Source organism: Pyrus communis, chromosome 15 (assembly GCF_963583255.1).
Source record: "Pyrus communis chromosome 15, drPyrComm1.1, whole genome shotgun sequence".
Lineage (NCBI taxonomy): Eukaryota > Viridiplantae > Streptophyta > Magnoliopsida > Rosales > Rosaceae > Pyrus > Pyrus communis.
The window spans coordinates 22,195,594-22,264,728 of NC_084817.1; the positions used below are offsets into that span (position 1 = coordinate 22,195,594).

At 39.1% G+C, this 69,135-nt stretch overlaps 9 protein-coding genes across 11 annotated transcripts in view; 5 read left to right on the top strand and 4 right to left on the bottom strand.

Moving 5' to 3' along the window:
* Nucleotides 1-6,579: 6,579 nt before the first annotated feature.
* Nucleotides 6,580-10,603, bottom strand: LOC137718355 (alpha-(1,4)-fucosyltransferase-like). The gene is made up of 3 exons (XM_068457885.1): nucleotides 10,061-10,603; nucleotides 7,406-7,579; nucleotides 6,580-7,277 (listed from the first exon to the last, which is right to left on the bottom strand). The coding sequence occupies exons 1-3, from the start codon at nucleotides 10,532-10,534 to the stop codon at nucleotides 6,708-6,710; spliced, it is 1,218 nt and encodes a 405-aa protein (XP_068313986.1). The 5' UTR covers nucleotides 10,535-10,603; the 3' UTR covers nucleotides 6,580-6,707.
* A 628-nt stretch (nucleotides 10,604-11,231) lies between these two features.
* On the top strand, nucleotides 11,232-14,837 carry LOC137718027 (protein disulfide isomerase-like 5-2). Its single transcript, XM_068457548.1, has 5 exons — nucleotides 11,232-11,673; nucleotides 11,843-11,946; nucleotides 12,042-12,412; nucleotides 13,148-13,455; nucleotides 14,161-14,837. Exons 1-5 carry the CDS (start codon nucleotides 11,443-11,445, stop codon nucleotides 14,476-14,478), a joined length of 1,332 nt encoding a protein of 443 aa, XP_068313649.1. The 5' UTR covers nucleotides 11,232-11,442; the 3' UTR covers nucleotides 14,479-14,837.
* An 18,816-nt stretch (nucleotides 14,838-33,653) lies between these two features.
* LOC137717486 (uncharacterized) lies at nucleotides 33,654-36,400 on the top strand. Its single transcript, XM_068456869.1, has 4 exons — nucleotides 33,654-33,969; nucleotides 34,048-34,108; nucleotides 34,376-34,520; nucleotides 35,998-36,400. Exons 1-4 carry the CDS (start codon nucleotides 33,762-33,764, stop codon nucleotides 36,253-36,255), a joined length of 672 nt encoding a protein of 223 aa, XP_068312970.1. The 5' UTR covers nucleotides 33,654-33,761; the 3' UTR covers nucleotides 36,256-36,400.
* A 392-nt stretch (nucleotides 36,401-36,792) lies between these two features.
* LOC137717485 (chlorophyll a-b binding protein CP24 10A, chloroplastic) lies at nucleotides 36,793-37,920 on the bottom strand. Its single transcript, XM_068456868.1, has 2 exons — nucleotides 37,574-37,920; nucleotides 36,793-37,488 (listed from the first exon to the last, which is right to left on the bottom strand). The coding sequence occupies exons 1-2, from the start codon at nucleotides 37,801-37,803 to the stop codon at nucleotides 36,939-36,941; spliced, it is 780 nt and encodes a 259-aa protein (XP_068312969.1). The 5' UTR covers nucleotides 37,804-37,920; the 3' UTR covers nucleotides 36,793-36,938.
* A 1,035-nt stretch (nucleotides 37,921-38,955) lies between these two features.
* On the top strand, nucleotides 38,956-44,803 carry LOC137718200 (probable protein phosphatase 2C 71). The gene is made up of 9 exons (XM_068457703.1): nucleotides 38,956-39,155; nucleotides 39,246-39,865; nucleotides 40,960-41,090; nucleotides 41,411-41,477; nucleotides 41,953-42,040; nucleotides 42,578-42,747; nucleotides 43,588-43,731; nucleotides 43,979-44,107; nucleotides 44,473-44,803. Exons 1-9 carry the CDS (start codon nucleotides 38,966-38,968, stop codon nucleotides 44,650-44,652), a joined length of 1,719 nt encoding a protein of 572 aa, XP_068313804.1. The 5' UTR covers nucleotides 38,956-38,965; the 3' UTR covers nucleotides 44,653-44,803.
* A 2,071-nt stretch (nucleotides 44,804-46,874) lies between these two features.
* LOC137716868 (non-specific lipid transfer protein GPI-anchored 31-like) lies at nucleotides 46,875-49,812 on the top strand. The gene is made up of 3 exons (XM_068456229.1): nucleotides 46,875-47,222; nucleotides 47,347-47,373; nucleotides 49,428-49,812. The coding sequence occupies exons 1-3, from the start codon at nucleotides 46,907-46,909 to the stop codon at nucleotides 49,568-49,570; spliced, it is 486 nt and encodes a 161-aa protein (XP_068312330.1). The 5' UTR covers nucleotides 46,875-46,906; the 3' UTR covers nucleotides 49,571-49,812.
* A 6,139-nt stretch (nucleotides 49,813-55,951) lies between these two features.
* Nucleotides 55,952-59,195, bottom strand: LOC137716828 (protein SODIUM POTASSIUM ROOT DEFECTIVE 2-like). Its single transcript, XM_068456198.1, has 3 exons — nucleotides 58,471-59,195; nucleotides 57,240-57,315; nucleotides 55,952-56,348 (listed from the first exon to the last, which is right to left on the bottom strand). The coding sequence occupies exons 1-3, from the start codon at nucleotides 58,921-58,923 to the stop codon at nucleotides 56,227-56,229; spliced, it is 651 nt and encodes a 216-aa protein (XP_068312299.1). The 5' UTR covers nucleotides 58,924-59,195; the 3' UTR covers nucleotides 55,952-56,226.
* Nucleotides 59,196-64,816: 5,621 nt separating this feature from the next.
* LOC137718617 (F-box/kelch-repeat protein At1g22040-like) lies at nucleotides 64,817-68,404 on the top strand. 3 transcript variants are annotated; one of them, XM_068458164.1, is made up of 4 exons: nucleotides 64,817-64,983; nucleotides 65,474-66,935; nucleotides 67,388-67,444; nucleotides 68,291-68,404. In XM_068458164.1, exons 2-3 carry the CDS (start codon nucleotides 65,532-65,534, stop codon nucleotides 67,412-67,414), a joined length of 1,431 nt encoding a protein of 476 aa, XP_068314265.1. In that variant the 5' UTR covers nucleotides 64,817-64,983; nucleotides 65,474-65,531; the 3' UTR covers nucleotides 67,415-67,444; nucleotides 68,291-68,404. The 3 variants fall into 3 exon arrangements, with proteins under 3 accessions (XP_068314265.1, XP_068314264.1, XP_068314266.1); XM_068458163.1 differs by lacking the exons at nucleotides 67,388-67,444; nucleotides 68,291-68,404 and having other exon boundaries at nucleotides 65,474-67,208; XM_068458165.1 differs by lacking the exons at nucleotides 67,388-67,444; nucleotides 68,291-68,404 and having other exon boundaries at nucleotides 65,480-67,208.
* Nucleotides 67,424-69,135, bottom strand: part of LOC137718618 (aminotransferase ALD1, chloroplastic-like) — a 3,277-nt gene continuing 1,565 nt past the window's right edge. Inside the window, exons 6-9 of the mRNA XM_068458166.1 lie at nucleotides 69,099-69,135; nucleotides 68,933-68,983; nucleotides 68,297-68,827; nucleotides 67,424-68,214 (exon numbers count right to left, since the gene is read on the bottom strand). The exon at nucleotides 69,099-69,135 is cut by the window's right edge and continues 68 nt beyond it. Of these exons, the coding sequence (XP_068314267.1) occupies nucleotides 67,921-68,214; nucleotides 68,297-68,827; nucleotides 68,933-68,983; nucleotides 69,099-69,135 (913 nt within the window). The 3' untranslated portion in view covers nucleotides 67,424-67,920. The remainder of the gene's footprint in view (nucleotides 68,215-68,296; nucleotides 68,828-68,932; nucleotides 68,984-69,098) is intronic.

Here is a 69,135-nt window from a genome sequence, read left to right on the forward strand (position 1 = left end):
ATCCACAAAACGCTATACTTCTTCTTAAAAAATTAATTATAAAAGTTGTTGAGAGATAATGCCAAGAATGACTCAAGTTTGGTCATTCAATATTGTTATTTGTATATGCAAGATTGTCCTACTACATCTACATGTGCATTTGACTCACACACCACGTAGTGCGCAATAATTTCGGTTCAGGTAGTACTAATGTCTCTCTAGTGAGCTGTAATTTTCGGTTAGACTTTCATAACATCAAATCATATATAGGGGCTAAGTAACAATTAACAAAGATTATTTCGACGGAAATAACATGGCTTAAAGAATTAATGTTACATCAGGTCAAAACTGATACTTGCTAAACTTAGCATACAACCTTCTCCTTTATAATCTTTCCAACACGAGCCTAAGGTGCCTAGTATGGTCTTGTTCACTCTTAGAATACATAATTAAGTATATCATCGATAAAGATTATCACGAATTTGTCCAAATAAGGTTGGAAACCCTATTCATCAAATCCATAAGTGTTGCAGAACCAAAAAGCATAACAAGAAATTCATAATGACCATATCATGTTCAAAAAATAATCTTCTGAATATCCCCAACACGAATCTTGAATTGATGACATCCCGATCTCAAGTCAATTTTAGAGAAAATTTGAGCTCCTCTCAAGTGATCACACAAATCATCAATCCTAGAAAGAGGGTATCGATTCTTGATTGTCACTTGGTTCAACTATCATTAACCAATGCACAACCGCATGCTCTCATCCTTCTTCTTCACAAACAACACAAGAGCACCACATTGAGAAGTATTTGGCCGCACAAAACCCTTGTCAACTAACTCTTGCAATTGAACCTTCTATTCAATCAATTTAGATAGTGCCATTTGATAAGTTGTGAGAGATATCGATTAATTCCGAACTTCCAGGCAAGAGATCAATAGTGAACTCAATGTCTCGATCTGGTGACAATCCAGGCATAGCAATGCATACCATTTCGTGGAACGTAAAGTTAGTTATACTACGTTTATAATTATATATATACAAAAGGATCCAAAGTGTTATTCATAAGACACAAAGATTTAATAAGCTTTTTGTTCATCAAAATGTTAAGAAAAAAAGTAAATAATAATAATTCAAATGAACACTTGGACGAGAAAACAGATGAGTGTTATGAAACATCAAATAATCCAAACTCAAAAGGATTATTTGACGTTACATAACGTCTATCCGTTAAGAAATTGGGTCCCAGTCGTTAGGATTTCGTGGGAAGAGGAAGGAAAAAGGAAGATGTTGTACATGTGATATGTTTATAAGGTAGGTAACCGATCTCCTATTAAATAATAGGAACTCTGCGGGAAAGAAACAAAACAAACTAAAAAGTTGGTTAGTTAAGGGTTGGTAGTGGTGGGGTGAGTCAGATCACTGAAGAGAGAAGATGTTGTTGCAAATTTGCATGTGCACTAAGTTTTAATAATGATCAAACTGAGAAAACAAAGACTGAGTCCACAATCAAAATGATTTCTTTTAATAAAAAAAGAGATAAAGTTGGTGGCTTGGTCATGGTTTTGGACGCTAAAAAGATTAACAGAGGTTTACATCAGCGATAGAAATCGAAAGTAAGATGCATGGTGTGAAATACGGATTTAGAATTTGCTCACAGTTACTGAATCATTTCGAACCTAATCAAAATGATCAGTTAAGTATCTCAACTACATTTTAATGCCACCCATTGTGATACATAAAATAGTATATTTAATCAGCATCTATTGAGATAAAATTATTATTCACACACACCTGTTAATTTTTTTGCTATTGATCTTTTTCAATTTATTCAATCCGATAGCTGAAATTTAAGAGGTGTGTGCGAGAAGTAAAAATAAGTGTATGAATATCATTACTCTCAATTAATTGTCAAATTAGGTGATATATTAAAATGTGATGTACATAATATAATTATCATTATTGTAAAATTAAATAAAAATTTAATTTGATAATGAGTTTGGTAGGTGACGCTCAATAACTGAGAAATGATATCTCAACACAAAAAGAAACAATGCAACCGCTCAAATTGCAGTGAAATTCAGCCTTTCATTCCTCGTGCCCTGATTGACTTTACAACCTAGAGAGAGAGAGAGAGAGAGAGAGAGGGGGGGAGAGAGAGAGAGTAGCATACGAAACCATGCAACCGCTCAAACCCTAATTTTCTATTTCTTATAGGTTCGTACTTAACCTCGTCCATCAAACTTTCCTCTACGCGGCCAACATCAGCCTGCTTTGATTCAGTGCTCTCAAATTTTCTTTTATTTATCCAATATTATATAAAATTTATAAGAGAATACAAGCAATTTTTTCATTTAGACTTTTTTTGTTTTACTTTCTCATCCAGTAATATTCTTTGATGATAAAATCGTTTATTTTCTACTACTTAGTATTACGATTTAGTGATATTCATCTTCATTTGTAAGTGAAAGGTCTTTAAGTTCGATTCTCGTCAAAAACAAATTTGAACCATATTATTATAATATTATGGCTAGTCTATTATGAGGCTTAGCCTATTCCCTATCCCACAATGGACTAGCCTATCCCCCATCCCATCCCAAATACTATCGTCTGTTTAGGAAAAAAAAACCGTTTACTTTTAAATTACCTTTAAAGATCATCCATATGGAAATGACAAATTACGTTTAAAGTTGTTTAGTCAGATGGGCAAAGCCACTAAGGGACTAGAATAGTCTTTGGTCCATCATGCCTTTTTTTCTTCTTGCAGTACTAACAGATGTTGTTGCTGCATATCAATCAAATACTTTTACAATTCAAGTGTGTTCTTAATACAAACTTTTTTCCGTTACAGGCTAGGCTTCATTTTTCTCTCCATCTCTCTTATGGTGGCGCATTCTTCACTTCCCCTTCTTATTATACCAACTTTTTTTTAGCTTTAACTTATATTTTAAATGCTTACACTTTAACTCATATTTGAGTTTCTAGGTTTGTACAATATTTTTAGTTCTCTTTATTGAATTTAGGGTCTTTCAATTTTTATGCAAATTATTCCAATCTCTCATGGTTTGATTTCAAATTACCTATGTATGTGAAAAGTTCCCCATACGTGAAATCCTAACTTCACCGTTGTTTAGTCATCTAATAACTATTTAATAAATAGATAGAACCATGTTTTCTTTTAAACACCAAAAGTTTGACAATGTTAGTAGAGAATTTTTCTAGAGCTGATATTTAGAGGGTATTTAAAATGTAAATGATTCTAATTATTAAACAACATTGTACGTAGAATGAAAATGAAAATAAAAAAGTTAAAAATGGGGAGAACGCGATCATTCCTATTTATAAGTAATATATCAAAGAAAGAGCCGCAACCTACTCATTTCCAAGTGGGCTTTGAGCCTTTGAGACATGCACATCAATGACTATGAGAGAGAGGGAGAGAGTGCAATTGCATGGTTGGTAGAGGTTGGTACGAGAGGTGATGTTAGAAAGGCCAACTACCTTTGTTCCCCTTCGAAGTCATCAAATCGTTGGAAACTTTTGAGGCCACTTGGTACTTTTGAGACATGCACGTCAAGTTTTATTCTATTTTATTTGAACATTTTCTTTGGTAAGTACGTGTCTGTGTTGTAGAAAGTCGGGGAAAAGCCACGTTATGTGCACCTAAATCTTTTGGCATTTGGCTTCGATACATACGACACTGTCTAATATATGCCAACTCTCTACAAAATTAACGGGCATTTGGTGCCCACTCTTAATGGACACTTAATCATTTAACCATCTAGCCATACGTTAGGATTGACGATAATTTGATAAATTAAGAGGTTTCAATACATATAGAGGATGTTGAAACCTAACATTTCTAGGAGAAAAATAAATGATTAGGCGAGATAACTACACATAAAGACTTAGTTATTGTGACAGCCGTCCCGAAAATATCAAAACGTACGTGTGAAAAGACACTTTTACCCCTAGTTCGTTCTTTTTTTCGTTACTGGTTGTTTTGTGTGGTGTTGGCATGTGTTGGACCACACACACACACTGTCACTCTCCCAGCTTCTCTGTCCCTTTCCCTGTCTCTCTCCCGAGTCCCCTATTCTCCCATTTCTCTTGAAAACGTACGGACACACACACAAAACCCCTCAAACCTTTACAGATCGAGGGAACTAAGACCACATTCGTGATCGTGAGGCTCGTGGGAGTCCAGTCGTACCATTTTCAGGTAAGGTTATCACCGTTTTCACGTCGATTTCACGAAGTCAGTTTTGAGGTACTATTCATGCAAACGTAAATCCTCACGTTTTAAGGAAAATGAAGCTTGTAGGTGGCTTAGTGGTGTCCCAAGGAGTCTCGGAGTACTTCGTTTGAAGGAGTTGGACGTCAGAATCGTCGTGTTCGAAGTTGGCCGGATTTGGAGTTTGGTGACAGGTGAGATCTCGTAGTTTTTGACTCTTAAAAGTTGTATGGTTGTGTTCTCTTAGTCTTAGGCTTCGTTTTGGTGCAAAAATCACGAAAATTGGTTGAAAAACGAGAGAGAAAACGAGGTTTGCAGGTTTCGCGATTTTCCGGCGCCGGCGACGGCATCGGAGGTTCGCCGGGGAAGGAGACGGGATATTCCGTCAAGTCTGACGGAATATTCCTGACACCGTTAATGGAATCTGTCAAAACTGACGGAATATTCCTTACGGCGTCAGTTGACGCCGTCAGCGTGCCAGGCACGTGCCTGCGCGTGGCCGGCGCGTGTGGCCGTGCCTTGGCCGACGCGTGAGGGCGCGTGCGGCGGTGGAAAATTTTTCTAAAAATTTGGGTGTGATCCTGAGGTTGTGTAGAGCACGTTGGTATATTCATTTGTCCAATTTGAGCAATGTATGAGAAGTTATTACGAGAAGTTGGTTATGTGCTTTAAAATTGACATTTTTATAGTTGTTTCGCATATAGGTGATACGTATCCCGAGGACGAGCGTGGTCACTCGAGGCAGGGGGGCTACGACCCTTCCACATACCAGTGAGTGGGCTTTTGGTTTTCCGTATATACCTATATACTATATTTTTCCCAGAAATTGATTAAATGGTTATTAGTTTTATGCCATGCATTACATTATCGTTATTCATGCATCGTTGGTTACGTTAGTAGTTGCATATATATATATATATACATATGCATATTGGGTGCTGTGGACGCACAGGTAAGTGCCAGGTAAGTGTTATCCATATTTACATTCAGTAGTGGTTTGAGATACTTAGAGAGCTCATAACCTGCACCCCCGGTGTTAGTGCTCCCGCCTAGAGTAGGGCACAGTCCTTCACGTGATGTTCACCTCCCGCACCACACGCTCAGCTTGGATCCAAGTTAGGTGCACAGTCCTGTCGTACAGACCACTTTAGGTGGTTCCGACTCGTAGGTGACTCGCGATTATTCGCACAGCCTTCACGTGATCGTAGCACTAGAGCGTACATATGTATTACACCCAGGCCTGTCGTACAGACCACTTTAGGTGGTTCCGACTCGTGGGCAGGTTCATTTATTGAGTTTGAGATTTGAGCTCTATATGCAGCCGTACAGGTCACGTTAGGTGACTCCGGTTGCCAGATTATATGTTATTGTTATGATTTATACCTGAGCACTTGCATTTCATTATGAGATTTTGACATGGCATATTCTTGAGCATGGTTGGCATATCTATATACATACGTATATATGTTTATTTTCTGGGAAGTATACAGGTTTTACGGCGAGGGGTTAGAATGTATTTTTCTAAATGGTTTTCGAAAAGCTTTGTTTTTGCCCACTCACGCTTTTGTTTTGCGCCCCTCCAGGTTCTAGTTGCTTAGCAGTTTCGGTGGTTTCCCAGAGGGCTTTCCCGGCATTTCTGACAGACACTCACCAGCGTAGGGTCACCTTCGGGTGTACTATTGTCGAATCATTTTCTTTGGACTGCTGTAGACTTAATGCTCTGAACTTAGCGTCTCACTTACGCTAGCACATGTTTTTAGTACTTTGTATGCTAGTTTTTAATTATTCGTACTTTTTATATTACTATTTTATTAGCTTCCGCACGTGCACATGGTTACGTCACCTCCGTGTGACGGCCAGCACGCCCTGATCTCGGTCGGGGTGTGTCAGTTATTGGACTACACTCGTAGCCTTGCTCACCTTTCGTATGACATGGGTGGAAAGAACCAAAATTTCAAAGTAAGGTTGTCAAACTATAAATTAGCCTACTTCTTTTTCCGCTGAATGTGAATAGAAATAATCAAACTCTCAACAGAGTTTGAGTCCAACATAGCGACTATTAAGTAAGATAATGTATAAAGAGATAGAGATAGGAGAGAAAACACTTAATGTATGTGGTTCATCATATTTTGCGTTACGTCTACAAGAATAAAGGAGTTCTCATTAATAGTGCTAAGTTTTCATGATACAAAGGTTTACGCATAATCGTGATTGAGTTCTAACTGTGAGAGATTGATCTCTCTTTATAGTGAGGAGAGTCATCTGTTTTCGTCCGCGGTCGACGGGAAAATTGCCCTAAACGGTAACTAAATTTGAAATGGAGGCAAAAAATAAAGTGCCAAAACTGGTTTTGACCATAAAATAAAGCAAATGAAAAATGAGTACGTGTTAATTTCTTTTATAATAAATCCCAGTTTCCTTTTCTTTTCTTTTCACTAATACATCTATCAGCAGCGCTTGTATACAATTTATACATAAACCGTAACAATTTCACTTGGTTCTTCCATTTCTCCCACCTTTTCTGCTAACAGCTTCGCAGAGCCTGCATGGTAATGTGTCAAGGCTCAATGCTCGCGTTTTAACGTAATTCGCCATCACCCCGCATCTTCGCCAGGCATGGTACTCGGCATACGCAACTGGGTCACTGGCGAGGGACTTCACGTAAGATGCCAATTCCTCCAAGCTGCTAAATTTAGTGCCATCGATTATCGAATGGGGAGGAACAAAGTCCCAGACATTAGGGGCACCAAAATAGATTGGAACTGACCCAGAGTCTAGGGCATAAAATAGCTTCTCCGTCACATAACTCTCTGTCATTGTGTTTTCGATGGCAAGAACAAACTTATAGTGAGACATGGCACAATGTAAATGATCCCACCATTTTTGGGTGACACTAGTATCACTTGCACACTCGGGGTAGAAAGAAAGGGCCATGTCCAAGCCGCCGACGTTGTTCAAGCACTTGCCAAATGAATGGTGGGGTAGTAAGCTGAGAAGCTTGTGGGCAAGCTTATTTCTTCGAGGTAGACAGCGCGATGATGACCAATAAACAAGTGTGTCCTTCAAATAGAATTCCAGATGAAGTCATGTATACATTTGAAAATGTACATCATGCGACAGAGAGATGAACAGAAATAAGTATAACAGTATGAAAAGAACACAGAAAGAACAGAGAGTCAAGTCCTTACTTTTTGTTTATAAGGAGACACGTGATAATTTCGACCATTGTGAAAGAGTGCACCAGCATAGGTGGACTGCACATCATCTTCGGCGTGATAACTTATAAATATATCCTCAACACCAGATCGCTTCCTGCCAGCCTCAAGATCCATGTACACACGAAGTGGATCTCCAGTGCGTCTCTGACAGAACCAAATTTTTTTTAAGGAGAATGGAGTAGACCTCGAAAACAACATACCAAAACAATGTACATAGATAATGCGCAAGATAAGGCTGTAGCAAGATTACTACCCAGGTTAGCTTTCTAACCTGGTACAATCATTTACAGAAGAAGGAATGCTATTGAATTAAATGAAGATGAACACAAATATAATGCCAGAAAAGGAAGAAAAAGAAGTCCAAAACCAAAGTAAGAAATGAAATATGAAATAAATAAAAAGGTCATTTCTATTAAAGGCGTACACCCTTATCAAAATTCCCCTTGCACATATCCAAAGCATCACTTTACCCCCTGCTTTTGAAATTTAATCACTTTCCCTCCCTGGACTTTCACATTGTGTCTCACATTACTCCGGGTATGATGGAATAGGGAATGAAATCCAGGTGAAAAGTGCCATGGTTGCAAAAGCAAGGGCTAAAGTGATCGCCATGTGCACCTAATTCGCCTCACTGGGTTATGTCGACCCCACGTGACACTTTTAACTTCATAGCATGAGACTGCCACTTACAGCTAAATCACTTCACTGCTTTATGTCCCCACATGTTACTTCTATCCCTCAAATAACCCATCACTGAAGTTCTCATGCTTCATAAACAGTCTCAATAGACATGTCTAACTTCCAATTGAGTGATATTTTATAAACACAACAACCAGGACAAACGACGCAGTTTTCATGTTTATAAAAACATCAAAAGGTTTTTATAACACATCAAATGTTGATCCCAAATTAACTTTGCTTTCCTCAACAGTTTGCTTCATAAGATCAAAGCACAGTAACTAATAAAGGTCCAGATATCTTTCAACCTCATTACATACATTCAGAGAAATGTTGAGCATAGTCATATCTCAATCGTGCAAGCTACATGTATGGGTATCCGCGTGCAAGTCCCCCATTAATAGGTAATCGAAATTGATATTTGCGCATATGTCCTTAGCAGGAGTATAGTGGGATGAAAACATCAAATTGATGATAAAAAAATTCTTAGATAGCAAGCACTTGCTCCCAAGTAAAAGAAAGATCAGTAAGGCAACCCTTCAGCTTATACAATACAGAATTTACAAAAATTTCCAACCTACTGTGCAATTTTTTCTCCTTCCAATTTTACGAATACAACTTGTATTTCCTATCAGAAAAGAAAAACAAAGTATACACTTCCAGTTTTGAAGAATGTATTTCATTCTTCAATTTTTAGAGAGCGTATGTATCATTTATATGATTTTACGATTGAGACATTAATTGTCCTAGAGTATGAACATCTTATGGTAAATCAACAGTTTCCCACAGTGAAGATACAAAGAAAGGCACTTGAACAAAAAGACTTCCTAGAACACCACTCATCTAGTCTGATCAAAGCATGATACACTAAGAACGCCCTGTCTAGTGCTGTAACCCTTTTTTCATGTGAACAGGGTTGGGCCTGTAATTCCCTATACGAGTTACAAAATGCGGTACAAACACAGAAAACAGGATAAATTATCTAGTTCCACTATAGATTCACAAGCGCACTCTTCAATCTATCAGTAAGGTTCTATTGTATGATGAATCCCTCGTCTTCTGGGACAAAGTAAGAGGAGAAGCCTACTTATCCTAGTGTATTAAACAAGGAAAAGCATTTGCAGAACTCAAACTCCTATTGCATTTACCAACAAAAAAAAGAATCCTATTGCATAATCGCAAGACAATGGAGAGTGCCATTATAAACTGTTGCCCACAAGCACTCAAAGGAATTTACATAGCGCTACTGCACGTATATAATGGAAGTACAAAGTGCTAACGCAAGGCAGTAACCATAGTGGTCTAGCTCCTTTCCCTATCTTGTAGTAGTAATTATATTGCTTCTTTCCAAGTAAAAGAAGCAAGTAGCTCTTAAATACAAGTTGTTTATTCACTCTGGAAAATTTCCATATAGGAGCTAATCATGTAAAAGCATGAACCACAAGAAACTGAATACGTATAAAGCTCTTGACCTGCATCGATTACAGCCCTTTGCTCCTCCCTCCCACTGTGGTGGATGAAAAGAGGAACAGCGTGCAGTCAAGCTACCACACCAGTTCAATCTCTACCCATTAGACAATTTAGGTATTTTCCTTTTCATTGCTGGTGTGTTTCTCAACAATTCCCCCCAAAATGTTTGGGGAAAAAAAGCTCAAAGAAGCAACATTCCAAAGGCGAAAAATTGGGGCATCATTTCGACCTCACGGAAAATTTCCTAGATCAGCCACTGTATACAATACTTCTGTTTAACATTCCATTTCCATATGCTCACTCTATAAATTAGTACTAAGGAAGAAATTCCTTCAAGATTTAACCACATTATATCAATAATCATGATCTGAACAATAACTAGCTAACCATGAACATATAGAAACACACACACACATATATAACACGAAGAAATCGAAACCAATTACTGCCCAACATTAAGAAAACAAAATGGAGTACCTGAAGGGGAGGTGTAGTGGTCTCAAACAGCAAAGCATCAGGCTTGTCAGCAAGAACCGAAGATTTAGTCCACAAACAGCTCAACCCACACGGGCACGAATACAAATTATCCAAATTATCAGGAATCCATGTCCACCCTTCCACCAACACGCTAACATGCCCCGGTTTCGCCTCCCCACATTCCGATTCCCCACGAATTTGCTGCAGAGAAGAAGAGTTTTTCGGGAACAGCTGCTGCTTGTGCTTCTCTTTGAAACGGGGGCAACCCACCCGGGCATCCCACTTCCTGAACGCGCCGATCAAATGGGTAAACGGGTCGGGTGCGGAATTGGTGAGGGACGGACTGGGATCGTTGGTGGGTTGGACTGAGGTCGATATAGGCGGGAATTCGAGGAAGCTGCAGAAGAAGAGGATGAAGAAGGCGCCGCTCATCATGAAGGCGATGGTGAAGGAGTTGAAGGGCTTTAACTGCATATTACCGGCGGTAATTTTGGCAGTTGCTCTTCTCTCCCCGGTAAAGAGAGATACCAGAGTCAATTTAAGTCAAAGGACACGTGTGTCACTCAACTAAACAGAGCACAGAGAGGGCCCCTTAAGCTTTGTTGCAGAAGATTCGACCTCCTTTCCAACAATATTGATGTTTAACGGTGTATTCCATTAGGATTTTAAAAAATTTTAATTTTTTTTTATGAATGATATTCAATCAACAGTGGTAAGTGATTATATGAAATTTAAAATGTATTCAATCACGGTTTTAAGACAATTTATTAAAACGCTTAAGAATTCGTGTGTATTTAATTATAATTTTAAAAAAGTTTATAAGATTCCAGATGTACTCAATTAGAAATAGATTATAGAGAAATTTGAGAAATTTCGTAATGTATGTTAAGCATCTACAAATTTGACATTTCTATATGAGATTTTAAAGGAATTGAATCAAATTTTTATATAGAATCTATTTACAAATCAATTAAATTCTATAAAAATTTATGAATGTATAAATATATTAAAATCCCTCAAATTCCTAATTGAATACTCTCAATACTATCGATGTTTTCATAAAAATCAAAAATCAAAAAAATCAAAAAATTAAACTAAAATCGACATGTATTTATTTCGGATACATCACGTAAATATAAAAAGAACTCTTATATTTATTTCAAGCCAAAACTTAGATCATTTTAAATTTTTATTATTTTTATAAAAAACAACCGATGTAAGTTTCAATATAGCATTCATATTTCCACAAATTTGTAATATCGATATTTCGATTCATAATATTTTAAACACTGCATCGCCGTCGTCCCCGACTGAAAAGCTGAAATCCTAAGCAAAAAGGGAAAAAAGACTGTAAAACTGAAATCAAATAAACAAGAAAGACGATGGGGAGGATGATGGGCATGCGCGTAAGGCCGTTGTGGTGTTGGGCGCTTCTGATATTATTGGCAGCAGTAGATTCGCCGGCGGTAGCAGTGGCGTCGTCGTGGGCGGTGGACGGGACGGTGTTGGAGCTCGACGATTCCAACTTCGATTCCGCCATCTCCGCCTTGGACCTGGTCTTGGTTGATTTCTACGCCCCCTGGTGCGGCCACTGCAAGCGTCTTTCTCCTCAGGTCTCCCTCTCTCTCTCTCTCTCTCTCTAAATTCATAATTTTCAACAATTCTTTAAGATCCCATCTCCATCCATCCATGATCCAGCCATGTTAATTTTGATGATTAATTAACACATGTTAATTAGGATTTATTTATTTATTTAGATTTTAATAAATTGAATTTATGTAGTTGGATGCAGCTGCCCCCTTGCTTGCTGGGTTGAAACACCCGGTAGCGATTGCAAAACTCAATGCTGACAAATTCACCTCTGTAGCTCGAAAATACGAAATCGAGTATGATCCTGTTTCTTCAAATCCCTTTTATGTCCATGGCCAGTCAGAATTTTATTTAATTTTAATTTATAATTTTGTTTTGATTATTGGTATAGTGCATATCCGACCCTCAAACTGTTTATGCACGGTGTTCCCATGGAATACAATGGACCCAGGAAGGCAGAATCGCTCGTTCGCTATCTGAAGAAGTTTGCAGCTCCTGATGTTTCCATACTTGAATCAGACTCTGCTATTAGTGAATTTGTCCAAGCTGCTGGCACTTACTTTCCTATATATATTGGTTTTGGGTTGAACGAGTCTTTGGTATCGAAGGTAGCCATAAAGTACAAAAAGAAGGCTTGGTTTTCGGTTGCAAAGGATTTCTCCGAAGATGTAATGGTGTTGTATGATTTTGACAAGGTTCCTGCTTTGGCATCCCTTCATCCAACGTATGATGAGCGCAACATCTTCTATGGCCCCTTTGAAGGTTAGTTTTTTTGTGGTTGATCAGTCCTTGTTCTCAGCTAAGTATATTGAAACATGTATTTTGTACATCAATGTGACCTTTTTATGAGTCATAATGATACATCACATTGCAAATTTACAAGCATTTCTTCAACTTGCATTGCTTATAGAATCCGTCTTTTTGTAAGGAAGAATACATTTAGACATGAAGTCATAGGTGTGGTTGAGTAAGCTTTGTGAGAGTGCTTTTCATGCCATTTTGTTAGCACCCTATTCTTGCCTTAGTCACTTTTATGCTTGAGATGTGTACAAAAACCCATTGCCTTCCACATAAAAATAAAGGACGCACCTTCTTCAAGTGAAAGCTTCTACTTTAAAAATCAAAGAGGTAAGATGAGGGTAATAGTCTCCCCCCTCCCAACAACAAACACACACACACAACCGTTCCAGACAAGATAATAGCGTTTTGTATCCTCCCTTTAGATTATTTACCTTTTAGATTTGATTATGCGGAGACAATGGCTATCTGTTTATTAAGAGTTAGACACATGGTGAGTTTAGAAGTTGCCCTCAAATTTCATTCCAAAGTTAAACTTTCTCTAATGTGAGCATACCATTTATACCATGGTGTTGAAGGAAACCTTCGTTAAATGTTTTGTAAAGCTCACCGGTCATTTAGTAAAGCTCAAACATGAATCATCTATCTATTCTTTAGCCATCTTCTTTGTCTCTTACATTTTATTTCTTGAATATGCAGAGGAGTTTTTGGAAGATTTTATAAGACAAAGTTTGTTCCCTTTGGCCATGCCCATAAACTATGAGACATTAAAGTCATTGAGTGATGATGAAAGAAAAATTGTTTTGACAATCGTGGAAGATGAGGATGAAGAGAAGTCTAAGAAACTTATCAATATTTTAAAATCAGCGGCATCTGCAAATCGGGACTTTGTATTTGGTTATGTTGGGATCAAACAGTGGGAAGACTTTGCTGATACCTTTGGAGCCAACAAGAAGACGAAACTACCAAAAATGGTTGTCTGGGATCGAATGGAGGAGTACATTACAGTAAGTGATTAGTTAAGACATATATGTTCTTTAGATCTCCATGCTAAATTTTGGTGAATCTATGTTTCATATCTTTGAGTAAATAATTTGTGATCGTCGGTGCCGTATGATATTCATTATATATCGAATTTAATTTTGATGAAAAATTGTGATTGCTAATGGGAAGAGCGTTTGCTTTTGGGAAGGTGTTTGTGAAAGGTTAATCCTCTTCCGTCTTTATTTCCTTCCTTGTAGAGAGCCTCTTTGAACAACAATTCCACCATACACACCTTAGCCTCCTTTTTATTGATGGGTTCCATTTCTCAGAACAACAATGCTACAATCCACCAACTGATGTCCCCCCATGGTACATAGATTAAATATATAAAATGGAAATATAAATTAGTGGCATGGACATGCAAAGAGAAAGTCGTTTTAGGTGAACATGTGTATGAACTCTCTCTCTCTCTCTCTCTCTCTGGATTTTCATGATTGGACAGGTGCTCTGTAGCTCTCTGGGCTGATGTTAACTTTGGTTTTTCTTTGGGTTTTTGGTTTCTTCTGTGTTTTTCTTGTTTCAGCACGTCTCATGTGTATTAATGTTAAGTTTGCCGCTTCAAGACTTCCTTGTTTCAGCTATTTCACTTGTATTTTTGAGACTTTTGCTGCTTTGGATGGTATAAATTCAAAACATGTAATGTTCCTTGACGTTATTTTGTAAAATAGGTAAATGGGTCAGAAAGCATTGATGAGGAAGATCAGGCGTCTCAAGTCTCACAGTTTATACAAGGATACAAGGAAGGAAGAATAATAAAGGAAAGAATTGGCGGTCCATCATTTGCGAGCTTTATGACTTCATTTATAGGGATTGGAACTGTGTACATAATCGTTTTTGTGGTTATAGTAATGATGCTTATTCGATCAATCAATAAAGAAGACGACGAATCCCCTGTGGCTCGTACTGGAGATCAGGTTGATCGCGCTACAAGCTCAACCGTTGAGGCTGAAAGCAAAGAGCACAGATCTGGAGAAAAGGAAGATTAGAATTGGCCTTTTGGACTTCTAACCAGATCTGATTGGGGTAGCTGCCAAAGAAAAACAAAGGAGTTTATTAAACGCAACTGTGCAGTGTGCCGGAAACAGTGTGGAGTATGAAACATCCATGATTTTGTAGAGACTAGAGGGCGATGAATTCCCGCGCACTGTTATGCGTACACCTTATAGAAATTCAGCTTTTGTGTTCTCATTATCTTGGTTAGATTCTATACGTTGTATTGTCTTACTTTGAAGAGCACAAATTTGTGCCGAACCATGATAAACACTGCGTCTCCTTTTCCTTCTGTATCTGCTGATGCCGCCAGTCATTGTCCAAGCAAAATTGAATTGATCTTGTTTGTACGACATACTTCACCAATCTTAAAACTACCAAGCACCGGTCAACTTCATATCTTCAGGGACTCACTGAAGGAGTCGTGTTGACGGGTTTGGGTCAGCTAGGGTAGGTTGTTCAAACCAGTTAACAGGTTGAAATAAAATTAGCAGAATAGGAATGTATACTACAACAGTAAGTGGAAGTGGCGCTAACAGAAGCCCCTTTCACGACGCTGCCATCTTGCCTTCTGACCACGGGTGCCAACTCCGTTGGTCGGTTTTTGAGATTGCTTGTGGAGTTGGTTTGCCAATCAAATTGACATTGGAATTTGGAATCATTAATCCGTCATTTGGTCTTTTTGCAAGGGTGTTAGTAGATTTTGATCTTGTGATTCTTTCGCCGTATCTGATTGAGTGGGACAATGATGACCTCACCACTGTTCCGATCAATCCACATTTGGGACGACAGAGGAACCACAAGATCAATTTTCTACCAACACCCTTGAAAAAAGGACAATGATCAATTTTGTTTCAAAACGAAAAGAAGTTCTTTGTGGTAAAAGAAAAATTAACAAAATGAAATTTGAAAAGGAGGGATTGGTATGATGATAGCGACTGGTAGAAGGTTTCGTCGCTACAATTCTACCAATTAACAGCCAAGGTAGTTGCTACTTTACTAGCGACTGGTATTAGAAATGACCTACGTAGTTAGCGACAGTTCTAGTAGCGACTGGTAGAAGGTTTCGTCGGTACCATTCTACCAATTAACACCCAAGATAGTTGCTACTTTACTAGCGACTAATACTAGAAATAGTCACTACCTAGTTAGCGACTGATAAAAGTTTTCGTCGCTATCATTCTACCAATTAACAGCCAAGATAGTTGCTACTTTACTAGCGACTAGTATTAGAAATTGTCACTACCTAGTTAGCGACTGGTACAAGTTTTCGTCGCTACCATTCTACCAATTAATAGCCAATATAGTTGCTACTTTACTAGCGACTGGTACAAGATTTCGTCGCTACCATTCTACCAATTAATCTCCAAGATAGTTGCTACTTTACTAGCGACTGTTATTAGAAATAGTCACTACCTAGTTAGCGACAGTTCTTGTGCACTATTGGTGGGAAGTACCAATCGTATTCTTTTCTATTATTTTTATTTATTTTCCCCTTTTTTTTCTTTTTCCATTGAATTTTTTTTCTTCCTACATTACTTTATATAGATTCAAACACCTTTAGATTTATATCCTTATCTTCGAGTGTTTTGACATTCTTTTCTATTTTATTTATTTTTTTTTTGCTTTTTGGTTTTTTCATTTCAATTTTTTTTTCATACATTATTTTATTTGGATAACCACTATTAAACTCAAATATTTTTAAATTTAGGTTTTAAATCATTGATTTCAAGTGTTTAAATATGAATCGTAATAGATTTTGTATGGAAAAATATATTTTGAAGAACATAAATATGATAGTTTATCGTTATGGTAGAGAAATAAAATAAAATAAACTAAAAAAGAAGGGGGAAACTTGAAATAAGTCCAAATTTGTAAGCAATTACTAGATATGGTCCAATTTTATTTAATTATTGATTTAAGTCCAATGACTCATTGTCCACATCATTTTATTTTCATTTTTTGTCAAAATTACCCCTCTATTAACATTATCCCTTAATTCTAGATTTACTTGTTTTATGAAATTAATTATAATTGATTATTTATCTTTAAATAATCCCCTACTTGTAGAATTAGTTTTAAAGTATATCTCTTCTTCCATAACTCCGTATACAATTTGTTTTGTGTTCTCCGATCCCCTTCCTTCTTGTTCAGTCTTCTTCTTTCAAGCTCTTATGATTTCTTCCTCCTTTTTGAAATACAAGGTCACAATTTCTAATTTTTTTTTCCAGTGGTATAGAGCTTTAAAGTATGCCAATACACCAACAAAAGGTGCATTGATGTACGTGGTTGGTTTTGGTTTTGTAGCATCAAATCTTGCATCTTCCTACTCGTCATCCCCACTAGGTCCTCCCACAATAGCACTAGTTAGGTCGTTTTGATTGGGAGCATTGCCATGAAAAATGAGTTTCATGCGTGCACTGGTAATTTCTTCCTAATTTTTAGTTTGAACTTGGATTATACATATTTTTCTTTTCAACCTTTTATAGGAAATGCATTGCTTTGTTTATCTACTTGTATTATATATTTCTGTAATGAATCTATTTGTATATTTTGTTTATTCTACCTGTGTTATAGATTAATTGTATTTTATCTACCTATATATCACAAATTTTTCTATCTCAAATTAATTGTGTTATCTACCTATACGATATGTTTTTGCTCATTAGTCTATTTATATCACATATTATTTTGTGTTATCTATCTACACGATAGATTTTTATTCATAGTCTACCTTATATCATAGATTAATTAATATTATCTACCTACATCACAAATTTTTATCCACCTGGACAACGTTTCTTTTAATTTTTGATAAACTTATAAGATTGGTTGTAATGTGTTTTTAAAATGATTTTAATTAGAAAATGGATAGATAAAAGTATTTGAAGATTCAAATTTTTAAAATTTTAAATTAAAAAATAAAGAATTTAAATATTTTTTATTTTCAAGGGGCAAAATAGGTGTAATAAAAAATCAAATAAAATTGGACCTAATTCGAAAACAGGTGAATTTTTTGGACCTGGATCAAACTGCCCCAAAAAAAAAAACAAAAAAAAAAAAAAATTGAAAATGAGGGATCGGTATGATGCTAGTGGTTGGTATCAAGTCCCATCACTACTTGATAGCGACTGTTATCATTCACAGTCGTTATCTGGCTAGCCACAATTTTCTATTTTATTTATTTATTTTCAGTATTTTTCTTTTTCTATTAAATTTTATTTTCTTCCTATGTTACTTATTTAGATTCAAATTGTGACATCCCGTCCCGGAAATACCGAAATGTACGTATGAAATTACAATTTTACCCCTAGTGTGCTTTCGTCACGTTTTGGTTGTTGTGTTGTGGCATGTGTTTGGAACCTCACACACTTCCACACACACACAGACACTATCCTTCTCTCTCTCCCTCTGTCTTCTCTCTCTCCCGAGTCCTCTATCCTTCTTCTTCTTCCTAAAAACGTACGGACCAACACACATACCCCTCAAACCGTGACAGATCGAGGAAACTAAGGACACCATTCAACTCGTGAGGTCGAGGCGAGCACAACCATACCATTTTCAGGTAGGAACCTCAACGTTTTCACGTCGAATTCACAAGCCCCGATTTATGTACTGTTCATGCAAAATTTATACGTTGAGTTTTTGGGATTTCTAAGCTCGTAGGTAGCTTGGTGGTGTCCCAAGGAGCCTCGGAGTGCTTCGTTGGACGAAATTGAACGTCGGGATCGTCCTACTCGAAGTTGGCCGGTTTTGGTTGTTTGCACAGGTAAGATTTCGTAACTTTTAGCCTTTAAAAGTGGTCCAACGTGATTCTACTAGTTTAGGGCTTTCTTTTGGTCCAAGAATCATAGAAAACGGTTGAGAAACGAAGGAGAATAGTTAGTTTAAAGTTTTTCCCAGTTTCCGGCGACCGGAGTCCGGCGAGGGTAGGCCGGAGAAGAAAGGGGAATATTCCGTCAAGTTTGACGGAATATTCCTAACGGCAGTGACGGTATCCGGTTAGATTTGACGGAATATTCCGTCAGTTTAACGGAATATTCCTGACGGCGTCTGTTGACACCGTCAGTGTGCCTGGCACGTGGCCGCGCGTGGGGGGCGCGTAGGTCCGTGCCTGTGCTGGCGCGTGGGGGCGCGTGCGGGGTCCAAAATTTTTTCTAAAAATATGGTTGCGATCCTGAGGTTGTGTAGAGCACGTGGGTATATTCATTTGTCCATTTTGAGCAATGTATGAGAAGTTATTACGAGAAACGGGTTATGTGCTTTAAAGTTAACGTTTTTATAGTTGTTTCGCATTTAGGTGACACGTACCCAGAGGACGAGCGTGCACACGCGAGGCAGGGGGGCTACGACCCTTCTACATACCAGTGAGTGGGCTTTTGTTTTCCGTATATACCTATATACATTTATATTCCCAGAAATTGATTTAAAAAGGGTTATTTGCCTTATGCCATGCATATTATTATTATCGTTTATGCATCATCACATTTATTAGTAGTGGCATGCATATACATATTTATATGTGGGTGCTGTGGAGGCATAGGTAAGTGCCAGGTAAGCGTTAATTAACGATTGCATTAATTAGTGGTTGGAGATGCTTAGAGAGCTCATAACCTGCACCCCCGGTGTTAGTGCTCCCGCCCAGAGTAGGGCACAGTCCTTCACGTGTTGTTCACCTCCCGCACCATACGCTCAGCTTGGATCCAAGCTAGGTGCATAGGCCTGTCGTACAGACCACAATAGGTGGTTCCGACTCGTAGGTGACCCGCGATTATTCGCACAGCCTTCACGTGATCGTAGCACTAGAGCGTATATATATGTTACACCCAGGCTTGTCGTACAGACCACTTTAGGTGGTTCCGACTCGTGGGCAGGTTTAGATATCATGATTGAGATTTGAGCTCTAGATGCAGCCGTACAGGTCACGTTAGGTGACTCCGGCTGCCAGATTACATGATATTGATATGGTTATACCTGGGCACTTGCATATCACTTTGAGATTGTGGCATGGCATATCTTGAGCATGATTGGTATACCCTTGAGCATGTTTTGCATGTTTACACATACGTATATATGTTTATTTTCTGGGAAGTATACAGGTTTTACGGCGAGGGGTTAGAAAGTATTTTGTAAATGGTTTTCGAAAGGATTGTTTTTGCCCACTCACGCTTTTGTTTTGCGCCCCTCCAGGTTCTAGTTGCTTAGCCGTTGCGGTGGTTTCCCTTGTGAGCTTTTCGGCGTTCTGACAGACACTCCACATCGTAGGGTCGCCTTCGGGCGTACTGTTGTTGTCGTTTCATTTGGACTGCTTTAGACCTGCTCTGAATTTGTATCGCACTAACTAGCACTCATTTTAGTACTTGTATGCTAGTTTTTAATTTATTCGTACTTTTATATTACTACTTATTAGCTTCCGCACGTGCACATGGCTACATCACCTTTGTGTGACGGCCAGCACGCTCCGATCTCGGTCGGGGTGTGTCAGTTTGGTATCAGAGCCTAGGTTTGGCAGTCCTGTGTCCTTGTGAGTATTCTAATAATTTTGGTGTCTTCTGTCAGAACTATGCCGCCTCGTCGGGAACCCCGTCGCTCTTCTGAGCCTATGTTCCCCGATATTACTCAGTTGGGGGAAGCTTTTGCTACAGCCCTCCAGGCAGTGATGCGCCCTCCCCAGAGGACTCCTCTGGAGACGATGTACAATCTGAAGTTGGATAAGTTTAAGGGCAGTGAGGGACCCGAGAGCGCAGAGCGCTGGCTAGAACATATAGAGAAGACTTTCCGGGTGCTACATAATCAGGGGAACTTGCCTATGGAGAGGTGGGTTGAGACGACCGCTTGGTTTCTGGATACGGAGTCGGCAGCTTGGTGGGAGCAGGAGCTTCGTAGGTTGACTCCGGATCAGAGGATTGATTGGAACGTGTTTACGGGGTTATTTAGGAGAAGATATGTACCCCCTGAGTACATTGACCGCAAGAAGCAGGAGTTTTCCGAACTGAAACAGCGGAAGATGTCAGCGAATGAGTACTACCGTAAGTTTACGGACTTGTCCCGTTATCACCCTGATGTCGCTGGTAATCCGGCGGAGATGCTCCGTCTTTTCCGTCTGGGCACCAGGAAGAAGTGGCGTTCTATGGCGTCTACGGTCCACAGCGAGACTTATCGGGACTTCTATGAGATACTACTGAGGATCGAGGACTCTGAGAATATGTCGAGCGATACTGATGAAGAGAAGGACGGCAACCAGAAGAAAGATGACAAAGGCAAAGGTCAGGCATCGCTCGGGGCCCGTCAGACTCAGAGCTTCAAGAGAGGTGGAGCTAGTTCTAGTTCTTCGAGTGGTGGCTTCAGTGCCACTGGGCAGGGTCGTGGAGGTAGATTTTCTGGTGGCGCTAGAGGCCAGAGGCAGGGCGATGGTGGGCGAGGCAGAGCCCCTATTTGCCGCAGGTGTAACAACCGACATTTTGGTGAGTGTAGACGTGGTAGCAACGGTTGTTTCACATGTGGACAGGTGGGACATAGAGCGGCAAATTGTCCCCAGGGTCAGCAGCAGCAGAAACCGCAGCAGACCTTTATGCCCCCACCTGCACCACTCCAGCAGATCCAGGGTCCTAGTAGTTACGGCCAGACGGGTCGAGGTGGTGCTTACCACTATCAGGGTGATGCTGTCCCTTATGCTCCGGGGCAGTATCAGTATCCCCAGGATCCCTATTCCCAGGGTGGCTATCCCCAGTATTCGGGCGGCTATATGCCGTATCCTCCAGCTCCAGCGGGTGGTTCACAGTGGTACCAGGGAGGACAGTATCAGCAGGGGGAGATTGCCACTAGTAGTGCAGGGTCTTCGAGACAGTCAGGCCAGCCCAGTCAGGGGCGTGGTGCTCAGGGACGCGGTGTTCAGGCGAGCCGAGGCCGCGGTGGGCGTCAGCAGGGACAGGGGCGTCTTCACAATATTTCTCTGCAGGACGCTCAGAACAACCCAGACTTGATTATGGGTACGTTGAACATTCTTGGTTGTTTTGCTAGAGTCTTAATTGATTGTGGAGCTACACATTCCGTAATTTCTCATACATTTGCTCAAGCGACGCAACCTCGCCCCACACCCCTAGGATATGATTTAGAGTTGGTTATGCCTAGGGGAGAGAGTTGCGTTGTAGATTGTGTGTACCCGGGGTGTCCAGTGATCGTAGAGGGTGTTGCTTTGTCAGCCGATCTTATCCCGTTAGATATTGTGGACTTTGATGTGATTCTGGGCACGGATTGGTTGCACTTCTATCGTGCCAACATTGACTGTTATGGAAAAGTGGTTACGTTTCACCGACCTGGACTACCTGTGGTTACCTTCGTGGGTGAGCAGAGTGGGGTGAAATATGGCGTTATTTCGGCGCTACGAGCGAAAAAGTTGTTAACTAAGGGTTGTCAGGGGTATCTGGCTCATGTGGTGCTGGATGAGGTTGTTACTAGCAGAATAGAGGATGTGAGAGTGGTCAGACACTTCCCTGATGTATTTCCTGAGGATTTACCTGGATTACCCCCAGATCGAGACGTAGAGTTCACCATTGAGTTGATTCCAGGTACCAATCCTATTTCTTTAACTCCTTATCGTATGGCTCCTGCGGAGTTAAGGGAATTGAAAGTTCAGCTGCAAGAGTTAGTAGATAAGGGATTTATCCAGCCTAGTACTTCGCCTTGGGGTGCTCCAGTGTTGTTTGTGAGGAAGAAGGATGGAACTTTGAGACTGTGCATCGACTACAGGCAACTCAATCGGGTGACGATTAAAAACCGTTATCCATTGCCTCGTATCGATGATTTGTTCGATCAGCTGAGAGGTGCTTGCGTGTTCTCTAAGATAGACTTGAGGTCTGGTTACTATCAGCTGAAGATCAGTAGGGATGATGTCCCTAAGACGGCGTTCAGGACTCGTTACGGTCATTACGAGTTTCTGGTTATGCCATTTGGGTTGACGAATGCACCAGCCGCCTTTATGGATTTGATGAACCGAGTATTCCAGCCTTACTTAGATAGATTCGTCATTGTCTTCATTGACGATATTCTGGTGTATTCTAAGTCGAAAGCGGAGCATGTTCGACATCTTACTTTGGTGTTGAAAAGGTTGAGGGAACACCAGTTATATGCTAAGTTTAGCAAGTGCCAGTTCTGGTTAGACCAAGTTGCGTTCTTGGGGCACGTCGTTTCTGCTCAGGGTATTTTGGTTGACCCTCAGAAGGTTGCAGCGGTAGAGAGTTGGGAGCAACCGCGAACCGTCACCGAAGTGAGAAGTTTCCTTGGTTTGGCAGGGTATTATCGGAGGTTCGTTAAGGATTTTTCGGTGATTGCCTTGCCGTTGACGAGGTTAACGAGAAAGGATGTTAAATTTGAGTGGGATGATAGGTGTGAGCAGAGTTTCCAACGGTTGAAGCATTGTCTCACTCATGCACCTGTTTTGGCACTCCCAGAAGATAGCGGTGATTTCGAGGTTTATAGCGATGCTTCCTTGAATGGTTTGGGATGTGTATTGATGCAGCATGGTAGGGTGATTGCTTATGCTTCGCGGCAGTTGAAACCTCATGAGAGGAATTACCCTACACATGATTTGGAGTTGGCTGCTATCATTTTTGCGTTAAAGTTGTGAGGCACTATCTTTACGGAGAAAAGTGCAGGATCTTTACGGATCACAAGAGTCTCCAGTATCTCTTTACTCAGAAGGAACTCAATCTTCGTCAGCGGAGGTGGTTGGAGTTGCTCAGCGATTACGATTGCACGATTGATTATCATCCTGGTCGTGCGAACGTAGTGGCTGATGCACTTAGCAGGAAGTCACAGGGCCGTATTAATGCGTTGTACGCTAGTCGTGCTCCTCTTTTGGTGGACTTGCGTACTACGGGGGTAAGGCTAGAAGCCGAAGATCGAGATGTGGCATTACTTGCTAATTTCCAAGTTAGGCCGATACTTGTTGATCGGGTGCTTGAAGCCCAAGTAACTGATCAGGAGACTCAAGAACTTATTCAAGCTCGAGAGCAAGGAAGGAGGCGAGACCTCAGAGTTCGGGATTCGGATGGCATGTTGATGCTAGAAGGTAGAATGTTCGTGCCTAAGAGTGTGGAATTGAAGAAAGAAATTCTCGATGAAGCACATATCTCGGCTTATGCCATGCACCCAGGAGCTACTAAAATGTATCATACCATTCGACCATTTTACTATTGGCCGGGTATGAAGAGGGAGATAGCCGAGTATGTGAGCAGGTGTGCTGTTTGTCAGCAAGTTAAAGCAGAAAGGAAGAAGCCGTTTGGGTTGTTGCAGCCGCTTCCCGTTCCAGAGTGGAAATGGGAAAATATCACCATGGATTTTGTGTACAAGCTCCCGCGTACACATAATGGCTTTGACGGCATTTGGGTGATCGTCGATCGACTCACTAAGTCGGCTCATTTTATTCCTGTGAGGGAGAAGTATTCCCTGAGCCGTTTAGCGGAGTTGTTCATTTCGAAGGTTGTGAAGTACCACGGTGTCCCAGTGAGTATTGTTTCGGATCGAGATCCACGATTTACGTCGAAGTTTTGGGTAGCTTTCCAGGAAGCTTTGGGCACGAGATTACTTTACAGCACGGCGTATCATCCACAGACAGACGGACAATCAGAGAGAACTATTCAGACCTTGGAGGATATGCTGCGAGCTTCGGTGTTGCAGTTTGGTGACGCTTGGCACCAAAGATTGGATTTGATGGAATTTGCCTACAACAACAGTTTTCATTCGAGCATTGGCATGGCGCCATTTGAGGCCTTGTATGGCAGAGCTTGTCGCACACCGTTGTGTTGGTCAGAGGTTGGCGAAAGAGTTTTAGTGGGTCCAGAGATTGTCGAGGAGACTACTCAGAATGTTCAGGTGATTAAGTCTAACCTGAAAGCAGCTCAGGACAGGCAGAAGAGTCTAGCGGATCGGCGTGCTACGGACAGAACATATGAGGTCGGAGATTGGGTATTTCTGAAGCTTTCACCGTGGAGAGGTGTTGTGCGGTTCGGAAAGAAAGGGAAGTTGAGTCCCAGGTACATCGGACCATACGTGGTCACAGAACGAGTTGGTGAGGTAGCTTACAGGTTGGAGTTGCCCCCGGAGTTGGCTAGAGTGCATAATGTTTTTCACGTGTCTATGCTCCGACACTATGTTGCTGATCCATCTCACGTGATACCTCCTCAACCGCTTGAGATTAACCCAGATTTGACGTACGATGAGGAACCGGTGACGATCATTGATTGGAAAGAGAAGGTTTTGAGGAACAAGACAGTGAATTTGGTGAAGGTTTTGTGGAGGAACCATTCAGCCGAAGAAGCTACGTGGGAGACAGAGAATCGGATGAGGGATTTGTATCCCCGGTTGTTCTTTGACCACTAGGGGTTGTTATTTGGTTGTTTTGAATTTCGGGACGAAATTCTTTTAAGGTGGGAAGGTTGTGACATCCCGTCCCGGAAATACCGAAATGTACGTATGAAATTACAATTTTACCCCTAGTGTGCTTTCGTCACGTTTTGGTTGTTGTGTTGTGGCATGTGTTTGGAACCTCACACACTTCCACACACACACAGACACTATCCTTCTCTCTCTCCCTCTGTCTTCTCTCTCTCCCGAGTCCTCTATCCTTCTTCTTCTTCCTAAAAACGTACGGACCAACACACATACCCCTCAAACCGTGACAGATCGAGGAAACTAAGGACACCATTCAACTCGTGAGGTCGAGGCGAGCACAACCATACCATTTTCAGGTAGGAACCTCAACGTTTTCACGTCGAATTCACAAGCCCCGATTTATGTACTGTTCATGCAAAATTTATACGTTGAGTTTTTGGGATTTCTAAGCTCGTAGGTAGCTTGGTGGTGTCCCAAGGAGCCTCGGAGTGCTTCGTTGGACGAAATTGGACGTCGGGATCGTCCTACTCGAAGTTGGCCGGTTTTGGTTGTTTGCACAGGTAAGATTTCGTAACTTTTAGCCTTTAAAAGTGGTCCAACGTGATTCTACTAGTTTAGGGCTTTCTTTTGGTCCAAGAATCATAGAAAACGGTTGAGAAACGAAGGAGAATAGTTAGTTTAAAGTTTTTCCCAGTTTTCGGCGACCGGAGTCCGGCGAGGGTAGGCCGGAGAAGAAAGGGGAATATTCCGTCAAGTTTGACGGAATATTCCTAACGGCAGTGACGGTATCCGGTTAGATTTGACGGAATATTCCGTCAGTTTAACGGAATATTCCTGACGGCGTCTGTTGACACCGTCAGTGTACCTGGCACGTGGCCGCGCGTGGGGGGCGCGTAGGTCCGTGCCTGTGCTGGCGCGTGGGGGCGCGTGCGGGGTCCAAAAATTTTTCTAAAAATATGGTTGCGATCCTGAGGTTGTGTAGAGCACGTGGGTATATTCATTTGTCCATTTTGAGCAATGTATGAGAAGTTATTACGAGAAACGGGTTATGTGCTTTAAAGTTAACGTTTTTATAGTTGTTTCGCATTTAGGTGACACGTACCCAGAGGACGAGCGTGCACACGCGAGGCAGGGGGGCTACGACCCTTCTACATACCAGTGAGTGGGCTTTTGTTTTCCGTATATACCTATATACATTTATATTCCCAGAAATTGATTTAAAAAGGGTTATTTGCCTTATGCCATGCATATTATTATTATCGTTTATGCATCATCACATTTATTAGTAGTGGCATGCATATACATATTTATATGTGGGTGCTGTGGAGGCATAGGTAAGTGCCAGGTAAGCGTTAATTAACGATTGCATTAATTAGTGGTTGGAGATGCTTAGAGAGCTCATAACCTGCACCCCCGGTGTTAGTGCTCCCGCCCAGAGTAGGGCACAGTCCTTCACGTGTTGTTCACCTCCCGCACCATACGCTCAGCTTGGATCCAAGCTAGGTGCATAGGCCTGTCGTACAGACCACAATAGGTGGTTCCGACTCGTAGGTGACCCGCGATTATTCGCACAGCCTTCACGTGATCGTAGCACTAGAGCGTATATATATGTTACACCCAGGCTTGTCGTACAGACCACTTTAGGTGGTTCCGACTCGTGGGCAGGTTTAGATATCATGATTGAGATTTGAGCTCTAGATGCAGCCGTACAAGTCACGTTAGGTGACTCCGGCTGCCAGATTACATGATATTGATATGGTTATACCTGGGCACTTGCATATCACTTTGAGATTGTGGCATGGCATATCTTGAGCATGATTGGTATACCCTTGAGCATGTTTTGCATGTTTACACATACGTATATATGTTTATTTTCTGGGAAGTATACAGGTTTTACGGCGAGGGGTTAGAAAGTATTTTGTAAATGGTTTTCGAAAGGATTGTTTTTGCCCACTCACGCTTTTGTTTTGCGCCCCTCCAGGTTCTAGTTGCTTAGCCGTTGCGGTGGTTTCCCTTGTGAGCTTTTCGGCGTTCTGACAGACACTCCACATCGTAGGGTCGCCTTCGGGCGTACTGTTGTTGTCGTTTCATTTGGACTGCTTTAGACCTGCTCTGAATTTGTATCGCACTAACTAGCACTCATTTTAGTACTTGTATGCTAGTTTTTAATTTATTCGTACTTTTATATTACTACTTATTAGCTTCCGCACGTGCACATGGCTACGTCACCTTTGTGTGACGGCCAGCACGCTCCGATCTCGGTCGGGGTGTGTCACAAATACCTTAGATTTGGATTTATATTCTTGTTTTCAATGTGGTTGGAGGATGTGAGGTTTTTACCACTGGTTTCAGAAGCTTGGATTCAATTTCATTTAAATGGTTGTCCTCTATTTATTTTTTCAGCTAAGTTACAGCTCTTAAGGGTAAGTTAAAGAGTTAGAACTGAGGCTCGTTTGGGAAAGTTAACTCAAGTATTGATAATTCCTTGTAGAACTATGATCAAATTCAAAATGAGATTGCTAGACTTGGTCCAAATGAGGACCGATTATCTCATGAGTCTTTGGCTCAAGGTCAGGCTCATGAGACACTTTGTATTCAAGAAATTATGTTGAAAGACAAGTCTAGAGTTTGTTGGTTATCTATAGGGATCAAAATACGAAGTTCTTTCATTATATGGTCGATTAGTGAGTGTTTGGTGGTTAGCCAGAATAAGTATGGTGTGGCCTATTTTGGCTAGGGTTCCCTTGTGGATTGAGACTTGAACTTATGGGCGAGAAAGCCTTAGGGTTTCGCACGTTAGGGCTTGCGAAACCCTAGCCTTATTTGGAGCGAGGTGAGGTGCCGCACTTGGGAGAACATGAGAAATTGCGGTGGCATCGGTGTTAGGCATCACAAGGCTTATAGTGGCGTCGGATGCTCATATTGCCCTTTCTTTTGCGGCGGTGACAGTTTGGGAGCCACCGCTCTTTGCAGTGTGGCGTGAGGCAATTGTGGTGGCGAGACAAGACCTGAGGGTTGGGTCGTGGGGATTGGTTCCAACCAAGTGACGTATGGCGCCAAATTCTACGGTGGTGTTATCTCTGCTTCGGTGTTCCTGCTTGATGATCTTTGTGTTTCCACCATTCTTGAATGGAAGAAGAAATTGGAGATAAAAGTTCCGTGTCTGGAGTTTTTCTTTCACTCAATTGGATGAAAAGTCGTGAGCGTTTTTCAAGAGCTCTCAATGAAACCACCAATTTGTGTAAGCAAATTTCCGCCCCGGATTGAATTGACGAAAACCTACACACACAAAGAAAAGAGAGAAACAAAGTTAGACTAACACCGGTGTGGTGTTAGCTAAATGGCCTCTGATGCCTAAGTTAGAAAAACTGTAGGAAGTAATAAGAGTATGGTGAGAGTTCTTGATTACTAGAATAAAGTGGCTGACTTTGGCTATTTATAGAAAACTGAAGAGTTAACCCCATCGTCTAGGTTTGTTGAACCTATTAGTGAAGTGTTACTTTGTCTGCACACCGATGTAGGAGTATTCCTCTTAGATTCCTGGAAAATGCCTAAGAGAAACTTATCATGCTAAAAGAATGACAGGTAAGCCCATTACATGTAAGGGTAATCTGCGCAGGCCGGGTGGGGATCAACTTGGACCATTAAGTAGAAAGTTGAGAAGGAAATGGGCAAAGACTTATTTTAGCTATAACTCTTGTACTTTACACAAAATCTCACTTTACCTCTACACTTTATCCTCTCTGGATTCCTTCCACCAAATCCACACAATCAACAAATCCGGGCCCTTGAAATTTGATTCAACGGCTAAAGTTATTATAACTTTTAAACGGGCCCCCTATTTTTAGCCGTTGGATCAAATTTCAAGGGCTCAGATTTGTTGATTGGGTGGATTTAGTGGACGGGATCCGGAGAGGATCCATTTCCTTTCTTTTGTGCTCCACTTTACTTCATTTCGTCAATTGAGTTTAACAGAGTTGAAAAAAAATGTTAGTGTTACTTACATGGGATATGCTCTTTGGTCTTTAGCATTGTTGAGGAAGGAATTTGGGGTAACTTTGCCTCTAATATGAAAACGAATCGAATAATTCAAAGAGCGCCTACATTGTCAACAAAACTAACGCCTCCAATCTAATTGCTGAAACAAGATAAAGTGAGACACGAAAAAAGAGTACAAACTAAACTACAGACTAAATTGAGATTTTATGTAATATATATGTGGCATAACCAAAAAAAAAAAGAAACAGCAAACCATGATCAACTTAAACGGGCCGTTAGTATTTTTTTTGGTTAACAACCATAAACAACTTAGCCGTTGAAATTAATCCGAGCTCTCTCACCAAAGCCCACCAATCAATTAATCCGAACTCTTGAAATTTGATCCAACAGCTACAAAAAGGGGGCCTCTTTAAAAGTTATAATAATTTTAGCCGTTAGATCAAATTTCAAGGGTCCGGATTAATTGATTGGTGGGCTTTGGTGGGAGAGATCCGGAGGGGATCTCTTCCCCCTTAAAGATCATCCATATGGAAATGACAAATTACCTTTAAAGTTGTTTAGTCACATGGGCAAAGCCGCTAAGGGACTAGAATAGTCTGTGGCCCATCATGCCTTTTTTTTTCTTGCAATATTAATAGATGTTGCTGCTACATATCAATTAAATACTTTTAAAATTTAAGTGTGTTCTTAATCCAAACCTTTTTTTTTTACAGGCTAGGCTTCATTTTTCTCTCCATTTCTTTTATGGTGGTGCATTCTTCACTTCCCCTTCTTATTATACCAACTTTTAAAATTTAAGTGTGTTCTTGGTTAGATTTTGTACGCTGTATTGTCTTACTTTGAAGAGCACAAATTTGTGTCGAACCACGATAAAAACTGCGTCTCTTTTTCCTTCTGTATTTGCTGATGCCACCAGTCATTGTCCAAGCAAAATTGAATTGATTTTGTTTGTACGACATACTTCACCAATCTTGAAACTACCAAGCACTGGTCAACTTCATATCTTTAGGAACTCACTGAAGGAGTCTTTGCTGACGGGTTTGGGTCAGCTAAGGTAGGTTGTTCAAACCAGTTAATAGGTTGAAATAAAATCAGGAGAACAAGAATGTATACTACAATAGTAAGTGGAAGTGACACTAACAGCAACCCCTTTCACAATGTTGCCATCTTTCCTTCTGACCACCGATGCCAACTCCGTCGATCAGTTTTTGAGATTGCTTATGGAGTTGGTTTGCCAATCAAATTGACTTTGGAATTTGGAACCATTATCGGTCATTTGGTCCTTTTGCAAGAGTGTTAGTAGATTTTGATCTTGTGATTCTTTCGCCGTCTCAGATGCGGATTGAGTGGGACAATGATGACCTCACCACTGTCCCCATCAATCCACATCTGGGATGGCAGAGGAACCACAAGTTCAATTTTCTACCAACACCCTTACAAAAAGGCCAAATGACCAATTTTTTTTTTTTTTCCAAAACAAAAAGTTCTTTGTGGTAAAAGAAAAATTAACAAAATTTTTTTTTGAAAATGGGGGATTGGTATGATGCTAGCGACTGGTATGAGGTTCCGTTGCTACCTCTCTACCAACTACTCTGTAGAATCATTGCTACGTTAGTAGCGACTGATTTTGAAAATAGTCACTTGCTACTTACCGATAGTTCTTTTGGACAATTGGTAGGGAAGTACCGATCATATTCTTTTCTATTTTATTTATTTATTTTCCCTTTTTTTTTTCTTTTTTCCATTGAATTTTTTTTCTTCCTACATTACTTTATCTAGCTTATATTTATATCCTTGTTTTCGAGTGTTTTGACATGAATTTATAAGAAAATTCACCGAAATAAAATTAAACATAAAATTTCTTTATTATAATGAAAGATGATGATAACTTCAAGCAATTAATAGTATATCAGAGCATATTTAAAGACAACAATTAAAATATGAAATGATCGTCGTCTCCATAAAATTAGTTAGTTTATGACAATTGATGAAATGAAATCAACTGCTTGAAATGCTCCCAATCCTTCTCTTGCCCTCATAATCATCAGCGGTCATGGCAGCAACGGGATCAACCACTGACTCGTTCTTGACGGAAATGACAAGCTGATAGTTGATGTCTGCCACCACCTGAGTGTCGCCCCAGATGAATGGGCGAGGATCGATAGCGTAGTACCGATCTTTCCCTATTCCAACTTATTTATTTATCTTCTGCTTTTAAATTTTTTCATTTCAATTTTTTTTCATACGTTATTTTATTAGGAAAACTAACGAAAAGTCCTCAAAAACTTTAGTTTTTAATCAAAAGGACAAAATAAAAGTGTAAGTGAATAGTATCAGAAATGACTTTTCAAGGTAAAAATGTCATTAATGTTAAAAGCGAACAGTATCGGGATTGTTTCATTAAGATTCCCTATTTTATTTGGATAACCACTGTTAAACTCAAATATTTTTAATTTAGGTTTTAAATCATTGATTTCAAGTGTTTAAATATGAATCATAATAGATTTTTCAAGGAAAAATATATTTTGAAGAACATAAATATTATAGTTTGTTGTTATGGTAGAGAAATAAAACAAAATTAAAAAAAAATTAAAAAAATTAAAAAGGTGATCGGTATAATGATAGCGGTTGGTATCGGTTTCTGTAACTATTTTACCAGCGACTATTATGAGTAATGGTTGTTACTTGGCTAGCGATAGTTTCTTCATATATCGGTATCAAAGTACCGATCATATCTTTTTTTATTTTATTTATTTATTTTCTGTTTTTTTCTTTTTCCATTAAATTTTCTTTTCCTCCGACTTTACTTTATTTAGATTCAAATACCTTAGATTTGGATTTATATTCTTGTTTTCGAGTGTTTTGACATGGATTATAGTAAAGTCTTCACCGAAAATACATTTTGTAGAAAATGAAGATGATAATTTGGTGTTATAGTTTGGCGTCAATGTGGTTGGAGGATGTCAGGTTTTTACCACTGGTTTCAGAAGCTTGGATTCAATTTCATTTAATTGGTTGTCCTCTGTTTATTCTTTCAGCTAAGCTACAACTCTTAGGGTAAGTTAAAAAGTTAGAATTGATACTCGTTTGGGAAATTTAACTCAAGTATTGATAATTCCTTGCAGAACTTGGATCAAATTCAAAATGAGATTGCTAGACTTGGTCCAAATGAGGACCGATTATCTCATGAGTATTTGGCTCAAGGTTAGGTTCATGAGACACTTCGTATTCAAGAAATTATGTTGAAAGACAAGTCTAGAGTTTGTTGGTTATCTATAGGGATCAAAATACGAAGTTCCTTCATTATATGGTCGATTAGTGAGTGCTTGGTGGTCAGCCAAAATGAGCGTGGTGTGGCCTGTTTTAGCTAAGGTTCCTTCGTGGACTGAGCCTTAAAATTGTCGGAGAGAAAACCTTAGGGTTTTGCACATTAGGGCTTACGAAACCCTAGCCCCATTTGGAGTGAGGTGCGGTGCCACACTTGGGACAACATGAGATGTCGTGGTGGCATCAATGCTAGGCACCGCAAGTCTTATAGTGGCGTTGGATGCTTGGATTGCCCTTTCTTTTGCGGTGGTGACAGTTTGGGAGCCACCGCTCTTTGCAGTGTGGCGTGAGGCAATGGTGGTGGCACGACAGGACCTAAGGGTTGGGTCATGGGATCGGTTCCAACCAAGCGACATATGGCGCCAAATTCTGCGATGGTGCTGTCGTTGCTTTGGTGTTCCTGCTTGATGATCTTTGTGTTTCCACCATTCTTGAATGGAAGAAGAAATTGGAGACACAAGTTCCATGTTTGGAGTTTTGCTTTCGCTCAATTGGATGAAAAGTCGTGAGTGTTTTTCAAGGGCTCTTAATGAAACCACCAATTTGTGTAAGCAAATTTCCGCCTCAGATTGATTTGACGAAAACCTACACACACAAAGAAAAGAGAGAAATGGAGTTAGACTAACACCGGTGTGGTGTTAGCCAAATGGCCTCTGATGCCTAAGTTAGAAAAAGTGTAGGAAGTAATAAGAGTACGGTGAGATTTCTTGATTACTAAAATAAAGTGGCTGACCTTGGCTATTTATAGAAACTGAAAAGTTAACCCCCAACGTCCAGGTTTGTTGAACCTATTAGTGGAGTGTTACTTAGTATGCACATTGATGTAGGAGTATTCCTCTTATATTCTTGGAAAATGCCTAAGAGAATCTTATCATGCTAAAAGAATGACAGGTAAGCCCATTACATGTAACGGTAATCTGCGCATGTCGCGTAGGGATCAACTTGGACCATTAAGTAGAAAGTTGAGAAGGAAATGGGCAAATACTTATTTTAGCTATAACTCTTGTACTCTACACAAAATCTCACTTTACCTCTATAGTCTATTTAGTCTCACTTTACCCAATGTGCTTTTCTTTTGTGCTCCACTTTACTTCATTTCGTCAATTGAGTTTAACAGAATTGAAGAAAAATGTTAGTTTTACTTATGCTTTTTCATCTTTAGCATGGTTGAAGAAGGAATTTGGGGTAACTTTGCCTCTAATATGAAAAATGAATCAAATAATTCAAAGAGCTCTTGCATTGTCAACAAAACTAACGCCTCTAATCTAATTGCTGAAACGAGATAAAGTGAGACACAAAAAAAGAGTACAAACTAAACGACACAACTAAATTGAGATTTTATGTAATATTTACGTGGCAAAAAAAAAAAAAAGAGGCAGCAAACTATGAACAACCTAAACGGGCCCTTAGTATTTTTTTTTTGTCAACAACCATAAACAACTTAGGAATGTCCGCCGTTCTCATAAACAACCTCGTTACTGTCGTCCTTCGTCTTAAATGCCTCCCCCTCCATTCACTTTCTTAACACGGAGACAGAGACAGAGATCACCCCTCCTAAGCAATGTCGACCGCAGCTTCCTCCACGTCCTTCACTTGCCACTCCCCGCTCCTTCCCCGCCCAAATGCTCCATTCGGGATCTCTGTCGCCGTCGCGATTCCCAGGTGTCTGCCGCCGTTGCCGCATTTGAAAACTAAGAGGAGGAGTTCAACCACCACCTATTGCTCCGCCGACGCTGCGAAAGATAAAGATTCCACCCCCATTGAGCTCAGTAAGAACTGAACTGATTTTCTCTTTTCTGTTCTTTGATTTCTTTGATCATACCCCACTACAACTTCCATCTGTGCAGGATATGAGGCTTTTCCTACCGTCATGGACATCAATCAAATTCGTGATATTTTGCCTCACCGGTCAGTGCCTTTTTCTGCACCATTTCCTGCGAAATTTTGTTTCTTTTTCAAATAAAAAAGAGCGACCCTTGCGAGGGTCGGGAAACGTCTCTCGGATGCAGTCTTACCCTTGCAAAGAGGCTGTTTCCACGATTCGAATTCGTGACCTTTCGGTCACAAAAGAGCAACATTTCCGTTGCACCAAAGCTCGCCCTCGGTTTCTTTTCCAAATCATTTGAATTAGTTTGAGCCTACATTTTGTTTGATCGGGTTTTGGTGGTGGTTTAGGTTTCCGTTTCTGTTAGTGGATAGAGTGATTGAATACAATGCTGGAGTTTCAGCTGTTGCAATCAAGAATGTCACCATCAATGATAATTTCTTTCCTGGGCATTTCCCCGAGAGGCCGATTATGCCTGGTGTTCTCATGGTTGAGGTAATCCTTTTTTTCGTTATCAAACTAAACGATAGGCCGCTCTTTACATGCATTATCCTCAAACACTTCAAATAATAAGGTACATTTGTGTGTGTGTGTATTGTATAAGTATATATTAGCAGAAACATGCTTGCATTAATAGAAGCAGCGTATGAAACTTGCAACATACGGACATGATTTCCGCTAATCTATCTAGAGTACTGATCTACAGCTAACAAAAATAATAGCAAGATTAGTGATATGTTAAAAGTGTAAAATTAATAGTGAATGTTAGAGAACTCCCGTGCAAAAACACTCATGTCAAGTTGTTGTACATGGTCCACTCTGCACAATTTTAAGCCTTTTTCCTAAATCAAGGACATGTCAATGCTACTGAGATGGTGTCGCTGAGTGGCAGTAAGATGAAAACATGGGAGTAGATTTCACTTTGTATGTGTTTTAACATGAAGTTATTGTAAAAGATAGAGGACATTTGTGTAAATACCATATTTACGCGACTTGTCGGATACAACTGAGCGGCTAGTCAAGAACTCAAGATGGTTCTGAATGGCTCAAATTGTAGTCCTCGGAAAGATATTTCCCAGGGTTATATTCTTATTCGGGGTGTTGTCATTTTGTCCTTGGACGGGAAGATGACATTGAATTTAGGGTGGCTGGGTGAAAACTCTTTACAGAATCTATTTCCCAGGCTTTCCGATATATCTAAGGTTTCATTATAAGACTATTTCTAGTCTTGTGAACTCTGTTGAAATATCCTTGAGTTGGGTTTTGGCTTTTGAAAGATTTTGGAGCGGGTTTCTAAACTAGAGCATGTAGATTGGAGTCCTATAAATGAGAAGGAAGCTTGGTCAGAACGATCGTTTGAAGGAAGAGTTTGCTGGTGCAATATTTGAGTGTGGCAGTAAGAAATCATCTGGACTGGACAGCATTTATTTGGCAGTTTTTAAGGATTGAAGGGAAGTGGTTATGGAGGATCTTGACGTTTCCATGAGTCTTTACAATAGAGTTGTGAATTATTGTACTACTTTGACCTATATAATTCGATCCCTAAGAAACCTTGTTGTGAACGACTTCTGTCGTATCAACTGGTCTGGTTTATGATGCGTTATTAATGTTGTCTTGCATCCTCTCTTCTTGATAGAAGCGTCTGTGCTATCCAAGATTCTGGGGTTTTTCTTGCAAGTTTTTCTGTCTTTCTATACTCTAAAACCCAAGTTATCCCAGCTTTGGTCCTTGCAAGTTTATAGTTGTTTTTCTTTGGCTGATAGCTGATTGCAACATCGATTCATGTGATGTGCTTCGGAATACAATGCCATGCGCTAAATTATAGCACATTGCAATATCAATTCATGTGATAACATCCTGTAATCTTAACAAAAAGATAACGCATATTGCTGCAGTTGACTAAGTTTCCCGTTAGCACTTGGCTGTTGTGTTTAGATTAGTAATGATACATGTCAATGCTTGTTGTATCTAGGCAATGGCACAAGTTGGTGGCTTGGTTATGCTACAACCGGAAGTGGGAGGCTCTCGTGACACTTTCTTTTTTGCTGGAATTGACAAAGTTAGATTCAGGAAACCAGTGATTGCCGGTGACACATTAGTGATGAGAATGACGCTTATTAAGTTGCAGAAACGCTTTGGAATCGCAAAGATGGAAGGCAAGGCCTACGTTGGAGGTGAAGTCGTATGTGAGGGAGAGTTTCTGATGGCTACTGGTACCGGTGGTGACTGATCTCAAATTTTTCGATAATTTCATTGCTAAAATTGGTTTCATGTATTCTTCACTTGACTCGTACTATTTTTTCTTCTCGCTTTATTTTTTAGAATAATACTTGGCTACTCAAAGATGAGTAGGAACTTCTACTCAAAATTCTTAGTATTTTAATCACAGAGCTTTGTGTTTATAATCAGAACCGTTCATACAATCAATCACACTATAAAGATCATCTTTGCAAAACATAAATTAAAACTAAGGTCGTTTAGTCAATCTATTGTAGCAAATACATAAACGGTTTGTAATGCTTTTACCAATACCGTTCATTTGTTTTTAAACAGTTTGATGACTAAACAATCTTAGTTTTAATTGATTTTTTGCAGAAGGTGATCTTTATTTATAATATAAACGGTTTTGATTATAAACACGAAGTTCTACAAATTGACAACGAACAATTTTGAGAAATTTTAAGTAGGAGTTCCTACTCATCTTTGAGTAGCCAAATATTGTTCTTATTTTTATCCACGTGTAAACGTTTTGGCAGTTTAAATTGTGTTTAAGAGATTTTTATGGTTAATTCTTGCCATGATTACGAAGACAAGATGTCGTTAACGACACTTAAGTAGCAATTAAATTGAAAAGGATAAAAAAAAAAGGGTAATTAGTTATATCTACATATTGAAAAGTAAATGCCAAATGGTTTACAAGCCAAGAGCACCAAGGGGCGTCTTTCCTTGCCCAGCTTCAAAGTAGAAAATGAGCATAGCCACCATAGCAAGCCTTGCATGCTTAATCTCAGCCAGTTTCAGTCTCTCCAACTTTTCGCCATCTGGAACGTAAACCCCGTCCTGGATGGAGCCGGCGAAGCCCAAGGGGTCGAAGAACTTGCCACCCGGGTAGCCTTGCTCTCCGGTGGCGTTGGCGAAGTTCTCCGAGGTCTTGGACCAAGGTGTGGCCCACTCGACGGACTGGGACTCAGGGTTGTAGAAGTCCACCCATCTCTTGCTTTCCACCCATCCCATGAGCAAGAGTTGAGTGCCGAGCAGTGAGCCGAAGGAGAAGGGTGAGATGGCACTGGGGTCAGCTCCGGCTTCGAACCATGGGATACCACTCCACGCCTGGCCAACAAAGATGCCAACGACTGCCGCCATTGCCCACCGGCCGTGGATGAGCTCCGCCTCTCTGTACCACTTGAGGAACGCCGGGTCCTTGCCTAGTCCTAGTGGGTCAAAACCGTAGTCACCTGGAAGCCTGCACGCGTATATCAGACCAGATTCATACATATATCTGTGACAAACTTAGAATTATAATGTGGTTGATAATATATGAAACTCACGAGCCATCGAGCCACTCGGGGTCGATGAAGTTGCCGCCGCCTTTAACCGCCGGGATCCAAGACTTCTTTGCCGCAGCAGCAACCACACTGAACCTCTTAGGAGTAGGAGAAGCACCGCCAACCCTGCTTCCAACGGTGGCCGCAGAGAGCAAGACCTGACTTCTCTTGCCTCCACATAAGAAGGCTGCCGAGTTCAACCCGTTGAGGACTGCACCAGTGGTTGCCGCCATCTCTCTCTCTCTCTCTCTCTCTCTCACTAAGCAAAAACAGAGACTCAGAGAGTTTTTCTGGTGGCAATGAATGTTTGAGAGTTATTTGGGTGGTGGTGTTTTATCACCTTGAGCTTTAGAGAGAGAGAGAGAGGGAGAGAGAGAGAGAGTGGAGAGGAGAGAGAATCTAGAGGGTGACGTTGGGAGGAGCCAGCTAGGATAAAGAAATCTGACTAGGTTGTGTTAGATAGATTTCGGACCAATGAGACTAGTCCTCCATCCGCATGCATGCATTGCCGCCAACCACGTGGACTACCACTTTGTCTTCGTGCCACTACCTCCACAGGCTAAGGTAACAAAATATCATTAAGGTCCTTGCAAAATGATGGAATTATGTCATCCACGATAATGTGCTGAAGTATAACCAAATGGTCCAAAATGACAGCTACTTCTGATTTTTTATTATTTTTCTTTCTCGTTTTCTACCCCGCATTTTGTTATTCTTTTAGATTAAGCCCACATTTAAACTTTGTAGCGTGTGCTTGTGACCAAATAAGACCAGAGACACCGCATGATGTCTCTATGTGCATCTATAGCTTATCTCGATACCAATCGATAAACCACTAGTATTAGGAATAAGCATTTCTGATGTGTTATTGTCTTGTGTACAATGTCATATGACGTTCTATGCCAATACAATAAAAGCATATGAACAAAAACTTACATGTAATTTATTCTATTGACAAAACGTCGTTGAATAGACATATCCAAGTTTTTCTCCCTTAAACATCCGTGCCACGTGAGCACATGTGACTTGGCGGGCGAGAGTCATTCTCACCCATTAATTACTACCCAAGCAATATCCACAACAGATAATGTCTTTCACTCACTACCCCTCTCTCGAGGTATTGTATCGCACAGTTCACCGTTACGTGATATTCTGTGCTAATTATGCAATGATTTATATTATTGGCACAAAATATTATTATGATAGTAAACTCGTATCATATAAGTTGTTCTCCCATATCTCAATGTCATGAAAAAACCAATATTAAAAATAAAAAAAATAAAAAAAGACAATATGAATTGTGCAACATGCATTTGGGACCTTGGCACTATAAATAAACACATGTATGTGCAGATTGCCCAATCTGATCGACATAATAATAATAACATAAGAAAAATGGGTAATCCTTTCGTGAGAAGCGGGTTGAGCTTCTCCCCCATGTTTCCAACCCACATTCTCCCGCCGCTTAAACCCTTGCACGAAACAGTCCTCACTAGAATTCCGATTGGATTTCCTAAGCCCCGGCCGACGCTTCCGCCGCACTCCTCCTCCTCCTCCTCAAACTTTGATATCATTTCCACAAGCGGTATGTGGCTTGCCAATTTTCTCAGGAAACAAACAGAGTAATAATTACTAGTGTTATTTATATAATTCCTTTATGAATTGTGTGTGACAGAGTCGGGAGATGGTAGCTTTCTCTTCCGCTTTGGGGACAAGAGCGAGAAATCTGTTGCCACTGAAACAGAGATTGATGCTCGTAGTCATCTGGAGGATCCTGTGCAAGATTCAGAATTGAGCCAAACATTGTTGGGAAGCACAGGAAGTGGAGCTGGTGGCGGTGCAGGTGCCGAGGAGAATGTTATTGATGCCGTTTCAGTGACGAGCACCGACAATTCGACTCACGGTGGTGTAGGTGAAGAAGCCACAACCACAGCAGATGAAAATCAGGTCAGCAATGAAACTCATGCTTATCCAGCAATTGGCGGCGCCATGGAGGCCGAGAATGCTGTTAATGTGGTTGCAGTGACGAGCACTGGCAATGCGACTGCTGGTGCTGGTGGTGGTGAAGAAACCACAATTAGAACTACAACCGCAACCACAGCAGATCAAACTCAAGTCAGCAATGAAATCCATGCTTTTGAAGCAAGTGGCTGTGACGGAGCCGCAAAGGCCGAGGAGAATGCTGTTGATGCGGTTTCAGTGACGAGCACGGAAGATGCAACTGGCGGCAGTGGTGGTGAACAAACCACAACCGCAAGCACAACCACAGCAGATGAGACTCAAGTCTCCTTCGTGGTTAGTAAAACTAATTAACTCTTGATTCTTGCATTGCCTCACTTGTTTAAGAACTTTTGAATTGGTCAGCTATTTCGCAATCCTAGTCGAAATATAGACTACCACACCCACACCACATATATATATATTTGTAGATAAATAGATACATGGATAGATAGATATGGAACACAATCATGATATTGATAAATGTCCAGCAGGGATGCTTGACTAGGTTTTAAATGCTGTATGTGAATATTTTTGAAAACCGAGAATCTTTCCAAGAAATGGATTAGCTTTACGTTTTCTGTTTCTAAAGGGACTTGAAGAATCTAGTGCAAGGACTGTCTACGGTGCTCTTTCCTTCGTCTGTTGCACGCCGATAAGGACGATTGATATGGGCTTCTTGTCAAGATATATACTAGTTAGTAGTAAGGTTTTGCAAGGCGACTCCCGTATCCCTTTTGTGGTTTTTATGGCTCGAGAGGAATATTACTGCATTTTAACGAGTGCAGCATTGTTTTGCCCAGAGCTGAGATCGATGTTAAAGTTTTCTGATGGTTTTTGAGGGGATCTTCTGTGCTGTTTTTAAACCAACTGGGTATCTCAAGTGATTAAGGTCATGGAGCTAATTTCTAATTTGAATTTTGGATTCAGAAAGCTTTCAAAGTCCTACAATCTTTCATTTCATCTTTGTTACATAAATGAAACTTAGTGAAATTTATTTTCCAAATTTTGTCTGCGTTGTTCTCTCTTTTATACTTCCAGTTCTTTTGGATGGCACCTGGTTTGTGCCTTTTTGCGAATTAGTCATTACCGTAAACGTGTACATTACACTAGTAGATATATGAAAACTCAGCTGTGGGGGGAGCTGTATTTTGTTTTATAAGACCTCAAGACAAGAGATGTCTGGATTAAATCTAAGCCTTCAATTTGCACGTACATGCACGCCTGCACACATGTTATACATGTTTTCTTAATTTATAGCCCGACTCAAGTTGGCAGCTGGATCATTTGGCACATATTTGTTTTTTTTTTTTTTTTTTTTTTTAGTTCTGGCACATCACAGTTCTTTCATGTTAAGCACCTCACGTGCTTTTGTTTTATCTTGTACATAGTTAGCCGAGAATGCCCCTTCCACAAATTCAGAAGATGAATTCACAGAGGGCGAAGCACATAGAAGTGACGTTTCAGGAGTATCAACTTCTAAGATAGTGGAATTCCATGCAGTTGAAGGCGCTTCTGATGGGTATGCTAGTTTTTCTCTTGATATACCTCTAATAAATAATATCCATCTATTATTTCTGCTTTTGAAGTTCATCTGCTTGTAAAATTTAATTCTGTATGAAAAATGCAAGGACAATAGAAATCACCAGAGGAGTTAAAAAGTGGTGCAGCTGTCTGTGTACAATAGGTGCACGGACAAGGATAGCATGAGTTTATTTGTTGTACCAAATCGGTTCTTGGTAATGTTGGTGAAGGGATTAGTTTTTGTTCATGCTTTGTTTTCCCTGAGGATTTTCATCAATAAAGCGTGCTAGGACAGCTGACCGTTTCTTTCTTTCACAGGGAGGACGTTTCTGCAGCTGTTCTTCACCTATCTTCTGGTGCTGCTTTATTACCCCATCCCTCAAAGGTATCTTCTCAAGTTTTAAATGTAGTCGTAGTACACATACTTTATATAACTTTTGGATAATTCAGAGTGGTACCTAATATTGACACTTTTATTTTCTTTTTTGATAACAAACTCAAAACTTTTATTTTCGTTTATGGATACCACCAACTTGATGTGCATATGCATACGCATGTCTTATGTGACATATGAAGTGGACATAATAACTCGTGTTGGCTAATAGCAGTATGGTGTCTATCAATGCATTGAATTGTTTGTAGGTAGACACTAGACAGGCACACATATCTAACCCACAGGTGCACATTGGATAAATGAGCTTTATGTTTGGTTTGTCTTGAATTCACTCTTGTCTATTTATACGCTGCTAGACACACGCACATATATACATGCAAATCTGTGTGCACACACACAATACTTACTTGACCTTTGGCATGCATTTACTATAACTGTAAATAATTCAAGAATTAATAAATTCCAGGCATTGACAGGTGGGGAGGATGCTTACTTTGTTGCTGCCCAAAACTGGTTAGGTGTGGCTGATGGAGTGGGTCAGTGGTCACTAGAAGGTATCACCACCTTGAAGTTTAATTTTGCACGATAAATAGTGTTAGGAATATTGGATGGCCATACCTATATCTCAGTGTATTAGACTAACAGATTCTTTTCCAAACACTACCACTAGTTAGCCCACTTATTTTATCGCTGAAGCCAAATGTTTTTACTTATTTATCAAATATAGCTGTTAAATTATTCACTTCTGATTACACAATGTGACATTAAACCTGTTTGCATGTGGGTGCATACTTGTGTCTTTTTGTGTGCATGTTTTTGGTTCAGTGTTCCCATAATTGTTGAATAATTGATAGCCTGATAGCCATACTTATATCTCAATCTCAATAGTCTTTTTTTTTTCCCATGGTTTGACTAGCAGATTTTTTTTCTTTTCTAAAATCTACTGCTAGTTGAGCCACTTATTTCATCATGGAAGGCAAGGGAAAAAGTTAAATGTTTCTTCTTATTTATGCAATATGCCTGTTAATTATCCACCTCTGTATAGACAAAATATAGGCTAAATTTGTTATACTTTGCTCCTTATATATTAGGGGTTAATCCTGGACTATATGCTCGTGAACTCATGGAGAATTGTGAAAGGTTCATATCCGATTGTAAAGGTTTACCATTGACTGAACCAGCAGAAGTCCTTATTAGAGGCTCATCAAATACAAAATCTCCTGGATCATCCACGGTTTTGGTCGCTTATTTTGATGGTCAGGTATGAACTTTTCCTTGCCTAAGATTATTATTTCTGGGTCTTTCGTAAAGGAAGTACCCATGAGAGAGGAACTAGAAGGGAGAATTGGACAAATCCAAAATTAACATGCTAATACCTTAAACAAGTGCTTGTTTACTTTTATACGGCCCAAGTGAACAAAGGTCATAGATAGATTTTATTTCGTGTTATATATTAACATTGAGGGCGAGCCTTGGCACAACAGAAATGTTGCTCCTTTCCTTTGTTACCAAAAGGTCACGGATAGTCGTGGAAACAGTCTCTTTGCAAAGCAAGGGTAAGGCTGTGTACAACAGATGTTCCTCCCCGGACCCTCACAAAGCGGGGAGCCTTATTGGCGTGGGGTCACCCTTTCTATATTAACATTCTTGCAGTTCTCCTTTTTTTATAGATGATTTTTATTTATTCCGTGTTCTCTACCGTTCTCATAGTATTTCAGATGATTGTGATAAATTTCCATTAGCTGGCATGTCTATACATCCGCCTTGGTACAATATTTTTTTGGGCTATCCATAATTAAGCCCTTCATGCTTACATAGTCTATAAAAAGACACTCTACAACCCAACCTTTATTAAAAACCCCATTTTGACATTTCAACCAGCTCAAACTAATTTAAGTGCCATGTAAACACTAAAAATTTACAGTTGGGGTTTCTTCTCCCATGAGGGTGGTATTACTAATTATATATAGTTTTTTCTTCCTCTTATAGCATTTTAGGGTGTTCTTTCCTAAACCATGGTTTCGTTATTGCATATGACAACCTTAAAATGTAATATTTTAAAATTTTGATTTTCAAGGGTAATGAAAATTTGCTTTTGCAGGCTCTCCATGTGGCCAACATTGGAAACTCGGGATTCATCATAATTAGAAATGGTGCTGTCTTTGAAAAATCATCACCAATGGTTCACGCGTTCAATTTTCCAGTACGGATTGAAAGAGGTGATGATCCCTCAGAACTTATAGAGGTACGTGTTTTAAAAATTTATTGCCATTACGTGCCCAACAAAATTTTCCAAATTGACTCCTGATATGTTATCAATCTTAAGAAGTAGATCTGAACTTCCACCCCCCCCCCCCCCCCCCCCCTCTCCTCTTTGGTCCGTTAAAGATGATGGCGGTGTATTTTAATTTTCAATTATACCAACTCTTCTTGCAACTTGACTGTCTTACATGATGAAAGAGATTACGCTAACAAGAATAATCTGTTCTCAGAAATACCGAATTGATTTGGATGAGGGCGATGTGGTTGTCACTGCAACAGATGGCCTCTTCAACAACTTGTATGAGCAAGAGATCACCTCAATTGTGTCGAAGTCACTGCAAACCGGGTTGGAACTACAGGTGCACATCTCAATGGTTTTCTTGTCTATATTTCTTTTTCGTAAGCTTCTTTGAAAGGGAATCCGAAAAAAGAAAAGAACTGTCATGCATTCACTTAAAGGTGCCATAGACATTGCAGAAAGGGCATTTGGACAAAAGCATATGTGGCTTGATAATGGCGGTGCCACTTCTTTTGGTTCAATAACTTTTATACTTACGATTACCGAATTTATCAGCAAAACAGAATATTCTTTAGAATACAAACCTATGACTCCATCTTGAGCTAGGAAAACATTATTTCTGGCAAAACAGATAGCTTTATTTGTTGTAACGGTTTCTTATATCCAATTTCTTTTGGTTGTCTCTGTATGTGCATCTATTCAAAGGACATAGCAGAGGTCTTGGCCACTAGTGCACAAGAGTTGGGGCGATCTAAATCTCCAAGGAGCCCATTTGCTGATGCAGCCAAGGCATCTGGGTATGCCGGATATAGTGGCGGCAAGCTTGATGATGTGGTCGTTATCCTGTCACATGTAGAAAAGAAACCCATCGGTACTTTACGGTAAGTACATATGTATATGTATATATGTGTGCACACGAGTACGTGCTTGTGTATTTATTTATCTGTGTTTTGTATCATTTGTTTCAATTGCGAAGTACCGAAAGGAAACTAATATCATTTGTATCTTCTGTATAAAAAAAAGTAGTGTGTCTAAAGCAATTGTGGTGTCAAAATTCCGGTCCTTGATTATGTCAGTGAGTGGCTAATGTGGAAGCTTTGAAGTTCTCTTTCAAATGAAAACTCTTGGCTTGTGCATATATGGATATAGAGTGGGAAATTGTTTCATGCATTTAATTTATGAAAGAAAATGATTTCCGCACGTCATTTTTTTTACCCAGTATTGGAACTGGGGAGCAAAAAATGTTTTATGATGTAGATTTATGAGATTTTAAAATTTAGCTTTATTTTGAAATTATTGTCATTTTTTGGAAACATGAATTGATTTGCCCCCCTTCAGATATCAGGCTCAACAAGGTTGAGTAAATCTTATATGCCGGAATTGTGAAAGCGGGAAAAGGATCCTTGCCAGGTCCTTTTCCTAGAGATCCCGTGATCTCACCCGTTCATTGTATATCGTGCAGTTGGATTCTTTTTCCTAGAGATCACGGGATCCCGGATCCTTTTTCGTGTAAGCGTGCCATTAATAAAATGAATAGTATTGGACTGTAAAAGTTATTTAGCTGGTCAATTTAACGTGTTTGATAACTATTTCGATAAATATCAGTTTCCAAATTTTAGTTTAGTTTTTATTATTTTGAAAATTGAAAAATCGCTTGGTCTACTCTCAATTTTGAAAAAAGATGAAAACTAAAAAACTGAAAATTAAACTGAAACGAAATGATTATTCTAACTTTTAGTTTTTGATATTGCTTCTTTGGATTTAGCGTTGGAGGCACAAAACTAGTCCTTTCTTGGCGGTTCAAGCTGTTTGAAAATTTGACTAGTGTGATCATTGGGTTTTAGGAAGTTGTGTAGGATGATTTTACTTGGGAGCTCACAATCAATCACAATTCTGCTGAAGAATGCCATGCTTGTGAGAAATTTTTAGTGTGCCGGAAACATAGTTCATACACCAAGTGCTATAATACAATTAATTAAATTTTTCTTAAAGTTTTCAACCAATACTAGCATTACACTTGGTCTGCGGGGTCATATATCTAGCCAAGGGTTGATCAACCTTGGGACAAGGTGGGTCAGCTGACCCCCTACTCATAAATCCTCTATGAAAGAATTGGGTGTTGCCCTTTGAAAATTTGAAATGCCCTTGAAAGCTGACTCTCGACGAGTTGCCTCTATAAACACTGAGCAGGGTAGCTGTTAGCCTCATGTCTTTGTATGTGTTGCTATGATATGTGTCAATAGGCTTACCTGGAATTGGTCTCTGTCGGCATGTTCGCTCAAAATCTTAGACAAAAAATGTGCAAGTGAACTGGTATCCACACATTTTATTTTTATGTGTATTTATGTTGATTTATCGTTTTCTTTTAATCATTATTCAATCTAACCACAAGGAAATGGAAAGAAATGTGTGAATTTCATAAATGTCAAGAATGAATATGGTCAATCATCATTGAATTTAATACTAAAAGTGAATAATACTAAATGTGTGAATTTAATACTAAACCAAAAATCATCATTGAATTTAATACTAAAAGTGAATAATAATTTGATTTAGTATTCTAATCTCAATTTTCAATATCGAATTTAAACTATATACAGATTGCATTTATTGTAGTGGCAAAAAAAATATAATCATTTTATATATTATGTAAAAATACAATCTCTACCAATTCCGTTACCGGATCCTTTTCTTGGGGATCCTAGAAATTCGACGATCGTTACCGTTCATCGACATCGTACAATCAATTTTCGTTAGGTATTATCTATATTTAATTTTAAAATAATTTTTAACTGCATAATTACATAATCCAAGGATCCCCAGAAAAAGGATGCCACGAGGATCCTTTTCCATATATATCATCGGTGGTACGTGGACAAGAAGAAAATCTTATTTAAGTAAGAGAAAAAAATGGGGCGTACAAATAATTTCTACATAGAAAAAAGAGGCCTTTCCTACAATGGCATGAAACAGGAGCACGCGATGCGAAACACGTATAGAGTCCCTCCATACCTCCATCCCTCCCCAACTCACAACCTATTTCTGTTGCTTGTTAGATTCTTGAGTTTTCACAGAAACACAAGAAAAAATGGGAGGAGCAGGGAGGGTTTGGATCAGTACTGTGGTGGTGGTGGTGGTGATGGCGGTGCTAGGGTGTGGACTCGGGGACCCTGCGTCGCCGTCGCAGCACGCGGCGCCGGCCCCGTCGGTGGACTGCATTAGCCTGATCTCGACCATGGCAGACTGCTTGCCGTTTGTGTCGAACGGGAGCACCGACACGAAGCCAGCAGAGACTTGCTGCAATGGCCTCAAGACCGTGCTCGAAGCCGACGCTTCCTGTCTCTGTGTGGCCTTCAAGAGCAGTGCTCAGCTCGGCGTCGTTTTAAACGTCACCAAGGCCACCTCCCTCCCCGCCGCTTGCCAAGTCTCCGCTCCTTCCGTCGCCGACTGTGGATGTCTGTCTTTCTTCTTTCTTGTCTAAGTACTCTTTTTATGAATTTATTTTATTTTAGATTTTTTGGAAATTAACATTTGATGAATTACATTTTTTTTAACCCTTTGTTTTGTTATTTTTTTCAGTATCTGTCACTCCTGCTGGCGCCCCTGGTATGTTCTTAATATCATCTTAATGCTGCGATATTTGTGTTAATTCTTTTGTTTATTGTTTATTTATTTAATTTATTGTTTTGTGTATTGTTTATTTCTTTTGTTAATTATACTTAGGTTTGGACAGCACTCTAGAATATTGAATTTATATTATATTTATTAACCATTTTATTTATTTATTAACTTGTCTGATTGGTTTGAGGCATTCGTTTGAGGCATTCTTCTTCTGGACTTTGCCTGATCTACACGACAGGCTACTGTTTAGAATTAAACGCATGTTTTAATCTTGAATAATAATTTAAGAAATAAACTTGGCTTCTTTTCACTTCGTTTTTTATTTACAGAATTTCATGCTTATGATCGGTACAATGTATATCATGAGGCACTTTGTAAAGACCATTTATGCAAAAGAATCAATAAAATAATCATTCAACTGTATAAAAACAGAGAATGAGTTTGATAAAAAAATTACGAACTGTTTATCTATTTGCTATTTTTAGTTGACTAAAAGATCTTATTTTTAAATGATTTTTTTTCTTCATAAAATGAACGGTTCCTATTATAAGCATGAAGTTTTGTGAATCGACCGCAAAGCATCTCGAGGAGGAGAACTCTCCTCCTTAATTTTAACGAGTCAAGCCTCTCCTCCTTAATTTTAACGAGTCAAGCCTCTTTCATAATTTAATGACAGAATCTCTGATTTAACGAAATGAAGCAATTTCTGCATACGCCTTTGCTATTTTTGCATTGTGCTCTTTATTTCTGTGCCTTTTATTGCAAAGAGAAAAGGGGCGTGCTTTAAATTATTTCCCTTTGATGAATTAATGTTTCTGCAAACTCCATAATGTCTACATTTACTACAGGGCTACTTTTGGTATGTGTGATGAGAATGTGGAATATGAGATCATCTCGAAATGAGATGTCAAAAGATAAATATCAAATGTTAATTTGATAGTTGATGTTGTAATGTTAGATTTTTTTTTTTCCCCCAACCAATATGTTTTTTTTGTTATAAATGATATTGGTATGACTCATTTTAAAAAGAAATCAATTAAAATAAATTTTCAAGATCTATAATTGGTGTATTAATAAGATCCACACAATTAAATAATTAAAAATTATTTGACATCCTCTTTTCTCATATGTCAAATTTGACATATAAAAACTGATATATCAATTCATATAGAATTGATATATCAGTTGGAGCTTGCTTCTACCTTTAAATTTGATTACATGGTATTCCACTTAAGATTTGACTTCTCCTTCGAAAGAGTAATGTTATTCATACTATGTTTTTGTACCACATTTCTATACGATCTTAGGTGGCATCTGATGTGGACAACTACATCATTTGAAAAATTTACAAAACCCAAGGAAAGGAATAAGAAAGACTCCTCGTATACCACAATCATCATTTAATTAACTAGTTTTTCTTAATTATTAGTTTTTTAAATTTAAAAATCTGATTAATTCAAATAATGTGGCTATCCACATCAAATGTCATCTAAGGTGGTATGAAAATGTGATACAAAAACATTGTATGAATAGCATTACTCCCTTTGAAAATGAGAGATTTTTCAATGTGACCGGCACACGAGGTGGTACACCACGTGTCACTATACAAATGGTGAGATATGTGTTAAAAAGTTAATAACTTAAAAAATAAAATTTTCCATCACTTACATAAATACATGTGGTGTACCATCCGTGTTTCTATCACAATAAAAATTTTCTTCATGATTTGAGGCTTGGAAATGGGAAATCATTTCCTTTCCATGTTATATCATTATTCCAATTAAATATTGAAAAATCAATATCCCATATTAAATCTTCATACTCAACTTTTTGCCAATTTTATCCCTAATAATAAATAGAAATACAAATTTGTCTTCAATTTTCACATTTACTGTTTTATCTTTACCATGCATGGTAATAAGAAAATGTTTGCCCATCCTCTAAGAAAAGACATGGGAATTATATGAGGGCATAAATTTGTTTTGATTTCAACTTTGGTGGGCTTGTCCGTTTGAGATTAGTGATTTGTATGTTTATAGGTGGTGGCGCTGGTGCACCAGAGTCGTCTGCTGGAGGGAATGAGCAAACAACACCTCCGGGAAGCTCAGGTTCTTTTATGCTCGCCAGTTCGGTTGGATCCCTGCTTGTTGGTCTTGTAATTGCATCATTCCCTTGTTTCTAATAGCTGAGTTTGGTGGTGACATTTTTTTTAGTTGAGAGGGATGATGATAAGGAACTTATGATGTTTATTTTATCATTGGGTTAGTTCATTCTGAGGGGTGACTAAACTAGCTAGGTTTTAACGTTTGTTTTGGGGGTCACTCGAAACCTGTTTCGATGGCTTTTGTTGGTTGGATGTATATGTATTAATTGTTGAATAAAGCAGCAAGTCCCAAATCGGGCATGTTATAAGACAAATCACAACTTATATCAAATGATTCCACTTCTAATTGCATCGAGGCTTTTACCATAAAAACCTCCACCTATTGATTGCACGAGTGATTTAAGTGGAAACAATATCGATGCTGTTAGTGGTGGACCGTGACCTGTCTCTCTAAACATGGCATCAGAGCCTGCATGTGAAAGAGTTTCACCAGTGTTCCTCCTCATGCTATATGAATCAATTTTCACCACATTAATTTCCAATTCAGCAGTGCAAATCTAGATTTGAAAGCGAGCCAAAGCTAGTGTACTTTATACGCTCACTTTCTCGTTATGCATTCATCTCTTTGTTTTTGTCCTTTATGCTAGGTTGAAAACCCTTCTATAAAACCCACAAAATTGGAGCAAGCTAAGCTCTATTGGTTTGAGGGATTAAAGAGGTTGAGAAGTGAGTTTATACTTTTTAACCATTCTTCAGATGATTCTTCTTACCAAAACAATCTGTTGCTCAACATTCTCCGACGTTCTCAGAAACTTTAACATTAATCTCTATCCTGTTTCAGTATTTATGTACATTTGTGCTCCCTTCCCTTTCAATTTGAAGTTTGAACAAAACAGTTCTTGTGTTGTGACTGCAATTTTGCGAAAAAGCGGGATTAGGAAGGGCGCAGTAGAGCATAAGGCCTAAGTGGCAGGGTATTTGCAAGATGCATGATGTTGCAGATGTTGAGAAGCATTAGGGTTGTTCCACTTGACAATCAAGTCCCAAATTTGAATTTTGTGATGATGTATAGATGATGTAGAAGCATTAGGTTGTAGGAGCTCCACAACCATGTCCCGATTTCAATCTTCTTAAGAACATGCCTGCTGTTCTCGTCAGTTTTTAGCAATTCAGCGTCCCATCATTCTGCTCGCAACGTCCCCGCCCAAAGCAGGGTGGGGAGAGCAAACAATTGGTCCTTGGCTTGAGTACAAGGGTGATTCAGGAGTACAGACTGATTGTTTGACGTTTGTACAAGGATAATGCAGTGGTATAGCTTACCAGCTCTTACCACCGCTGCCTATAGATATAGATGGGAGGTAAGCTGAAGAAAAAGCTGCGAGCAGACTGAATACTGTAGAAAGTGATCCAGTCGGGATAATAAACCAAGTTAACTTATTTGAGAACGCGATAAAAACGATGGAGAAGCTCGAGCTGAAACTCGAGGAAGAGGTTATTCGTAGTATCGACATGGCCAAACCATAACAGCCACTACTATCAACATTGATATCATCGTTTTACTTAAAGATAAACTATTCGTTGTGAAAATTTCAAAAGCGGTATAACTTACCAGCTCTTACCATTGTTGTCTCAGTAAGGCACCCTTATACACATACAAAGTCTCTTGATTCTTTGACGTAAGGTTTACAATACATCCTTAATAACAAGTTTAGCAAGCTTATCGGTTACCTGATTCCCAGTTCAAGGTTGTGAAAGAAAAGAATACTATGGTCAAGTCGGCTATGCGCATTGCGCGACGACTTTAGAAAGCCAAAAAGTCCACCTCAAAGCATATTTTACTTTCGGCCGAGCGGTACCTTGTTTTATTACTAATAATACTACCATGGACTTTTTTTAATCTTTTAACTGAAATAAGAGAGAAATTTATATGGTACAAGTACATTGTTTTAATGACAATTTGCGTGTCAACAAGAGCAAATATATAAGGACACATGAGAGAACTAATCCAAAACACCACCATGACAATGTACTCGTGCTTAGAGGTGGATGCACATTGGGACCTAGGTGGTTCCAGGACCACTTGGAGTTCAAAAATAGACATGTGAAGGTCTTCTAAAGACCCTCCGAATGTTTTGTATGAGTTCCTATTTACTTACTAAGTACTTGATGTAATACATGCTAAGTATATCTCAACAAGTTGCGTGAACAATACTCGACAAATTCTCTCGATATCATTCATTAAGCGTTCAACGAAACACCTAAATGAATAAACTGATTTTTTTTTTTTTTTTTACGCGCTTTGTAAGCTATTTCTATCTAGAAAACTTAGAACCACCCAAAATTCAAAATTCGAACCCTAAATGTGCGAATGCTCGTGCTATACAAATCCCTCCAAGTCAAGAAATTAAAAGTACTGCAAGGCAAGACGACAGTTTATGATTCAACGCTGACCAAATTACACAGTACTAACAAAGAATATCACATCATCTTATATATCATGCATATATATATATAGCACTACCTCGATGGTTGTTATGGAGAAAACGCGTTTTGTTTAGGAGTTACCGCTACTTAGCAATTTATTTTCTTCTTTCGCTGACCGTTTCTTCCTTAGACACGTTCCCTTAATCCATTTTTTAATGGTTGGATTATGATATAATTAAATATTATACAAAGATGGGATATGTTACTTTGTATATATTAGCCTTAACCCACATAACTCTTTTCCCATGCATTTCCAGAATCTTCACATAGCCATGAATACTTCTCTGCTAACTTCAAGCTGCGAAAACCCTAGCACAAGTGCTGCAGCTGCTAACCCTAAACCTTTTCTAACTTGTCATGCACGCAAAGTCACTAAAATTACATGCAGAGCCACAAATAATTACGAGAGCGATAGTACTAATCGTACCAATTTCTACAAACTACTTAATTTGAGTCCGAATACTAACACGAGCAAAGACGAGATCAAGCGAGCTTACAGAAGCATGACGCTTCGCTATCATCCAGATGTATGTCACGATCAACATTATTCCAATATTTCCACCGAGCGATTTGTGCAACTGAACGAGGCTTACAAGACGCTATCGGATCCTCTGTTGCGCGATAAATATGATTACATGTTGGGTTTGAAAGATTATTGTAGGAGCAGCACCTTCAATATGGATAATTCTATTAGATATGATCAAGGTGCAGAAAATAGATGGCGCCAACAAATTCTTGAGTTGAACAGAAGGTCACAAAAGGAAGGATCGTGGGCCAGCAGAATAAGGAGAGGTCGCGATATTTCAACTATGGACTAGCTATTCCATCTCCTAGTCGTTTCATTCATTCAATCACATATTTCCTTTTTACTAAATTCTTGGACCAGTTCTGTACTGGCATAATAGTTTTTTTTTTTTTTTTTTCATTTGGTCAAATTGATTCTGGAAAATTATGGGGCCGATCTACTTCTTTACGATTTTTTTTCTTATTCATATTAATAATTTAATACTAATATTCTTGAGATTTACAAGTCAATGTATTAATGACACACCCCGTCCCGAAGGAGGGCATGCTGGCCGTCACGTGAGAGTGACGTAACCATTTGCACAGTTCGGAAGCTTTAAAATATACTACTTCTAAAATGAAACACCCGAAGGTGAGTCCTTATTTGGTCCATTCTGTCAGAACACCGTTGAATTTCCTCGTAGTCACCACACCTTTGTAATTCTTGAACCTGGAGGGGCGCAAAACAAAATTGAGTGGGTCAGTAAAACAATTCTTTTCCAATTCCAAACACTTCTCAAAACTTTGTAACCCCTCTCCGTAAAACCTGTATACTTTCTCAGAAAATAAACATATATACGTATGTATAGATATGCCAGTCATGCTCAAGGGTATATCATTCATGCTCAAGAATATGTCATGTCGGAAACTCATAATGGAATGTAAGTGCTCAAGCATAATTCACATCAGTAACATATAATCTGGCAGCCGGGAGTCACCTAACGTGACCTGTACGGCTGCATATAGAGCTCAAATCTCAACTCAATATCTGAATCTGCACACGAGTCGGAACCACCTAACGTGGTCTGTACGACAGGCTGGGTGTAATATATATGTATGCTCTAGTGCTACGATCACGTGAAGCTGTGCGATAAATCGCGGGTCACCTACAAGTCGGAACCACCTAATGTGGTCTGTACGACAGGCTTGCACCTAACTTGGATCCAAGGCGAGCATGCGGTGCTGGTGAACATACACGTGAAGGCTGTGCCCTGGCCACGGGCGGGAGCACTAACACCGGGGGTGCAGATTATGAGCTCTCTAAGCATCTCAAGCTACTACTGAATACAAACATGAATACCACTTACCTGGCACTTACCTGTGCGCCCACAGCACCAAATACACATATATAAATGTATGCCACTACTAATGCATGTGATGATAGTATTTCAATCGTATCCCAAACGTATTTCATACGTATATCAAATGTATTTGAAATGTAGCTTACCTGGGCCTCCTCAGCACCATGCAACAGTATGCATAATTATGGTAATGCACATATTAAAATATGATGCATATATGACAGGATATTTAATTCGTATTTCTTTTAAAATACGTCAAGCATACGTATATATATATACTGAAAAATAACTGCCCACTCACTGATCACATCGACGTCTCGTAGGTCCCTGAACCTCCCCTAGCTTGGTTACATTCTTCCTCTGTATAATTTTCACCTATACAAAAAGTAACCAAATTGACGTTATTTAACGCACATACACCAAACATTCATCCATAACTTTCTCATACGTTGCTCAATTTGGGTGTATGAATATACCACGGTGATCTACACGACGTCACGAACGCGTGACAATTTTCAGAACTCAATTTGGAGCTCTCACGCGCCCCCACGTGCCCTGTTCACGCGCTGCCCACGCGCGCGTCTTCTTCCTCGCGTCGCCGGACTGGTTTCGCCGGCGGTGGGTGTTTTGCCGGAATTTCTGGGTAAATTTCAAAGTGTCATAACTTCTTCATTTCTTAACCATTTTCGACGTACTATATATCAAATTGAAGGTATTGACGAGACGAACACATCCATACCTTCCTCGACCCCTAACTCGCCGTGGATTCGCCGGAAAAGCCCTCGAAAGCTCCGGCCAACTTTGACCACGATGATCCCGACGTCCAAACTTCTCCAACGAAGTACTCCGAGGCTCCTTGGGACCTCACTAAGACATCTACAAGCTTCAAAATCCCAAAAACACGCTAGTTTAAGTTTGCATGAATAGTACCTAAATCGGATTACCTCGAATCGACATGAAAACGAAGGATTTCTCACCTGAAAATGGTATGGTTGCACTCGTACGAGCTTCACGAGTTCGATGGTGTCCTTAGTTTCTTCGATCCATCAAGGTTTGGGTGATTTGTGTGTCGTCCGTACGTTTTCAGAAGGAAGAAGAAGAAAAGGGAGCTCGGGAGAGAAAGAGAGAGAAGTGACAGAAAAGAGACAGAGAGAGAGGAAAAGAGGGAGGGAATCCCGGGAGAGAAAGAGAGTGTATGAGTGTGTGTGGTCCTACAACACCACACAACACAAAACTACACGTAAAGTAACGAACTAGGGGTAAAATTGTAATTTCAAATGTACGTTTCGATATTTCCGGGACGGGATGTCACAATTAATGTGTGAGCTGACCTTACATTACAACAAATTAATTTACAACACAGTTTTGCCCTACACTTTTGTTCCATATGGCATAGAAGATGATATATACATTTCATATATATATATATATATAGATGAATGAAATTAAAATAGACGGTTCGAATTGTTGTAAAAGATTGTGCATTTGTCATCACAAATAGTCTGCATTTCTTATAAAAAATGGGAATCTATTTCCTTGACTCCTCACAGACATCCCAACCCCTAGATACATATGGTAGACTAAGGAAGATCAGCTCGACAAGCACAAATACAACTACAAAGTCCACCCGGTGCAGATTTGGACTCGGTTCTACGACTTGGGCCTATGACCTGCAATTTCCAAGAGAATGACATCAAAAGTGCAGCAGATTACCATGTTGTGATTTATGGGGTTTTAAGCGAAAGACTTGCGATGTATTTGTAGAGTGCTCAAAGGAAAACTTTAATATTGTTACATTGTTACTTTTAAATTCTTTACTGTAACCTGAAAGTGATTTTCCAAAAACCAAATGCCTACCTCAATTGAGTGTCATTTGAAGACAATGGTCTATCACAATATTAACGTTTACAAACTCAAATTTAGGGAATTTGGATGTTTAGAAGTGTTTTTTCAGTCAGGATCGGTGTATAATATCAACCAAGATCTTTAGTCCGTTACATCTTTAGCTAATAAATTTTCAATCATATATCTAATGGCTTTTCACATAATTTATATTGTGAGCAGGTCCACTCATGAATTTTCGTTTGCCAGAACAAAAATAAAATGAAGAAACAGTACAAATTGTGCTTCGATTGTCAAACCATTGTACATCACCATCACTTTCAATTCGTGACCAGGAAAATAAAAGGAAAAAATGAAAAAGAAAAAAATATCATGTCAATATCAATAGGGCCATAGCTCACATGATCAAATGTGCACCCACATTTATGTCTTTTTATTTTTGGAAGACCTACCTCTTGGAGTAGTTACCCTTAAACAGAAGCTGATGACATATATTAAAATTGACCCATTTTCCTTCTATCTGGGGTAACCTTTGAATGGGATTCAACCGGTTAATAACTCTGCCTTCTTCACTTTTGAAATGCTCTCCACGACTCCAACTGGTGAAACGTGTCCCCTAACAGTTACCATCTTTGTCTCTAGGTCTATACTGAATGATGTAACCCCTGGTATATATACAGAATTCCAAAAACATCAATCATCAACTTCTATATCATTTAATTTCCAAAATTTTATCTATAAATTTAGTCTCTCTAGCATTACCCTTCTTAAAAATGTTAAATAATAAATTGCAAGGATAAACAAAAAAGAAACAAAAATTGTTTAGTGAAAAGTACGCTTAGTAAACCAACTTTAGGAGATTTTAGTGTAATTTATCGAATTTACAAAAGTTTTGAAAAAACATGATAAATTTTAAAGGGTGTCAACTGAAATGGTCGAGGATCCTCTCCGGATCCTCTTTGTGGGTATCTGGAGGATCAACCGTACATTGTGCGATCAATTTTCATTAGGTACTGTTTATATTTAATTTTAAATAAAAAATTTAAAATGATTTCTAACTGCACAATGTACGATGAATGGACACGATTAATTAATCCATTGGATCCACACAAATAGAATCCGTATGGGATCCTATTCCAATTGAAATAACTCATAACTAAGATTGGTCCCTCCCTTTGAAGGACATATAAGTGAACCAAACCTTCTAAAAGAAAATTAAACACAATAGAATTAAGGAGGACCACTACAAAAAAAAATTATAAAAAATAAGGTCTGGTTGCCTATAATTTTGCCTTACAACATTCCGTCAGGCAATGTTTGTCGCACAAAACACGCCACTTAAGCATTTGCCTAACGAAATTATAATTTCGTCGAGTAAACAAAGTTTGCTCAACGACATTATTTCGTTAAGCAGAGGGCGTTGACCGACTTGGCCTGATTCGTTGGGCAAAATTTCGTCAAGCAAATGGTAAATTTTGATGGTGACCCTAAGAAAAAAAAGTCTACATATTATTAATGTGATATTTATTTAAGATCGATAAAATATTAAAACGTACCTTCCATTTTAGAGAGATGTTTCTTCAATTTACCAGCACATCCATGGCAATGAATAGAAACTCTCATAACAACCACCTGCATATATATGTAACCAACACCTTAAACTACATTATCCCTTAATTGCTTTCTTATAAACTTGTTTGACTATTGATTTACCTTTTGTTTTCTTTTCTTTTTTTGGGCAGGAAGGAAAGTAATTATGGTTGACAATACAAGTCAAGATTTGTGAGAAACGGGTCACAAGACTCACAACAACTTGCTAATGACGCTGACATAATTACTTCATAACTTGCATTTCACCGCGTAGGATTGGTGTAAGTGTATTACTTTACAAATTGCTTTGATTATATAATCATTGGAACCATTCGTTAGGTTATCTATATTAAGTGATGATGTAAATATCGTTAATATATAATGTCCTTAATGTTAAGTGATGACGTGGACAAATATAAACTTATTTTCAATAACACGTCATTTTTAGAGTTTTAAATCTGCAACATGGACCCCTATTAGCAAAGACAAACACTAAACTTGTCTTGTTAATAGGGGTCAGTTTAGGGATCTAGAGTTCTATAGATGACGTGATAGTGAAACTCGCTTCAATACTTGTTCAGGTCATCAATTAATGTTGTAGACCTAATTGATGTTTAAGTTGTCATACGTTAGGTAATTATTCAGAATGTTTTGAAAATGTATGACTAATTTAAAATTGGATCCAGATCCTCTCCGGATGTATGGATCCGGGGCCTAAGGATCAATTGATCCAACCCGTTGAAATTTGATCAAACGGCTACAATTATTATAACTTTTAGTGAAACCCCATGTTTGTAATCGTTAGATCAAGTTTCAACAGGCCGGATCAATTGATCTCTAGGCTCAGGATCCTTAGATCCAGAGAGGATCTGGATCCTTTAGAATTACCCTTTAAAGTTGAGTAGTTATCAGTACTCAACTCTATATTATACTATCTACAGATCATATAGTCATTGTTACCCAAAAAACAAAAGAATGAAAATAAAGTTCTTGTGGAGGGCCTGGCCTTGCAGTCTGGTTGCTTGCTTTCAATTCAGTACTGGATCAGTCTGTGGGCCTAATCTATTTCAACTGATTGATTGAAATCTGGGATAAAGGTGTTTGAGAATTTTTGCGTAAGACTAGACTGTCTAAGACTCTACAGTTGGAAAAATATTAAAAGTTGCTGATGGTTTGCAAATAAATATGTCATTTTACCTGGAAGACATTGTCGGCGGATGACGACGGTGGTAGTAAATCTGGATCAGATGATGGTAGTTTCCGGGTCGACTTTGACATTGGCCGCTGATCATGGTGGTTAAGAATACTGCTGGTACTACCAGCGCTTCGTCTGCGACTGTGGTAGTGGGACGTCTCATGGCCATGAGCTGGGGGAGTAGTATCGAGGAGCCTGGAGTAGTAGTAGTGACCGCCGCCGCCACCATTATTAGTACTAGTTGATCTTCTCATCATCATGTAATTCACATGGCCAGCACTGTGATTGTGGCGGACACTGGTAGCTGCAGCTGGTCTTGTCGGCGGTGGCACGATAACTGAGCGAGCATCAGACATGCACACCGCAGTTGCTGCTTGAGACTGACACATGAACCCCCTCATCATCATCTTCTTCTTCATCTTCTCCTTAGTACTGCTGCTGCTTTTCATGTTCATGATATATAATTGGTTGCGAATTAGTAACGCAAACTAACAGAGAGAGAGAGAGAGGGAGTGCGTCTGTGTGTATGATAACTAAGTTCTGTAAAAGGTAGCAGTGAATAATATAGATGAGAGATGCGCGGAGGAAAGGGAAAAACTTACATAACACTAGTACTGTAACATGCTGTCTTTATGACTTAGCTAACAGATTTTGGCAGCATTGCACTGCAAGTCTGCAACTGCCTCTGCCAGACGGTGTAATTTTATTTCTAGTACTAAATGTAGCCTACCAGGCACTGTGTTTTGAATGACTTCACCATCCTGTCATTTTCTCTGTTTAATGTACTTCACAATTCACTGTTTATCTTAAGTTGTATATATATTTCGGGATTTTTTTTAAGTGCTCCATAGTGTCAGTTTTCTGAATACTTTAACTATTAATTTTTTGTTTAAAAATGTAAAAATTAAAATTTAACGTTTATAACATCCGAGGTATCAGATACTCTAAAATACTTAAAAGAATTTGTTATATCTCTACAGAGCTAGTTGGCTATTTCCTGCATCGATCCAATACCCACATATCACGTATCCTTGCTGTGTAAACGTCCCACATCTTCACTAAATGCTACCTGCAGCAAAACCAGAATGGGCCTAGATTGATGATTATATATGGAATGGAAAGGTAAGCTAGTTACAGCCAACCCTAGTACAAACATTCTATGGTGCTATGGCGTACTGTATTTAGGGATTGTTAACCGTTTTAAATATTTATTTTTGTATTTTTGAACAAAGTTCTAATGGTTAACAAGTGACTACTGCCATTTAATATTACGGTCTAGTGATATTTCTCTTCATTTGTAAGTGAGAGGTCTTAGGTTTGATTTTCGCGTAAAGGCGAATTTGAACAAAATTATTGCTAGCCCATTGTGAGGTTAAGCCCACCCCTCCTCTTTAGTGTAGATAATATCGTTTGTTCAAAAAAATAGTAACTACTGAAAGCATAAGTGATGAGTCAATTTCATATTATATATTTTACCTTATTCTTAGTATGTTTTTGTAATTATTTTGGAAGAATTTTAATAATTTGAATTGTATTTTCAATATAGGACTTTCAACTTCCTCTGGAGCAAAACATGGTCAAATGGACGAATTTTGAAGTAATTCTAGTTGAACGACGTTCGTGAGTCAGTTAGCTTGATTGTATCAAAATATCAGATTTTTCTACCAAGCGATGATTTTCTGGCAATAAAATAAAGGAGCAATGCGCGGTGCTGGAATAGTGACGTTTTGGGGGGCTTGACTTGCATTTTTGGAGCCCAAGATGACCTCGGATGGGTTCGTGGCCTTTTGGAGATGTGTTCAAAACGTCTTGATCTTCAAAACAAGCTATTATGGGCTGGACTTGGAGGAGATTTAAGGCTAAAACGTGGTTGGACAATGTCTGTGCAGATTCTCCTAGTTTAATTAGGACTTTATTTTCTAAGATATTTTATTATTATTTAGTTTCCTAGTTGGAATAAAGGACCTCGTTTTTAGGGTTTGTGCAATGGCTTAGCAAATATATTGCTTTGCCGTTCTTAGTCTCTTCTACGCTTTCTTTTATGCAACTTCGGAGACAAAGAGTAATTGCTAGGGTTCTTGGAGATTTTCTACTTTAAGGTGTTTTCATTCCTTTTATTCTTAATAATATTTTCTATGATTTCAATTATGAATATGCGTAACTAATTCCTTTTGCTAGGACGAAGCCTTGAGCCTTAGTATGAATATGTAATTTTTATTTAATTGCTTATGATTGATTGCATGCATACTTTGAATTATTAATCACCATAATTAAAACTATCTAATTGTCTTAATGCCTAATCACCATTAGGATCTTTAGAAAGGTAATTTGATGTAATTTTGGTTGGAAGGTTCCTTGAAATTGACACTGGCTTCTTGTGATTAATAATTGTAATTTCACTTAGGATGAACACCACGTCTTAAGGGTTGCATGGTTTTTCAGAGGGTTTTCATAAAGCATAATGAGTCTCTCATGTTTAGATTTGATCCGAATGTCCGGACGGGTTGCATGTTAGATATAAATTCTATGTTGGAGGTTCCGAGTAGAATATAAATTAGGAAAACCTAACCTTCAAAGTGGCACGTGTAGATCATAAGTAATTGGTAAAAATACATAGGATTGCTAGGTGACGGTGGAACCCTAATGCTTTTATAAATTGGTATTTAAAACTCTTTTCTTTTATCATATTTGTTTGTAATTAAAATTCGTTTTTAATATTACTCAAGTCTAAAATCTCTTTCTCAACTTTTAATTTTAAGTATTTAATTAGGAATTATTTTTGCATAAACTATCCAAATAGTCCTTGAGGAGAACGACCTTGCATGAGCATATGTACTAAAACATCCTTGTATTCTTGCTAGTATTTCATGTGTTTTTATCCCTACTTTTATAGGTGGTAAAAATCCTATCAATAAGCATAATCTCGACCCTAGTAAATATTAATTTTTGTATTTTAAAACAAAGTTCTATTGAAAGCATAATCTCGACCTCAGTGACGACTTAGTTTGCAAATTAATTATACATGTGTTACCGGAGTAGTCAAAATACTTACCTTCAATTTGGATAAAGAAATTTAAGATTTCTATAAGGACATGTTTGTATGGTAGTTTAATCTGAGAATAATTTTATGAGAGAGTAACATTAAAAACGTGTCTAGTATCAAAATCTAAAATGGAAAAAATTAACGAATTTCATGACGCTTAGCGTCATGAAGGAAAAAGGATGACGCATCTTATGCGTCATGTACATTAAAATCTGTAGTAGTGGTTGGTTGCAATCTTTTTGTAATATAAATTTTAGCACAGATGCGCTTGTTGTTAGGATGGTGGTTGCCATGGCGGTGGTTCGGGGCAGTGGTGCCAATGGTGGTAGGATTTTTTTTGTTACAAAAGTCTGGGAGGAAGCAATTAATGTTGGTGGGAATGATGGCAGCGATGACACGTAAAAGGGGGGGAGGGGGTTGGTGGTGGTGATGGAAATGGTGGTTGGGAGATAGTGGGTGTGAACACAAAACCTCTTCAGCCTCATTAAACAATGCAACTGTGACCTACTAGCGTATAAGGACCTCTTGAAGAAGTCCACAAACAAGAATACAGGGCCTAGCTATGAGGCCCTCAACACCAACCCAATAAGCGCCAGTACCGAGCGCCCGCACCTTGAGTTTTTGAAAGTAGTGGAACGCTCAGCTTGAACATTTCCCGACACAAAGTTGTAAAGATAGGCCTACTCAGGTGTCAACTTTACGTTACGTGTGTGGATCATGTACCCAAAAGTATATTAATATTTTCCCTTAATCACTTAAGTTGCAAGGATTTGTTACACGCTCATTAGACTACTTTATAGAGTTTTTTTAGAGGAGGATGACATTAGCACTTCAAATTTATAAAAACACAAGAAAAAGAAATTGAATAGAGATGAGTGCACGATAACCTTTTTAGAGTACCAACCCTAAAGAAAATAATGGAAGATTCTAAGTTCAATATTTGTAAGTTGTAAATCTGCTTGATCGTGAGACAGATATGATACAATTCTCAACTAGGCTCATCCGATCCTGAAAAAGATGAATAACTCTAATTCGTCACTAGTTGTGCCCCATTCAATAGTCAAATTTTAGTTTGTATTTGGGTTAAAATTAACCCAAAGAAATGTAAGGAGATTAAGAGTGAATGTATAGGGTTTAGTTACAATTGGGGGAGCAAGCAGATTAATTCCTAACCTAAGTAACAACGAATGAGGTGGAGACATAAGTTAAGATGTGGATTGCGTTGCAGGGAATCAAATGAATTTGGACTCGAGTCGAGTGCACTACAACTAATATGCTCAGCTTGAACCGTTTCCGAGCGTTCAGATCGAGTGACGGACTGGATAAAAGGACGTGAATCGCTATGATAAATTGAATCACGCCAATATATATTGAATTTTTAATGTGCATTGGCTCATGCCAATATGATCTAAACTCAACATACATTAAATTTTTATGGTACATTGACTCACGTCAACATGACGTGATAACATTTCAACGTCTTAAAAGATGAGTAACTTCATGCTACGTGTAGATTATACTTAACCTAAAAGTTTGTCAACATTTTCCCTTAACCACTTAAGTTGTAAGTGATTTCTACACCCTTATTAAACTACTTTATAGAGTTAGGAAGATATCATTAACACTTTAAATTTATAAAAACACAAGAAAATTCTTTTTTGAATCAAGACGAGTACACGATAACATTTTTAGAGTACCAACAAAACCAAATTTTAGTTTGTACTTGGGTTAAAATTTGTCTTAAAAGATGAGTAACTTCATGCTACGTGTAGATTATACTTAACCTAAAAGTTTGTCAACATTTTCCCTTAACCACTTAAGTTGTAAGTGATTTCTACACCCTTATTAAACTACTTTATAGAGTTAGGAAGATATCATTAACACTTTAAATTTATAAAAACACAAGAAAATTCTTTTTTGAATCAAGACGAGTACACGATAACATTTTTAGAGTACCAACAAAACCAAATTTTAGTTTGTACTTGGGTTAAAATTATCCTAAAGAAACGTAAGCAGATTATTTCATTAGCCGACCTGGCCAAAGATTCATAGGCCAAAATATAGCGCGTTTTGACACAAAAACTGTCTCTAACTAAGGGCTAGGCCAAAGGGCTTGTGGACCCTATCAGGCCATAATTCATCCACCAAGCCAGTGGGCTGGCCAAAAGAAGCCAACCTGATTGCAACAGCCCAAACCCATTCCAACAGTAACCTGGCGTCAACATGACGCCAGCTAGCAACGGCTAGCTGATGTCAGGTTATCGTTGGAATTTGAATATTTTTTTTTTGGCGAAATTTAAAATAAATAAAAAAGAATTATAATATTTTTTCCTATAAATACCTAAGTCATTTCTACACTATTTCTCACATCTTTTTCACCACCATACTATCTTACTTCATTTTAATATGTTCGAAAACTTTATTTTAATATAGTAATTTAATTCAATTAAATAATAAATTACTGAGGGGGCTAAATAGCCCCCTTCAATTAGAGATGGATTTTTTTGTAAACGGGCTATGTTTTGGCCTATGACCCTTTCGGTTGGAGATGATATATAAATATGGTCTGACACTGTTCATTAAAAATAATTTCTTGCTGGGCTATAGGGCTAAACATGGTCCTTTGACCCCCTTTCGGTTAGGCCTTCTCCAATTGACCTGGCCAAAGGGCTATAGGAAAAAAAAATAGCCAATTTTGACACGAAAACCGTCTTCAACTGAGAGTTAGGCCAAAGGTCTTGTGAGCCCCACTCGACTATACCCCATTCCACCAGGCCAGCGGGCTAGCCATAATCAACCAGCTAGCATGATTCCCCCAACCCAAACACATGCTACCTGACGTCAGATTACTGTTGGAAATTTGTTTAGATGAAATTTAAAAAAAAATTCTAATTTTTTTTTCTATAAATACCTAAGTCATTTCTACACGATTTCTCACATCCTTTTTACCATTCCATACTATCTTACCTCATTTTATTTCAATTCTACACCAATTTTTCACATCATTTTCATTATATAAAGATAAAAATCTGGATGTTTATTCATTGAGTGACAAGTGACACTCAAAATATATCCAAAAATCTTATTTTAATATGATAATTTAATTCAATTAACCATATTAATTCAATTAAAATAATAAATTATTGAATGGGCTAAAAAATAGCCCCCTTCACTTGGAGATGAGTTTTTTTGTCAAACAGGCTATATTTTGTCCTATAGTCCTTTGACCCCCTCATTTAAAAATGATATAAAATATAATCTGACATTGTTTATTAAAAAAATAATTTATTACAACGCTATAAGACCTGGACCGCGTTGCAGGGAATCAGATACGTTTCGCGGCGCACGCAAACAAAGTGACAAACAAAGCAAAACAGAAGCGGGAGAAGAAACTGAGGGTTTCCAATGAATTTTGCTTCACCTCACTATTAAACTTGGGGTTGGAGGGAAGCACCCAGATTCCATTTCCCAGGTGATCCACCGCTCTCGATTCCCTTTCTCCTTTTTATTTATTTGATTTTTTTTTTTTTTTTCCTTCCAATTTTGTTGATTGTGTGAAGTGAAACGATTGAATTTTGATTCCAATTGCATCAAATTTTTTACTTTAGTTGGTGGCCGAGAAAAATTGAGGCAAACAAAACGGATTGGGAATTTGTGAATTTGTTTGCGAATTTCGGCCTGAAAATTTGATCTTGTGAACCAATTTTCGGCCTGAAAAATCTTAACAACCATTGATATTGTCAACGGAAATATATCTTACATAGATTAAGCTGACCTGTATGCTGGAAATCGGCACTTTCGATGATTTGGTGTCTTGAATTCAAGGTGGCAATTTACTGTTTTAAGGTCAATTTTTCATTTATCTGCATTGCATTTTGTTACTTATGATTATTTGCATTCGATATTGATTCTCGATTTCTCATGCCAAAGTTTTTTTATTTGTTTGTTCGGTGTGCTTGTAGTTGTAGATATATAGGATTGGTAAAACTGTAATTGAAGAGGTTGAAGGAAGGTACTCTAATGGGGGCTAGATTGAGCTTGAACCATTCCAAGACTAGGGTCGGTGAACCGTCTCAAGATTTACGTAGTGCATCTTGCAAGAGGCCGAGGTTGTCCCCAAGCTTTTACGACGAAAACCCGAGATTGATTCCCTGCCTTCCTGACGAGATATCTATTCAGATTCTTGCTAGAATTCCTAGGATCCACTATATGAAGCTAAAGTCTGTTTCGAGGACCTGGAAAGCCACCGTTACAAGTGCTGAACTCTTCTCTTTGAGAAAAGAGCTAGGAACAACGGAGGAATGGCTCTACATGTTAACAAAGGTCCAAAATGATAAGCTCATATGGTATGCACTTGATCCTATGGCCGGAAGATGGCAAAGGTTGCCACCTATGCCTAATGTTACTCTGGAAGATGAATCTAGGAAAGGTTTAACTGGCCAGAGATTGTGGAATATGGCAGGCTCCAGTATCAGAATTGCGGATGCCGTCATGGGTTGGCTTGGGAGGAAAGATTCACTAGATCGAATGCCTTTTTGTGGTTGCTCTATTGGGGCTATTGATGGCTGCCTCTATGTGCTAGGGGGATTTTCCAAGGCTTCGGCCCTGAGATGCACATGGCGGTACAATCCAGTTAAAAATACTTGGAGTGAATCAAGTCCAATGTCAATTGGTAGAGCTTATTGTAAAACTGGCATCTTAAACGATAAGCTTTATGTTGTTGGAGGTGTTACAAGGGGTCATGGTGGATTGACCCCTCTTCAATCAGCTGAAGTATTTGATCCAAAAACAGGTGTGTGGTCTCAAATACCAAGCATGCCTTTTATGAAAGCTCAGGTGTTACCAACTGCATTTTTGGCTGATCTGCTGAAGCCTATTGCTACCGGAATGACTTCATACAGGGGAAGGTTGTTCGTTCCCCAGAGTTTATACTGCTGGCCATTTTTTGTTGATGTTGGAGGAGAGGTTTATGATCCAGAGGCAAATTCATGGGTTGAAATGCCAATTGGTATGGGCGAGGGTTGGCCTGCGAGGCAGGCAGGGACGAAAATGAGTGTCACAGTTGATGGCGAATTGTATGCACTGGATCCTTCTAGTTCTCTTGACAGTGCAAAGATCAAGGTATACGATTACCAAGCTGATGCCTGGAAGGTTGTTGCAGAAGATGTTCCAATTCGTGACTTCACTGAATCAGAGTCTCCCTATTTGCTTGCTGGATTGCTGGGGAAGCTTCATGTAATCACAAAGGATGCAAATCACAAAATTGCTGTTCTGCAGGCTTCAGTGCAGGACCATTTTGTGTCAAGCTCAGTAGCTTCATCCTCATCACACAATGACCCCCATGAAGATGTTGAACGACCAGCAGAATCAGAACGAGATTTCTGGAAAGTAATTGCCACAAGGAGTGCACGGGCTGCTGAACTGGTTAGTTGTCTAGTCCTTGATGTTTGATGTTTTGGATTCCCTTAAGATTTTGAATATGGCTCAAGACTTGAAAAATGTTTCGGTTGATGTAATCGCTGTAAGCTATCTTACTCTTTTTTTCTGTCGGAAGTTTGAAACTAGTATCAGTGCATTGTGATAGCTCCTTACTGGATGTAATCATTCTATATTTGACCATTATGTTCAAAATTATAAAGGTTCAGGATATAGTGTATATAAGACCTGCTGTCTCAAGCTATTTTCTTTCCCGTTTGATGAATTTTGTTTTGACTTAATTTCCCCAGATCTGCAGTTAGTTCAATTATCTCTAGGCTGCATTAAAAACACATTTTTAGCATTTTCTTTATCTTGATAGCGGTGCATCGGATTGTTGATGCATTTCTACTGACATAGATTGTAAAGTTATTTAAGAATTACTTTATTTTGAGGTGCAGACCTTCATCCCCTGGCATTTATCGTGAGTTGAAGCGATGTGGCCAGTAATTAAAATGGTGAGTGACATAAATATGTCAGCAAATCTTCGTAACATTTTCTTAGAGAAACAATATATGTGGTTTTAGTTGTTCATATCAGTCGGTTTCTTTTGTACGAAAGTACGTAATGAATATTTTTGTCAAAGTTTTGCTTATCCATGTGCCTCGTTCCTTTGAGATTGATTGCTCTACTTCTGTGACAAGACTGTTTAATTCAAGGGTAACTGTAGCCAAGCAACTTAATATTTAGAAAAGCCCACACACACTCTCAACGACATATATAACATTAACATTAGATAGAAAATATGATAAATCACATTCTCATCCAACTTGTTGCCCGTGCCACGAATCATTATTGGTTTAGTAATTATTCCCTCTCATAAAATGAAGCCTCTAAGTTGTAACGTAGAACATCTAGCGGGCCTAGCCATCCCAGTGGTGCCATGGATACTGATTGTGAATAGATGAAGTGAGAAATAGGGTGTTCCTAATTCCTATAGAAATAGGGTTTTAAGCCTAGCTGCGGCCTCTAGGATACACTCTCTGTGGCCAAAAGCACTAAGTCTCAGGAACCCTTCACCTGACGGACCAAATCCAGATCCCGGCACTGTAATTATGTGTGTTTCCTCAAGAATGTCTTTGCATACATCCCAAGAAATTGAGCCTGGAAAGTGCACCCAAATGTAGGGAGCATTTGCACCGCCGTATACTTGTAAACCAACAGAAGCCAGTGCTTCACCCAGTATATTTGCATTCCCCATGTAGTAGTCAACCAGAGAATTCACAGCCTGAAACCGCAAAATGTGAATTTGCAGACATGTACCTTGTTTGGAAGTTATTTATTTATTTTATATATATATAAAGGTTTACCTTGAAGCCCTGCGAGGAAAGACAGGCGAGTCCACCAGCTTGAGCAACATTGGACGCCCCATTGAAGCAAGTGCAGACAATGCGATTAAAGTCATGTATAACAGGAAATCCATTTGAGTATAAGAGCTCGTCAGGCACAACTGTCCAGCCTAGACGGACACCGGTGAAGCCAGCAAACTTGGAGAATGATGATATTTCGATTGCGACCTGTCTAGAACCAGGGATTTCAAAAATGGAACGAGGGCAGTGATCGTCTTGTACATAAGACGAATAAGCAGAGTCGAAGATGATAATGGATCCATTGTCCCTGGCAAACTTGACAAGAAGCTCCAATTGCTTCCTGGTTGCTGCATGACCAGTGGGGTTGTTTGGAGAGCAGAAGAAGATAACATCTGCTCTTGGAGTGGTTGCCAAGTCGGGAAAGAAGTTATTTTCGGGTCCACAGTTCATGTACTCAATGCTCCCATACCTCCCGCCATCGCCTTTAAGATCTCCAGCCTGACCTATTATCACACTTGAGTCGATGTAAGCCTGCCAGTGCCATGTATCGGATCAGGTACCATTCGTTCATTCTTCCTTCGGAATAATTCAACTACGCATTCGTTGATTGTGAACAAGATTAACATAACAACTTACCGGAAAGGATGGATCCTGCACGGCTATGGTCACTTTGGAACCCAGCAGCAACTGTAACACACAAACAATTCATAAATTTGTATTACTGCAATGCCCTTTGCTTCTAGCGTTGAACGGAATATGATAACGAGCTTTCATCCACCGAACTTAGATGGTAATCGAGTACCTGAAGCCGAGTAATGTCACACTGCGCTCCATCGGAT

Coding starts and splice junctions, on each gene's coding strand:
- LOC137716868 (XM_068456229.1), top strand. CDS start 46,907: ATGGCGGTGCTAGGGTGTGGACTCGGGGACCCTGCGTCGCCGTCGCAG. Junction 47,223..47,346: donor TTCCGTCGCCGACTGTGGAT/GTCTGTCTTTCT, acceptor TATTTTTTTCAG/TATCTGTCACTCCTGCTGGC. Junction 47,374..49,427: donor CACTCCTGCTGGCGCCCCTG/GTATGTTCTTAA, acceptor GTATGTTTATAG/GTGGTGGCGCTGGTGCACCA.
- LOC137717486 (XM_068456869.1), top strand. CDS start 33,762: ATGTCGACCGCAGCTTCCTCCACGTCCTTCACTTGCCACTCCCCGCTC. Junction 34,109..34,375: donor CGTGATATTTTGCCTCACCG/GTCAGTGCCTTT, acceptor GTGGTGGTTTAG/GTTTCCGTTTCTGTTAGTGG. Junction 34,521..35,997: donor CTGGTGTTCTCATGGTTGAG/GTAATCCTTTTT, acceptor TGTTGTATCTAG/GCAATGGCACAAGTTGGTGG.
- LOC137718617 (XM_068458164.1), top strand. CDS start 65,532: ATGGGGGCTAGATTGAGCTTGAACCATTCCAAGACTAGGGTCGGTGAA. Junction 66,936..67,387: donor GTGCACGGGCTGCTGAACTG/GTTAGTTGTCTA, acceptor TTTGAGGTGCAG/ACCTTCATCCCCTGGCATTT.
- LOC137717485 (XM_068456868.1), bottom strand. CDS start 37,803: ATGGCGGCAACCACTGGTGCAGTCCTCAACGGGTTGAACTCGGCAGCC. Junction 37,489..37,573: donor CCCGAGTGGCTCGATGGCTC/GTGAGTTTCATA, acceptor ATACGCGTGCAG/GCTTCCAGGTGACTACGGTT.
- LOC137716828 (XM_068456198.1), bottom strand. CDS start 58,923: ATGAACATGAAAAGCAGCAGCAGTACTAAGGAGAAGATGAAGAAGAAG. Junction 57,316..58,470: donor CCGCCGACAATGTCTTCCAG/GTAAAATGACAT, acceptor ATATATATGCAG/GTGGTTGTTATGAGAGTTTC. Junction 56,349..57,239: donor ACATCTCTCTAAAATGGAAG/GTACGTTTTAAT, acceptor TATATATACCAG/GGGTTACATCATTCAGTATA.
- LOC137718200 (XM_068457703.1), top strand. CDS start 38,966: ATGGGTAATCCTTTCGTGAGAAGCGGGTTGAGCTTCTCCCCCATGTTT. Junction 39,156..39,245: donor TGATATCATTTCCACAAGCG/GTATGTGGCTTG, acceptor TGTGTGTGACAG/AGTCGGGAGATGGTAGCTTT. Junction 39,866..40,959: donor AGACTCAAGTCTCCTTCGTG/GTTAGTAAAACT, acceptor TCTTGTACATAG/TTAGCCGAGAATGCCCCTTC.
- LOC137718027 (XM_068457548.1), top strand. CDS start 11,443: ATGGGGAGGATGATGGGCATGCGCGTAAGGCCGTTGTGGTGTTGGGCG. Junction 11,947..12,041: donor GCTCGAAAATACGAAATCGA/GTATGATCCTGT, acceptor TTATTGGTATAG/TGCATATCCGACCCTCAAAC. Junction 12,413..13,147: donor CTTCTATGGCCCCTTTGAAG/GTTAGTTTTTTT, acceptor TTGAATATGCAG/AGGAGTTTTTGGAAGATTTT.
- LOC137718355 (XM_068457885.1), bottom strand. CDS start 10,534: ATGCAGTTAAAGCCCTTCAACTCCTTCACCATCGCCTTCATGATGAGC. Junction 7,580..10,060: donor CCACTACACCTCCCCTTCAG/GTACTCCATTTT, acceptor TGGTTCTGTCAG/AGACGCACTGGAGATCCACT. Junction 7,278..7,405: donor TGTCTCCTTATAAACAAAAA/GTAAGGACTTGA, acceptor TTCTATTTGAAG/GACACACTTGTTTATTGGTC.